This window comes from Pleuronectes platessa, chromosome 4 (genome assembly GCF_947347685.1).
Source record: "Pleuronectes platessa chromosome 4, fPlePla1.1, whole genome shotgun sequence".
Classification (NCBI taxonomy): domain Eukaryota; kingdom Metazoa; phylum Chordata; class Actinopteri; order Pleuronectiformes; family Pleuronectidae; genus Pleuronectes; species Pleuronectes platessa.
The window spans coordinates 16147301-16218899 of record NC_070629.1 but is presented as its reverse complement, the minus strand read 5'-3'; the positions used below and the strand labels follow the sequence as shown (position 1 = coordinate 16218899).

At 40.4% G+C, this 71599-nt stretch overlaps 4 protein-coding genes and 1 long non-coding RNA gene across 9 annotated transcripts; 3 read left to right on the top strand and 2 right to left on the bottom strand.

The window, feature by feature from the left end:
- Positions 1–22716: 22716 nt before the first annotated feature.
- LOC128438581 (uncharacterized) lies at positions 22717–25591 on the bottom strand. Of its 3 annotated transcripts, none has more exons than XR_008338349.1 (5): positions 25500–25591; positions 24909–25091; positions 24189–24290; positions 23385–23532; positions 22728–23150 (listed from the first exon to the last, which is right to left on the bottom strand). It is a non-coding gene; the product is annotated as an uncharacterized LOC128438581 (long non-coding RNA). The 3 variants fall into 3 exon arrangements; XR_008338348.1 differs by having other exon boundaries at positions 22729–23150; positions 24204–24290; XR_008338347.1 differs by having other exon boundaries at positions 22717–23150; positions 23385–24290.
- A 5034-nt stretch (positions 25592–30625) lies between these two features.
- Positions 30626–36628, top strand: LOC128438922 (arrestin domain-containing protein 3). Its single transcript, XM_053421695.1, has 6 exons — positions 30626–31179; positions 32280–32337; positions 32479–32626; positions 34395–34491; positions 35126–35382; positions 35541–36628. The coding sequence occupies exons 1-6, from the start codon at positions 30918–30920 to the stop codon at positions 36117–36119; spliced, it is 1401 nt and encodes a 466-aa protein (XP_053277670.1). The 5' UTR covers positions 30626–30917; the 3' UTR covers positions 36120–36628.
- A 1660-nt stretch (positions 36629–38288) lies between these two features.
- Positions 38289–44418, top strand: LOC128438462 (arrestin domain-containing protein 2). Its single transcript, XM_053421047.1, has 6 exons — positions 38289–38601; positions 39047–39104; positions 39518–39668; positions 42598–42685; positions 42971–43227; positions 43508–44418. The coding sequence occupies exons 1-6, from the start codon at positions 38331–38333 to the stop codon at positions 43694–43696; spliced, it is 1014 nt and encodes a 337-aa protein (XP_053277022.1). The 5' UTR covers positions 38289–38330; the 3' UTR covers positions 43697–44418.
- A 367-nt stretch (positions 44419–44785) lies between these two features.
- si:dkey-245n4.2 (uncharacterized) lies at positions 44786–52049 on the top strand. 3 transcript variants are annotated; one of them, XM_053421283.1, is made up of 6 exons: positions 44786–45990; positions 47236–47639; positions 47790–47946; positions 48751–48870; positions 49242–49332; positions 50249–52049. In XM_053421283.1, exons 1-6 carry the CDS (start codon positions 45951–45953, stop codon positions 50448–50450), a joined length of 1014 nt encoding a protein of 337 aa, XP_053277258.1. In that variant the 5' UTR covers positions 44786–45950; the 3' UTR covers positions 50451–52049. The 3 variants fall into 3 exon arrangements, with proteins under 3 accessions (XP_053277258.1, XP_053277259.1, XP_053277257.1); XM_053421284.1 differs by having other exon boundaries at positions 47787–47946; positions 50252–52049; XM_053421282.1 differs by having other exon boundaries at positions 47787–47946.
- Positions 52050–59293: 7244 nt separating this feature from the next.
- On the bottom strand, positions 59294–64938 carry LOC128438962 (aquaporin-3). The gene is made up of 6 exons (XM_053421745.1): positions 64722–64938; positions 61363–61489; positions 61003–61140; positions 60761–60876; positions 60452–60669; positions 59294–60338 (listed from the first exon to the last, which is right to left on the bottom strand). The coding sequence occupies exons 1-6, from the start codon at positions 64827–64829 to the stop codon at positions 60146–60148; spliced, it is 900 nt and encodes a 299-aa protein (XP_053277720.1). The 5' UTR covers positions 64830–64938; the 3' UTR covers positions 59294–60145.
- Positions 64939–71599: the final 6661 nt, after the last annotated feature.

Here is a 71599-nt window from a genome sequence, read left to right as displayed (position 1 = left end):
TTGTCTTTTCTTTAATGCCATACCGACAAATCAGATGATTTTCATGTAAACATTTGTATCATTGATGTGCGGTACATTACAGCTTTGTGTAATAACGAAAGCATTGTGGTGCTCTATAAATTTAGCGAGGATACACGTGACATAAATTCCGTGCGCACGGCCCTGTGCCATCCAGTTTACTGTGCCACTGCAAGGGCAGGGCTACTGTAAAACATTGTTTTTGTAGGTTGTTTGCCAATTTCACAGATTTTCTCTTGCCGTCCACACGGCATTCTGTAAAATGTCGCTCAGAGTCGCATTTACGTAATTTTAAACTGTGTGAGTGATTAATTTTATGACTCATTGCGACCATAGCATCCCTGTTAATGACCACTTCATTTGTTCCTGAATTACAAAGCACTAAAAGTGTCTCAATATGAGCTCTATGGATTAATTATTGATCATCGCTCTGATGCTTAAAGGGATAGTTCACCAAAAAAGGAAAATTCATTAATTATCTTCTCACCACCGGGATATTGGAGGGGTGGGTGAAGTGAACGCGGCTCTGAAGGCGGATCACAATGGACATTAAGGCTAAAAACATGTTGTTAATGACGAGCTAACAAACACTTTGATTTTTTTCTGTTGTTTTTTAACGTTTGAATAAGGAGTCCCCAGTTACTTCAATTGTATTGGATTTGCCTGCAACACTGTTCACATTTTCATCTTTGGGTGAACTATCCCTTTAATAATGATGCTTGAGATATTAATCCGATGATGTTCTATCTTTGACTCATAACTTTTCTTCTTCATGGGGCCTTCTCTTAAACTAGGCTGAACTGTTGAGCCTTCATCTGAAGAATGATGCGAGCTTTTCTCTTCTGTTTCTGTTCTTCGGCTTCCAATTGGTCAATCAATGCACTCTGCCAGACCCACTGTCTGAATGGAACAGTTATTCAATTTAACTAAATCACCGGCTAATGAGTGCATGGTGGATACAGGGTTTTAGAAAAACAAACTTTCAAAATGCGACCATCCTCTGCTAGTGTAATCTCTTAATGAAAATACAAATATAAAGGGGGACCCTAGAAAAAATTTCATATTATTATGTATTATTATATTAGTTAGCCATTATCACATTTCTATTCAGCTGCCTGTGCTGTTTGTGACATAATCAAAAGAGCCACCGTGTTGAGAGAAAAGATTGGAGTATCCACAGCAAGCAATGATGAGGGTGTATGGATGAAAAAGTCAGGAATGATTGTATTTTATCTTAGCAGCTCCAAAGTATGAATATTTTGGTGAAATTGATCTCTCAGTTGTGGGTATTACCATGAATGAGCGAAACTTTGTTTATGACTTTTAACTGTTAACTCTGTAGGGGGAGAGAAAATTCCCTTTGAAAAACTATCCACCTGTCCATATTTAAGCATTTATCAATAGAATATACTTAAAATATACAATAAATTTTGGTTGAATCCTGCAAATTGTTTTGAGTTTACTCAACAAATAATGTCAAACCTCTTACCTTGAAGTGCTTTTCATTAAGGACACAAAGAAATTAATTCTGAAAACAAATTTAATTTAATATTTAAACAGAACGTTTTTCTCATTTCAACAGTCAACCTCTTTTATATTTTTTCTTCCCCCCCAGTTAATCAAACATTACATCTGTATATAAATTCGAAATAAACATTTAAATGGACATTTAGAACTCTTGAACAAACCCTAATGACTGCAAACTGAACTTAAAGGGACAGTGTGCAGTTCAAATCATTTAAGTCCTGTTCCTCTCCATTTCAATAAAGACGTTTGCCCTCTCTCGCCCACAGTAGTGATACAATCACAAAGTTCAAGACCTCAAGAATCACTTATTTTAGTGGGGAAAAATGCAGTTATTTATTAAATCTTATTAAAAACAAGATAAACTGGCATTTGTATCCTGTTACTTACTGTTTACCACTGATAAGAAAAGACAAAAATGCAGACAGTGTTTCATGAGGGACTTCATGTGATTGTTTGGCTGAATTTGTGAACACATCCCACATTGTTAGGAAGTGCTGCTTTACAGGATTCATTCGCAGTACAGTAGAATCAACAATGCATTATTATACTTAAAAACACACGTGTGCACACACAGGCATCCGAGAGTGTCTTGTGCTGCAGTCTGCATATCCACCTCATCTATTCTCTAATCACAATTATTGATCGGATGAAACCATGAGCAAGTGACCCATCTTCACCAGGCCAGCCAGAGCTCTCAAACTCGGACACAACAGAAAATACCCAACCCACAGCTTTAATTTCAGCAGACATACGTTAAATGATATTAATAACACACCACTTAATGGATCAATTCACTCTATATTAAGTGGAGTGGAAGAAAGGAGGGAATAGAAGACGGCGAAATGCAAAAAAGGGAGGGAGGGACTCCAGGGCGAATGAGGTATGGGGAGATGGGGAGAGATATTTCTGTGTGGGAGCGGTGCGAGTGGAAAAAAACCCACCTTATTAAAATGACAAGCTTTTCCTGGTTTGCGCTAATTAATTGTGCACTGCCAGCGACTGCTAATTTGCTGGGAAAAATGCATCCCGAAAGCAGAGGGGGCTCCTGCTTGAACTTTGCCTCGGCAGCACCTAATTCACCGGTGACTGCAGCTGTGTCCCTCTCCTGGACGGCAACACTATTAAATTAGAGCGCCTGGGCCATCAATTTAATAAGCGCTGGAGCAGATCATTTGAATAAGGACAGTATTAGTATTCTAGCTGAGCACAACTAAGAGCAGCTGACCTTTTTCACCGCTGAGAAGATCCTTGAACACATCCAGCTGAATCAGAGAACACGGTAATAAGCCCGTCAATGTTTAACAGTGTCAAAAGGAAGGATTTTTTTTTTTTTTTTTTCGTGCTCCCTTCTTCTTCAACCTACCCCACCCACGTCCACCCCCATGGCACTGCCTCGCTACTGTGGCCCATCAAGCTATAGCGGAGATGTCTGCAATTTAAAACAGAGGGGATGGACGATGGGGGGAAATGGTAAGAAGGGAAGAAGAGGGAATAAAATCATGCTTACATAATGCTGAGAGAGATTTATGATTAATTGCACTATCGCCTGAACAAGGAGTCCATTTGTGCATGCGTGTGCGTGCCCACACACGCATGTGTACCCACATATACCTGCTTTCCAGATGCAGAATTGATTTATGTGCATGTTGGGGTGTGGAATTGATCAGTGCACATCAAAATTCCCCATGAACTCCCACATAACAAATCAGATCTCGACCTTTGGCTCCAACATCTTTAGCTGCTGATGCACACCTGGGGGACAGCCTATTAAGTACTGTTCTGACCCGTGCTGTAGGTGTTTTGAACAGTACCAGGGTGAATTGGCAGGATAGTGAAACATTAGCGGTGGTAATGCACTGGGCTGTGAAATACATCACCGACAGTGACAGTTATGGTGCCTGTCGGAGCGTAGAGGAAGATTTAACTAGCCTTTTGTCTGCATGAAATAAACATTGCATGGGAGGTTAAATGCTGCAACATATGACTTCCTGGCAGCAAATCAAGCACTTTCTAAGTACATACTGCCGTAATGAGCATTTGGTAAATAACACGGAAAAAACGCAGTGATACAAAGTAGAAACAGTATTGTTCATTTTCGCAATAACATTTTTGGCAAATTGTTAAAATATTTGTAATGATCTCCTCTTTGCCGTCTAGCTCAAAGGAAGCTTGTGCTTTACAGGCAGACTTCAGTAATTCTGTTATGACAGACAACACAGTAATCAATACAGGGCAGTGAGCACAACACACCAGGCTCCAAGGGCAACATGGAAAACAAGGTCTGTGCCTAGTCATACGCCTGCCACTACTTAGGCTATCCGCTGGTATAATAAATACACAAGATGGCGTCGCATTCACTCACCATGCAGCACTTAAATGCTCCGGACAAGAAAGATCCATAAATAATGGGGGAGTTAGATGGTAGATGTGTGTTTGGCCTGGGAAACAGCCAGCGCTGTGTTTTATGGGGCTAGTTGCAATGTTGATGAATATTTGCCGGTTCGAAATCATAGCTTAATGTCAGCCCGCAATTTGTTGCAATTAGTCCGGTGATTTATAGGAATACCGGCCGAGTGCATGGTAACAATTAACACAGCTTTCTTTGGGCTTTTTTTATTAATGGGGTGTCGCGCCAGAAGTAGGTTTCGACCAAAGCGTGTACATCTGCAGGCCCCTCGGTGTGTGGCACCGCGTCCAGCTGCAAATGGAGGGCGGACTAAACCCGGTTCAGCAGAAGCCACAAGGGCTGCACAAGAGGACAAGAGGACTCACTCGAAGCCCTTTTGTGCACGTGTGTGTGTGTGTGTGTGTGGTCAACTTTGTGTTCAGTAAGTAGTCCAAATTTTTCAAAATGAAATCCTCTTTCTTGCCTTTCCTAAGATTGTTCAAATACACATATTTATTTACATTTTTTGAAAAATGTCTACTTCAAATAAGCAGCATTTGGCGTTTAACTGTGTACTTGTGCGCTAAGACAAACAGTTAAAAAGGAGCCAAACAGCTGTTCTGTCTGGCAATAACAGGGTTCAAGTGGAGCGATGTGCCCCTAAACGGCTAATAAACGGCACAAAATGAGCCTGCAATTAAATTTATACACTTGATTGCACTGCTGTCATGTCCACTACAGGCTTATCGAACACCTGGGATCTATTTCCTAATAGAACCTTGGGGAGAGAGGGACGGAGAGAGAGAGAGAGAGAGAGAGAGAGAGAGAGAGACAGAGGAGGGAGAAGAAATGAACAAAGCAATCTTTCTTCTCTCGTATTTTTTTGGCTGCTTTCGCAGACGTTTGCAGAGGATCCTCCGCACTCGTGCAGGGGGGGGGGTTTGAGTTTTCTTTTTTAAACAGACAGACAAAAGAAAAGGGGGTTTTCCACTGAACTATTTTGTTTAGCTGCAGCACGTTTTTTTTATACATTAAATTAGTCATTAGTAAGCGGTGTTATGACAAATCTTGATAAAAGGTTCCGTGTTTATGGCTTCAATCGAGGTGAGCATTACAAAAAACAACAATCTATAGAGGACGCATCTTGCAATATTAAAAATCATGCTTTTCTAATTTTACAGTATTTTGAACAATTGTGCGTGAGAAGCAGCGCGTGGCATAAATGTATATACATGTTATTTGCGACCTGTCTCACCACGTTACATGCGTCAGTACATGATAATGAATAACGCTGTTGCAAATCTAATGAAATGACAGATTCTCTTCAAACTGACTCCATAAGCGCTGACACGGCACCGCAATACCTCTCAGCCCGGCCTCAACACTCCATTTCATCACGGAAAAAAGGTGTCAACACAGCAAATTATAATCGTTAATAAACCTTTATTCCAGCGTGTTTGACAAAACTGTGACGTTACTGTGAAAATGCTCATCTTTGTCTCTTCACACTTTCATCGCTAACTCGCGTTAATTATCATAGATTTCTCTGTCCATGAACTTCTTAGACGTGTCTCCCGATATACAAAGTGTGCTGCACCAGAAAGAACTGCCCACGATTAACTAAATTAAACTATTTTACTTAAAAAACTGTGAAAGCTTATTTTGAAACTGAACACAAGAGAAACAGTTCACATTTTAGCATTTATCATGAACACATGATCTTAGCATCAGTGACAAAAGTGAACAGAAAATGTTCAACCTCATGAAAAATAATAATGTCCAGTGTATTAGAATCTGTGTTCCACGTTTAGACCAAGACTTCCCTGTGGCCAAGTTTCCTTCAATTTACTAATTACACCCGGGCAATTACAGGGAACTGGAATGAGAGAAAAAAGTCACGTTTTTGGGGCCAAGTGCCCAAGATCTGTCTCTGACCACTGTTAAGTCACATCAAGTAAGTGGCAGGAGGCCAACAATAATTTTGCTAACCCTTTTTTAATTGTGGTGGGTTATTCGCAATGCCCGGTAGAAGGCATTAGCCACTGAACTAGCACTGACAGGGGCAGGTTTCCCACCAGCAAGAGGCACCCTGCAGTCAGGCCAAGAAGTCAGGGAAAGTATGCCATGGTTGAGATGTAACGTTTTGAGAATCTAATTCGTCTTAAACTGAAAGTACATTTTAAAAGTTATGAGGACTTAAATATTACATTTCTGTGCTAGGAACCAAATCCATAAATAATTCTGTCAGCCCCTTATTTGATAATGTTTGCTAATTTTGTGACCTTGTTCAGCAATTATTTGTCAATCTCTGCCTTTTTCTCTACTTACCTGGTTCACTGAGCGGCTAATGGTATTTTAACTTGGCCAAATTATGAGCTTTTCTGAAGTAGCCGCAACACAATTGGTTCAATGTGTTTTGAAGTTAGAACATTTTTAAAAGCAATTTTTTCCAGGATTTCCACAACTTTTTTCGTCCAGCGGATTCATCACCAAGGATATGGAAATGAAGAAACACTTTCTCTTATCTTCCTCCCTTTCATCTTAAGTTGTCCTTTTCTTTTTGACAGCTGACTAACAATCGTTACGGCTCAAACTTACCTGTGAGAACGGCCATAAATCATGTTAAAACACCCAAAACCGTCTCTCGCCTTTTCTTCTCCCCACAAGAAGCAACCTGTCTGTGGGCACACACACCATCTGTACATAGTTAGAGCCATACGCACACAGATGGCAGCCAAAGTTGCTCCGTCCGCACGTCTAACCTTACAAAGCAAACTAATTAACAGTAAAACGCAGAGAGAAGGAAGGAGCAGTTTGAAAGAGTTTGCAATGACTCTAATGAGGAGCGAGAGAGAGAGGGGTCATCTATATAGTAATGCCAGAGGGATGGTGGGAGGGGGGACTTCTACTCAGGCTCTAGCTTTACTACCCTCTTTAAGATCCATATTAAATGAGGGCTACTTATCGCCGAGCCTCTGTCCCGGCACACAAGCCTTTAACAGCATGGCGCGGGGCATAGGGCAGGCATCTGAGGGGAGGGAGACGAGTGGTGGCGGAGCTGCAAACGGAGGGAGGGACCTGGATTTGCCAAATTAGACATCCCCAGAAGCACTTCCTGTCCCGTACTTTATTGTAAGAGCAAAACTCGTAAACTCTCCTGAGGTTCACTGGTCGATAATGTGAATATTAGATGAACGTGACTCTGCTACAGGCTCAAGGTTTAATATTTCTCATACTTTACCAACGCTGCACGAGGTGTATTTTTATCCACCTGTTGTGACAGAATAGCTAAATCACTGTGTGGCAGCTGTGTGCGATTTACTTATATAATGAAGAAAATATATTAGTTCCTTTAAATGACAAGCAGGCAGCAAAGGGCCCGTGCATTGTTCTGGTTGTTGTCTTTTTCACAAACGTGCAGCCGCACTTTCAGCGGCCGACCACCCCGATGAAAATCATTTCGTGAAAAAGAGGACAACTCCTTGGAAAGTTAATTAGTAGGAAACAAGCGGAGGAAAAGGCAGGAAACGAGAAATGACCCAGCTGCCAAAAGTAATAACGTTTTCATTATTTATTTCATTATTCATTTATGTATGTGTTCAGACAGAATTAATAATAGAAATCCCTGAGAGAAAATGTTTGCGCTGGAACCCTATTACGAGCAGGCCAAGTGCAGTGGCACAGTTAGTTAACATGCACAAATGTACTGCCCCCGACAAATAACGCATCAAGTGGAGCCCTGGATTAGTGGGTGCTCCCAAACCTCTCTCTTTCAACTCTCTGCTTTCATTTAATTGTTTCAGTCAGGGTTAAGGTTGTATTCAAACCGCTGCTCCCTGCTCCCTTCAAGGAAAAAAACAATACAATTTAAGAAAGAGCTAAAGCAATTAAACAATTGTTTGCCCCAACTTGCTATGAGAAATGTCTGGCAATAATCGCCGTGGCATCCGTTTAAATGTCTATTGCTCCGTTTTCATAATAAAGTGAGATGTCCAGTTTATTTCCCTCCCTGAGAAAACTAGTAATGAAGCACAGAATCAATTAGAAGTCCCTTCGGAGAGTGGAATTCGTGCTGTTCCATTACGCATTTCTTCTTTTCAGTCCAAACATTACTCTGCATGATATTCCCTGATCTGGCCTGTGTTTGCTTTTTCTCGCTGTTTACTGCAACACTTCCAGGCCAACTCACATTTGATTTTCCCCACAGAGATTGTGCGCGCACACACACACACACACACACTCCCTATAGTCGCTCTGGAGAAAATGAGGCCGGAAAAGAGTGGTGGCGAATCATTCAAGGCTGTCCAAAGATCTCTATTACAAAAGCAGATTTTATTTTCTCTGATAAAAGGCATGTCAAAGGAAACTGGGGTGACTGGTTTTTCTCATGGCATATTATTTTCCACTTATCACAAATATAACCACCAAATTCCTGCCTCTCCTATATTAAGACATGTATACTATATCATATACATATCTATTATATATATATAGGGGTAAATGGTGATGTGCCTTGTGTTGAGTGGACATCAAAAAATGAAATTAAAAATAAGAGAGCCTTGGCCATGTGTCAGTTGAGCATTCTTACATTAGCCATACGTAAGGCATTTCTTTCTTCCTCCCTTATTCGCCGCTCAAAGCACCAGGGCCACGGCCATGTGTGAATAATCACACAGAGGGCCTCAGAGGTGCCCTCGCCGCCTTACAACAGGCTCGGTGCAAGGGCAGATGGGGGTGCCGCAGGTTGAAGGACTCGAGAGATGGGGAGGGGACGTAAATGTTAACACGTTGAGGATTTGGATATCCTCACAAGCTTGTCTCATTAGCTGCTAATTGGCAAGACTTTCCCCCCCCATCTTTAGTTCTGCGTAAGGTTTGTCTTTTTGGGGGGGGGGGGGGGGGGGGGAGGCAGAGGAGGAGGAGGGGTGGTGGGGGGAGGGGGGGCAGCGGGATGGCCAACTACATACTCCATGCTTCGCTGAGAGAATGTTAAGCCCATATTACAGCAATATAAACACTTCTGTCCTACGATTAACCTTAAAAAGCAACTGAGTGCAAAACTAAACGCTCAACCTGTTCAACCACATTAGCTGAGATCAAGGGGGGGGGACAGCAAAATAGAAAGAAATAGCGGAAGAACAGTGAGTGAGAGAGAGGGCGAGAGGCAAGGACAGGGGTGATTTTTCCCCCTTTCCTTCCCGCTCATTCACCTCTTCCAACTGGGAAATCGTTGAAAAACATCAACACAGCTAAATGGCAAATTATTACCAACGCTCCCCTCGGTGCTGGGTACAAAGCAGACATATTGGAGTTGTCATGCAGGGTGATGGCCAATACTTTCCTAAAGTATTGCACTCTTTGACAAACATTAACCAAGACAATAAAATACAAAGGTAAAATAGTTCTTTCCTACCGAAGCGGAGACGGCTCGACATTTTGGGAGGACAATATGCTACATTTTTCCAATTGGCCATTATCAGCCCAACGACCAACAACTGACGATATATTTGCACCCTGCGCGGGCACTCCAGTATCAGCGAATGCAATTATGGAAGAGCTGTGACCACTTGTGATCGGATCTCACTTCACCACTCTGTGTGCATTTACACAAACAATTACACAGCATTTGTGTTCACGAAGACCAGATTGTGTTGTTTTTATTCAGTCTGAATGAAAGACTAAATGCAGGCATCTAAGAAAGGCTCATCGATCACTATGTTGGGATCAATGTTGATATTGTTGCGGTGGTTACAAAGAAATCAACGTTTACCCTGTCGCGGGTCAGAGACATCAGCTGAGTCTGTGTCGGAGTGGGTCTGCGAGAGAAATTAACAAGCAGAGTCAGGATGGACTGAATGAATGAACATGTACAACTTAATATATTATTAATAATGATTTTCAGTTTGTGGATTCATTTAAATAGTTGAAGAAAGAGAAAGTAGGTCACTCAAGTCTGCATGAACCCCAGCTTCAGGGCAGAGCTTAGCCATGACAGGCAAAAAGGTTGGATCATGTGTGCGCCTTGGGGATTCTTTGCTGCCATTGTTGATGGTCAGTCTGTGTCTTCATCACTTTTCTTGCCCAAGTCTTCAGCGACGCAGCTGCGTGCCAATAAAGACCAGACAGACGTCAGGTCAATTGTCCTGTTACTTTAAACGTTTTTATTTTCTTCTAAGGATCAAGTTACTCTGAGCAATCTGCGTCTGCTGTAATCTATTTCAATACGGATCATTAAACTGAATAGACAGTATTTTCCATTCCACCTGTTTGTAGAGGAATGCATATGATGAGAAAAAGAGGCTGTATCAATACTTGCTCTTATTGAAAAGTGCTATAAAGGCACTTATTAATTAATTCAAGACTCTGAATGATGTCTGTATTATTAAGTTAAGTAGTTTTAGGTTGAGGGTGAAACTGAAACGCATTCACAGCTGAGGAGTGAGAGGATGTTTGAGGAATGTTTAACTCATAAATGGTGCAATGCTTATCAACAGCTTGCAGGAGGAAATATCAGGGGGGGGGGGGGGACAGTGCAAAAGAAACATGATGGTTACAATTACAGTGAGAGTAAGGGCTCTGTTTAATGTTAAGAGAGATGTCAGAGAGGAAGAGAGGGTTAGGAAGCTGGGTCATAGCCCTCATATGCTGTTTAACACCTGACACCAAGGCCCGACCGAGGTTCATAACTCATGGAAAGAGAGGTGAGGAAAAAACGAGTGGGATAACAAAAGGAAAAAGAAAAAATCTAAACCCCCCCCAGCACAGTTCGTCAGGCTGTTCTGACTTTCTGTCAAACATGTGTCACAACTCAGCTTTTTTTCCATTTTTTTACTTTGCTTACAACATTCAAAAGACCAAAATTCAAAGTAACCAACTCGGACCAAATACTTGTAGAGCAGTCCAGAGGATTCTGAGCAAAGCCTCTGGTCGAAAAATCAGGGTAGGTCACCAACAGGCAGCACGTGAGCCCTTGGCTTACTCCGACATCCAGCAGATCAAGGGCCTCGAACGAAAGCGGTACTGACACTGACCTCAGCGAGACCCAGCAACTGAAACAGCCGTAACAAGGTATTAGCAAGCACCTCTTTGTACCCTCCAACTCCCAGCCTGGGTCTAAAGAAACACAGCTGCACAGGGTGTTTTCCAGGGCGGAGGGCAAACCTGCAAGCAACGTGGTGCCCCTGACTAAGCTCAAGGGTGCAGCTGGAAGGTCAAGAACTCAAAGCAATGGGAGCAAAGTTTACCAAGATTTATTTTTAAATGACATTTAACTCACGGAGAGAGAAAAAAAAAAACTAATTCCACGAAATTTTTGGAAGTATACATTTGAGAGGTAATAATGCCGCTTTTTAAAGTTTTCGATCTATTTCGTGCATTTCCTTTAAATAAGGGGTATAACTTTAGTTTGCCCTCTAAGAGTGCGATATGGCTGTGTGTGATTTTTGTGTGTGTATGCATGTGCAAGCACGTATGGCGGTCGTCTCCGTGTGACTGTGGGCGTCTGGAGGAGAGAGAAGCCTCATCTGTTACCAGCCCAGCCCGGCCGGCCCACCGCATGAAGTAGAACGACAGGGTGTCACCGCCGACGACAGTGATGGATGCCCTAAATTCTGTAGGCAACTTGGGCAATTGGACACATTAACAACAGGCACCTGCTTTCCCCCGTACAAATCTATTAAAAGATAACAGCAATGGCGGCTCCCGTACTATTAGTAAATTATAGCTGTGTCTGAGTGTGAGGTAAGTGTGGGCCTCCCTGCTCACCCCCCACCACCCACCAACCCCCTCCACTCTCCCCTGTTGCACTCTCTTATTGGCAGTCTCACAGTGCCACCCAGTGGCCGCGATTTATAATGCAGAGGAGAAACCAAGGAGACTTAATACACTCCAAGGTAAACCATTCCATGCTTATCTGAGGAAAATCCATCTACTACAAATTAAACTATTTCATCTATAATTGCACAGAATTAACAAATAATTCCATGATACATATATTTAAATTCCATAATAGCCAGATTATAATTTTAAACAAAATGTCAATCAATGCCAATTAATTATTGTCACACATTGAAACTCAAACACAAAACCCACAAAAATAATATTTACACACTTGTTTCAATTACAGTTAATCACTGAACGTTGGTTGGTGATATTAACTTGGTTAAAACTGTTTAGTTCATGTTAATCTGTGGATGTTGTATTTACGATAGTGTGTGTGTGTGTGTGTGTGTGTGTGTGTGTGTGTGTGTGTGTGTGTGTGTGTGTGTGTGTGTGTGTGTGTGTGTGTATGTGTGTGTGTGTGTGTGTAGTTGTTCTTTATCCTCCTGTGCACGTCATAGATTACTCTTACAGGCTATTTTTCCATAAACAAGCCTTTCCTTGAGCGGACTGGGCCAAATGGCCGGTGATTGGAGCCAATGTGGCCGATATAAAACCATTATGATCTACTCAAGGCCTCCTCTATTAAAACGTTAACAGCGGACCAGTACTCTCAACATGACACCATTATGACATATCTTGGGCTAGAGCTCAGGTACGCCACATAAACGTGTGTCACATAAATTTGCTGTGGGTAAATATGTCGGTCTGCGAGTGGGGGAGGGGGCACGTGTTTGCGGGCTGGCCAAGAATAAAAGGGAGGACAAGACCAGTAAATACTTTTACAGCAGGCAATTTGTCAAGACGTGTAAATGTCTCCAATTCCCAACAGCACTGGAGTAAAATTTACAGTCACTCGGGAAGTGACAATGCACAAAAAAGGACCACTTTCTACTCTCTCTCATCTCCCTCAGACCACTAAAACCCGCCATAAATCTCCGCCGGTCCCTCCAGATGTCTGCTGTTGTCAGATATCATGCCTCGACAATGCCTTCCACCGTCATTGTCTCGACAGAAATATGATATGTGAAACTGCAGTGTCACATCACTTAACATGATTTAGCCTAAGCTAGCCGGCACCATTTTAATCAATCACAAATGTCACCTTTTCCCCCTGTAATGATGGAAGCAGTATGGGATCTTGTGTTGGGGTGATCTATACGACTTATCTGGGTTAATGTTTTATGACTACTTCCAGCTAATGTACTGGAGGAAACTCCTCTCTTCCTGTCGTTGGGTTTCTATCTAACTCGCAAATAAGTAGGCCAGTATTACCACATGGGCAGTGAGGGAGACACTTCATGTAAACCTTACATATATCATCGCATGTGTTTGAAGACGAAAGAGAGTCTCCCATTGCTGTGCTCAGTGGATCCTTTTTTTAGGTGCTGTATATTGACTCTGTACACTGCCAGGTAGTTTGGACAAATGTGTCCATCAAATGTTAAAATAGTGGTTGAGAATTGCTGCTATGAGCTTGGTGGCTTATACATACTTTGCTCAAATATCTCTCTGAGGTACCTGCTCTGTAAATAGTTTTAAGTCTCACTGGATAGCTATGGTTTTCAGCAAATCAACAATAAGTATGAGCAGGATACTGTAGCTTCTACCAATGATTTCAAAATATCACAAAACCTACCAGCTATTTACCAATTCCTAACATCTCTGTCCTGAGATGCACTACAGTTAAAATCATGGTCAATATTTATAGGTCATAAAAATTATCAACTTGATCAGCAGAACTTAACTTATTTAGCTAAATGTTGTCTTCATACTTTACATATTTACACAATAGATGTACTTTCCTGGTAAAGCTTGCATCAGACCCACACTTAAGATCACTCAAACCAAAAGATTTAAGGCCATTTAAGGGGTGGCTGTGAAGTGGGTCATCCACTAACCAGAGGATCGGTGGTTAGATCCCAGTCTCCCCCATTTCATATGCTCCTGTTGGCCTGCAGTGTGTGTCCTACATATGGATTTTCACTTTAAGTGGTCATCAAGACTCAAAAAGTGGCATCAAGGCATCAACTTTTTGTAATGAAATACAACAGTATACAATTTGAATGGCAATAGTACCTGTAACCACAATGGAATGACTGGACCCACAAGCCAGCAGCTTCACCGTGCCCAACCTGTCCGATGTGAACTCTCTCAGGTGGGCCTCCTCTGGAGCGATCTCCCCTGGCCTTCCACATCCAGTCTGACCAAGCTCCCCGTTACCCCAGCAAAGCAGATCTATGTCCTGGGAACACAGAAAAGAAACACAAATAAATTTAACTTAATATTATTTAGAAATAAGATCTGTATGTTTGGGAGTCATCCGTTTTCACTAAGCTTAGAACCATTGCTGTATAATACTCCTACATCCATGCTTCATACTCTGCTTAGGAACTACAGTTAATGACCTTAACCAGTATTTCTATTTTAGTAGTATTTCATCAGCTACCTTAACATTTTACACACCTATTAACATATGAACATATTTGTAAAGTAAATGTGGTCACCCACACACAGTATGATGAATACTGGTGAAAATGGTTTAATGTGTTAAAATTGCTGTTTACATACTGGTCCTCGAGTCAGCATTAAGTTTGCATAAAGCCAATGTGAAGTTCCTGGCCTCGATATTCGATATTCTCCTCAACATGTTTATTTAGAATCTGCCCTCTGTGCTAATTAGAATGTGGCTCTGCACACACATGCAGACACAGATGGGGAAGCTGGATGTATGTGCAGCCATGCACACAGATAGACATGCACACACCCCACAGCGATATTACCAGCACCATTCCATCCGACTGATATTGGAATTTTCCCAAAGAGCAAACCAATAGATAACCTATTACAAAACTATGAGGGATCGATAGCTAATTTCTTTGCATTGATTACCACTCGGACATTTAACATGCGCCCTGTGGACACAGTGTGTGTACCGCAAGCTCAGATCCCCATTGGCCCTCATGAGTATTAAAATTATCGATTCAGACAGAGGACTAAAAATGTCAAGCTGTTCATTAATCTTAATAAAGACTGGACTTGACCAAGGCACCCTTTCTCCCAATGCGGGGATACAACCCATCCAACCAGGAGCACATACACGGCATAGATTAATGAGCTTCTACTGAGGGATGTGATTTAAGTCTTTCCATTAATAGATCCATTACAAAAGAACAAGTCTTTTAGAATACTACTGACTTTTACCTAGAGTGCATTTCAGAACAACATTTTTAAATTAATTCACCTACTTACACAGTTTTTACGAAGAATTTGAAATTCACCGATGTGTTCTTATCTTGGATTTGTTCTTATGTAAGAACAGAATCTACGCACAGTGAAGAGCACTCTTATGCACACTTGACAACTGAAATAAATGCTTGTGTAAAATGATTGTGACAAATCCATAAAAACTGATCCAGCGACATTTCATTATTCAGGAGGACAACGATCTTAAACATACGACCAAATCAGCAGCTAAAGAGGTAGAATATCCCTGACTGGTCTGAGTGTGACTGAGGCAGAGAAACCCCAAAACAAACATGAGTGAGGGTGGACAGACACAATTTGCCTGCTAATGTCTGTGGGTCAAAGACGTCAGGCAGTGAATGGCTGTCAAAGGTTTTCAACCTAATTCTAATGATGATTTTCTTTGAGTTCCAAAAATCTGGATATGTGGCTTATCAGAACTGTATTCCCACAATTTCAATATTGGTATAAACAGAATCAGAATGAAGGCAAGACATGGCCATTTCTAATGACCCTTCTACTCTTTATTTCAATTTAATTTAGCTGTAGCTCAGGGCCTACATGAGCAACTGTTCAAATACTCCCGGTCTTGACTGTATTTGTTGCGAAATTTCAAAGAAACTTTACAAAGAAAACCAGCACTGCAGTAATGAGGTCTATGAGGCTGATATGAAGCTGCAGCTCTGTTTTGCTACAGACGGCCGTCTGCAGTCCATAATAGACAAATGTTCACGGGCGCTGCCTAACAACCGGTTTAATCTTTGTCTCATGTAGATGAGGGACTTTCAAAGCACGCGGGGCTGTCCTTAGCTTAATGAGGACCCTAAGCAGGATTTTATTCACTCACTTCTCTTTTAATCACTTTCATATTTCTCCCATACTTACTCTTATGTTTCCTGCTCACAGCTGATCGGCACTTGAGCTGTGGCTATGAATCGCTACTGTGATGTCCACTTATCAGGGAGAAGGATACGTTACAAAATACTAGAACGATACAAATACAAATAAAAATAAAGGCTTTTTCCGAAGAAGATATTTCAATAAACGAATAATAGCTGAAACATAGTTCACTGGCCTGGCTTTACAAGACTCCTTTACCAGGTTTTTTTGAGAAATCAATGTCCACAACCTTTGTCCATTATACACCACAAATGTTGTTGTGCCATTGGTAAAGCACTTACTTTCTCCCCTGGACATTTGCTGCACAAATTCTCCCATCGATTTTTACAAAACTATCTGGACAAATATAGGACATCTCCGCATTTACTACCATTTGACATCAGCAGAGCTCAAGAAGCTCAAGGTTTTGTTTTTGTGCTGATCCTGTCGAGTAGGCGTCATCCTCTGACTTTTGTGACATTTACGGCAAAACACTAATTCTCAGAACGAGGACATCCCTTTATTCGCATTTAATACTGAACTTTGTAGTGGAAGTTTTTACACTAGCATTTATAATTACTTTGGGTGACAATACAGACACATATTATTAGTGCTGTTACATATTTTCTTGTCAAAAGTTATCCAAGTTGGTCCACTCAAAAATGTAATCATTGTCAATTCTACTTGCCACCATAACAAATACATCACCATCAAATAAAAGCCATATAAACCAGTTTTGTATTATCTTTGTTTGACGAAAAAACACAAATACAAGACAAAAAGGCAGAAACACGAGTAGCAAAATGACTCCCACGAACTAACCTGAGCCAAAGTGAAAGGACAACAACTTTTCTTTTCTCCGTCTCCTTTGTTTCCTTTCATTTTCTCACAGTGCTCTGGTTTTTATGTGGCCATGACTCCATTTTCCTTCTCCTCCCATTGTTGCACACACCACATTGGCAGGGTAACCGTCGCCATAGCACCTTGTGTTGACAGCACACCAGCTGACTGAGATTAGTTAACCTTTATTTAATCTTGGGGAAACTTTGAAAGCAACAAGAGGAGTTTTAGAAAGGCACTAACTCAATATCACTGAGTTGTATTCGAACAGTAAGAACCAGTTTGTCGACTCCTGTATTAGTGTGTGGATTTACTTTCCAAATGGGTTTTTCAGCAACAATATATAAAAGGAAAGTGTTGGTATGGTTGATATATTTTGGCTGTGACAAATTCTAAGATTTAATGCTAGATATTATGTGTTTGGGTCGTGTAAAGCGGCTCATTCACCTGGAAAGCTGAGCAGACCAGGAGGCACCAGCAGGGGGCAGTGACAAAGAAGCTGCAGTTCTAACAGGCAGTTTCTAGAGAGCCATCCCATCTGTAAGACAAATATTTATATCCTGTTAAATCACATCCTTATTTATCAGACAAATATATACAGCCTGTTCTAAAATGTTCTATGTGCAATCACAATTAGTATTTATTAGTAGTTTAAATTTAAAAAATCAATGAGGGGCAAAAATTCCTTTGTAAGGAATGCCATCATTTCATTTAGCCTCTGTGGATCAATCAGCTACCAAGACTTCATTGCTGGTCCTGTCCTCCTTAAACTTAAGAAATTCAGGCGTTATTAAAAATTCATAGAGAGAGGAAAGCATTGATAAACAGGACACTTATAAGTATTATTATCAACATCTGAAAGCTATTTAGTTTGGAACTAAGGGATGAGTACATTACTTTAAGAGTCCTCACACCTAACTTGTTAACCACTGTTTTAAACTAGCACACCTTATACTATCACACCGATTCCTAAATGATATGAGATTGTCAATTATATTTACATTGTGGGAAGTCTTGGAAAATGCTCAACCATAAAACACTTCCATCTAAAATAAGTGGCGTATCAAAGCTCCAAAGTGTTTTCTTTTCATTTTTCAAATTAATGACTTGTTGTAGTCAACACATACAAGCAACAAATACAGACTAACATTCAGACAGGTGCATAACAATAAGTAACTACAAAACATATGAGACAAAGCAACTTCTCATACACATCCATTAGCAGAAGTTATTTACAGAGCTCTGCAGCAACACAAGCAAATGCAACACAATCAGTGATGTAGCAGACAACTCTGACTGTTTTTAGTCACACTCAGACTTCTGAAATAAAGTTGTTGTCCTGCACAACTGTAGTCCAACACCTGTCTTTTTTACTGTGAAGCCAATAACAATGGTCCACCAGCAGGTGGGGTGGCTGCGCAGTAGGTTTACAAACACTGAATTTAGATATAAACACATCTAACAGAACATTAGATATAGGAACACTACATGGTCACCCAAGTCACTTCATAACAACAGATTCTAACTAATCGCACTGTTGACGCGTGTCAGTCCAACACACACACACACATACACACACACATACACACAAAAACACGACATACGAAGGGTCATACTTACAGATGTGATTAACCAAACACAAGGTGATCACGACCACCACCTGCGCCAGGAGGGAAGTAATGGCCTCTAACCTTTGACCCGCTTTTACCTGAAACTGTCTCGTCCTGCAGTTTTATTTTTTACTTTTTTGACATATAGTGAATTTCAGTTTATACAATAGATTTGTCGTATTATGAATTTATACAATTTATAAATCGCCCCAACCCTTCACCGGGAATATAAATGTTGACTATAACTGCTGATTAAACTTTTGTGCATATTTTGTTTCTAGCAGGACTTCCGCAGTGGGAATCGAACTTTCAAAATAAAAGAAAAACGTATTTTTTTGGTGTGTGGTGAGGAGTGGGGTGTTAAAGCTATCACACCGTAAGACTTTCCATTGATTCAATAACTGATGTGAGAAATAAACTTGTTCAACTCATTTGTATAGTTTTTATATCCACTTGTTTCTATATATATGTTTTATATCATAATAATATTATGTTGTGTCCTTTCTTCATTACAGATATTGTGTTTTTACATTTTCTACCTTAGTTTGTAGAATTTAGTGTTACTGTTTTTTCTATGATTGACTTCTTATTGTTTTTAACAACTTTATTGACTAATGTGTACATAAGTAACTATTGCAGATGTGGGCTCCACAGAGAAAATGTCCAACTTAAGTTAGAATATAATTAAATAGACAGTCATGTTGACAAGGTGGACCACCTTGTTTTTATGGTGCATGGTATTGGTCCTGCGTGTGACTTGCGTTTCAGATCCATCATACAGTGTGGTAGGTGTGCATGTGTATTTATGGTTTACATATATGCACATCTGTGAATGTACACGACTCCCTTTCATCTTGTCTCTCCAGTAAGTGTCTTCAGGAGTGCTTCCCTGTCCCTCCTGGCCTCTCATTACAAACATGCTCATAAAACCAGATTCTCCTGTGTACTACCACACTGTACAATAATGCCAATGTCTTTAAGACTATTTGAAAATTGTCAAACTGTGGCCGTCCACCTTTTTCTTCTCTCTCCAGGGACATCCAGAGGATCACTCTACCCAGTATGAGCAGACTGAGACATTTCACCAACGACACTTTGCTGGACCTGTTTTTCTGTAACAGCCCCACCTACTGCCAGACCATATTGGACACAGTAGCCTCAGAGATCAACAGGCTACACACCCTCTTCAAACAGCGACACTAAAAACATACATTATGTCAGAAGATTGTGTTATTATAAATTTGCATATTTTGCATATTGATTTCCATTGTGCATTTACAGACGTGGAATCAGAATCAGAATCAGAATCAGAATCAGAATTATTTTTATTGCCATGTATATTTGCACATACAGGAAATTGTCTTGGTGTGGTTGGTGCACTTTACAAACAACAAATTAAAAAAAACACAATATTGAACAATATAACAATATAAAACAAACAACAGTATATACAGTTAAAGAGTTACGTGCGGTTTTAAGGTGCAGAGATTGGTAATAGTGCCAGTAATATAGAGTTATAAATTATGTGCAAGGGTGGGTTGGGGGCGGGGGGGTCAGCAGAGTCAGTGTGATGCAGGGGGCTTGTTTGTGAGCCCCACTGCCATGGGGAAATTGAATCATTAGGGTTTATGATATAGTTAATATAATGAGTCCCATCTTGAAAATATTTGATAACATTTATGTATTCAAAATTTCACACAAATATGAGATTGCACATAATATACTGAATAATCCTTCAATCGTATCCAAAAAGTACATATCATTTGTAATGCAGAATTTACATTTTACTTATACATTTGTTAAACACCTTAACAAATGGAGAGATACAGATTAGTTAGATATAACTCTTCAAAACTGCTTTCACGTTATGATGTCATGTCCATTGAAGGGTGCTGTAAAAATTAAATATATTATTATTATTATCAATAAGAATAATAATAGTAATAATATCATTACATTGTTAATAATATTATTGTGTAAACTTTTAATGTGAGCCTGTTTGTTTTCATTGGTTATACTTAACTCATACAGTGGTTAATGTTATAACTATTTATGTGAATTAGTGAGAGGCTGTGGTGGAAGAAGACCCGCCCCCCATCCTGCTTGATTGGTTAGATTTGGGGCAGAATGTGAGGGTTAGCCAATCGAAGGCAAACCAGGTCGGGGTCTCCCCTGTAGTGGTTATGTTGTGATCATGGTGGTCTCCACAGGTGCAGACCATAGACTGTATATATGGTGCAGACTCAGTTTTCTCCTGTACGTTGGATGGCAGCAGAGGTCTGCGATCAAGACTCGACCAGGGCGTGTCCTGTAGGTCCTGTCCCACTTGGTTTCGTTTCCCCCGCGGTGAACCCACCACCATGCCTTCCGTGGAGAGCTTCGAGCTGACTAAAGGCCTCAGTATGCTTCTCCGAGTCCGTTTCGGAATGACGGACGGACGGATCGGACGGACCCTTTTTGATTTATAGTTCTACGAGCCTTTTTGTTGTGAAAACAATTCACCGCCAGAACAGTAGATGGCGAGACGGAAGTCGAGCTTAGACAAGCCTACCTCATGAGGTATATAGAAGAAGTCCACGCTGGTTTATTTACATTCTCCCGGCTCCTCACACACAGTGAACGATGGCAACTAACAGAAAAAGGATGTTGATGACGCGACAGTTTTTGCTGAATAAAGTGAAACCCAGCGAGTCAAAATGCTTTTGTTATCGTGTCTTAGCGCAGCGGTTCCCCGGTCTTGTTTCCAAACTGCGTTGCTAATTCAACAGCTGCAACAGCTTGAAGCTACACGGAGGCAGCTAGCTCCCCCCCCCCCCCCCCCCCCCCCCCCAGCTTCCACACACAGTCAGCACGGACACCCGATACTAGCTACTACCAAGTGTTTGCTTCTAACCTGACGGTGTTTGAGAAACAGTGTCATGAGCCGTGGGATTAAAGTCAGCGGGTTTTTTGCGCTGTTCCCACCGCAGTTAGCATGGTGGCTAGCCCGCTACCCCCGTTATCAAAGTTCGTTATAACCTCATGTGACCGTACACACATGCTGTAAGTGCTCTAACCAGCCACCGTCAGCCGGACAACGCCGCTGGCTTAACACACTTGTCACATTAATCATAGAGTCGTAGTTGTGATTTTGGTTTATTGTGATGTAGGGAATGGAACAGGAAGTTTCCATTCCGAAATGCTGGCGTTAGCGGACCAATCACAGCCAAGTGCTATCCGTGGGCTGTCCGTCATTTCGACGTGTAGTAGAAAAATGAGAGCTGCACGAAAAGCTCTCCGAGGAGCCTCGGAGAGGCACGGAGAAGGCGTTCCACGTTGGAGAGGGCGATCCTATCTGTCCGTGTCCGTCAAAACGCAGAAGCATACATTGGCCTTAAGGCCAATGTATGCTTCTGCCAAGTGTTAGAAGCCAAGTGTTAGAAGCAAACACTTGGTAGTAGTTAGTATCGGGTGTCCGTGCTGACTGTGTGTGGAAGCTGGGGGGAGCTAGCTGCCTCCGTGTAGCTTCAAGCTGTTGCAGCTGTTGAATTAGCAACGCAGTTTGGAAACAAGACCGGGGAACCGCTGCGCTAAGACACGATAACAAAAGCATTTTGACCCGCTGGGTGTCACTTTATTCAGCAAAAACTGTCGCGTCATCAACATCCTTTTTCTGTTAGTTGCCATCGTTCACTGTGTGTGAGGAGCCGGGAGGACGTAAATAAACCAGCGTGGACTTCTTCTATATACCTCATGAGGTAGGCTTGTCTAAGCTCGACTTCCGTCTCGCCATCTACTGTTCTGGCGGTGAATTGTTTTCACAACAAAAAGGCTCGTAGAACTATAAATCAAAAAGGGTCTGTCCGATCCGACAATATATATGTCTTAAATCCATGTGATGGGACAGCCTCACACTTGGATGTAAACCAATTTTAAAACACATTTACTTATACTGGAGATCTTTTAAATTAATGTCCCAGAAATGATTTCTGATAGATAACCCCTGCCTCATTCATTGTAGTATTAATGTGTTTGAATAAGTCAGGCTGCTGATTACCAGCTACTGATTTGAGTCAAACATCTATTGCTATCCTCTGTGTTCATTTCTTTAATGTTAAGAATGTTTCTCATAAGACCTTATCAGATGCATTGTGAAACATCTGGGTCACCTAAATTTAGTGTAATCAAGAGAGTGAACTCGGTATGTATTTTGCACTGAAACACAAACTTGATGTTACACATCTTAAACAATATGATATGGGTGTCCCTAGACAACCAGACCTGTGTGCTTTGCTGTGACTATAAATGACTGGAACCTCAGATAAAGAAAGTTATTTTCTGACTTCAATTACTGAGGCATTCTCTACAGAATGTAATGTGCCCATTCTACTTCAGATCCATTGGATCATTGTGTGTTTATGTTGCTTAAAGAAGAGCATTCACTGCTTTAATGTAATCAGCATCTTATCTGACAATATCATGGTGTAGAAGTGCAAGGAAATACCAATATGTTATGATCAATGTCATTTATTGTGCACAAACATTACATTAAGGCATCTGCTGGAAATGTTATGATCAACAATTCTCATGCAAAAAATACTTTAAAAACTACACAAATAGTGTTTTGGAGAGGAGGGTTTCAGAGGGAGGGGGCAGCTCTGGAGAAAGGTCTGTCAATCCAGGTCTGCTGCTTGGTGTGATGGAGACATGAGGTTAGCATCAGGAGCGGAGGCTGCAGGAGGGACCGTGGAGCTGAGGCACACCTGTACTGCTTCTCTTGAGAAGAACTGAAGGACACAAACAAACCATAGTGTTAAATTATGAAGATGGTTCCCTCTGATTTTTTTGTTTTAAACATAAACGTCACACAGGCCGCTAAAAACTAAAAATGCTGAAGCTAACAGCTACCACACAGCAAGCTAATGCCTTCCTAAGGCTGCCAGGGAGTAGCAAGAGTAGCATTGTAGCAAGAGAGTGTAGCTAATCACAGCCCTCACAGTTCTTCATCAGTGGAGAAGTACCTCGCCATGTTTTCATCTTCAGAGGAGTCATCGAAAGACTGTGCTGCTGTTCCGGAATATGTCAGGCCCGCTGCAGCCTGCTGGGCTTGAACTCTGAGCACGCAGAGTAGGCCCTCACGTCCCGTCTCAGTAAATGCATCAGTACTGCCTGAGAATATATGATAAAAAACAAAACGTCTCAATAGTGCGTTTGTACGTGTGTATGTATACATACGTACACACGTACAGGGCTTTCTTTTCTACAGAAATATTTTTCCTAAGTTGATGTCTCTGCTTATGCCATCTAGAATGTGTAACAAAATATATTTTGGCATAACTGTATGTTTTCGGATTGTCTAACTGTGTATTTGTGTTAAAGTCAAAAGGTCAAGGCCACACTGACCTCATCTTATGGTTTCAGTTGTCAAGAGACACAGTGTCATTTATACGAGAGAAAATATGTAGAAATATGTAGACGGACACTGCACTGGTTAGCGGAGTCATACAACGCAGTGCGGTAATTCTAGTGTAGTTTTTTTTTAATAAATGGGTTATCTTTTTTACAATCTACAAAAAGTTATCTATACATTTGGTCACAGAATGTTACACAAATAAATTGGCATTAAAGTTGGCATCTTGCTGTCTGGCCAGTCTGACGATGCAGCTGAAGCGTCCATCAAGGGCGTTCTGCAGGTAATTTGGATTGTTTGTTTCTTTTGAGGAGGAGAATAAAATGAATTCGTACCGATATCAGTTTACAATCAAACCTTTTTGTGTTAACCTTGTGTAAACAGAGTCAAAGGACATTGTACAACAATGACACACATTTTTCCACAGTACCCGTCGTTCACTACTGAAATTCTGACACCCATTACTGGACTGTGTCTTCCTGTAGAGTGGTGATGTTCTCAACGTTCTTTTCACAGTCTGTCAAAACAAAATTAGAGTTACAAATGTTAATGCCCCACAACCCATTGCAGATACGGTTGTATTTGCACACCACATCGGATCAAAACAAAACTGCAGTCTGGGAAACAAGCAGTTTTGGTAGATATAAGGGAAATGCTAATATTCCTGCATGAAACATATTCAGTCCCTTAAGCAAAATAACAATGATGGCAGGCCGCAACCTCGATGCCTTCGTCTGCTTTGCTTACAGACTAGTTTGCGGAGTCTCGTGCTGCCGCCCACTGACCGATACATCATCGCTCTTTTCTGAAACTAATGAAGGCAAATTCACACATGTAGACAGAAATAATCAGTATAAATTAAAAGGTGTAAATATTGCTAACATTATGTTTGATGGGGGTCATCATTATACATAACAGAGGAAAACTTTGCACATGTATTCCTTAAATTTACTTGCCTTCCTGTGGAAAAAGTTGTTTTCCCAGTTAAACAATCACAGCAGGGAAGCATGATTGATCAAAATTCTTTCAGTGTGATATAAACTTGTATTTCAGCAAGCGTACTTTGGGGATGTAATAAAATGTATATTTAGCACATTATATAAAATGGTGTTTCTGGTATGTAACTTAAAAGTACCTCTTTAATGGTAGGATCATTTCTCTCCCTCATCTTCCTCGTGGTACGTGGATGATGGTAGTGGGCTCAACCCGGCTTCTCTTTCTCTCCAGGCTGCCCTTCCTGCTCTTCATCAAGCAAAACAAACCGTTCGGTCCAAGTTGTTGACGTTAATGAAACTCCTGTAGCTTCACTTGGATCCTCCTTGATTAAAAAAAAGAACATAGCAATTGTTTTATAAAATGAATCGCAACTCCATAACATGGAAACATTATTGTCATAGTGCATACTATACATTAAACCAAATTGACCTGATATTGTGGAGTAATAGTAGAGAAATACACTCCTTATTAATCTAAAGCATTCATAAATCAAATTCATGTTAATATTTATATTGTAGCGTCCCTCAATGATGAGCTAAGCGTCTTGAACTGGTTTCAACAACAATGTATTCACCTCCCAGGTAGCACAGGCTACCGTGGGCTGTAGCATGTGGCTAACAATGGCGTATTAGCTGATGAACAGCGTCCATAGTGTGGATTGACGGACTCTCTCCGCACTCGGACTGTAAACCTAGATCGTAACGATCTCTAAAAACAATAAACTACTTACCTGACAGAAGGAAGATGACATCGTGGTCTTCCAAGCGCGCCGTGTTTATGACGCAGCCCCGAGTTAGAAGGACTGGCTGTTTACAAATAGGGTTTTTACGACAGCCACACGTCATGTCCGCTCGCGCCGCTCGGGCCGCTCGGCTCGCGCCGCTGGGGCCGCTCGGGCCGCTCGGCTCGCGCACTCGGGCCGGCCTCGGGCCGCTCGGGCCGCTCGGCTCGCGCACTCGGGCCGGCCTCGGTATGAACAGACTCGCAGGTTCCTTCTCATTAGAGATGTTATCTAGCCTCAAATATTACTATTATATAACAAGAATAACATTCACGATCACTGAAGGACACCACGCAGGGACTGTGATTTAAACACCACGCTGCGCTGTGGTGGCATGGCAACCGTCATAGCAACGATAAACACATGCGTGATAACTATTAAAATATTTATCATAAGCACGAACTGGCTGAAGACTGTGGAAGCAAAGAGCACATTTCTCGCTAGAAATGGTGTCAGAATGTATTTTTATGCCCAAACTAAGTTACAAAATTATATTTTTATCTGAAAAAAAAGGAATCTCCGCCATGTTTTCCTCTCCGCAGACGGGAGCTTGAGAGTCACGTGACGTGAGAACAAACCAATGCAAAACAATGGGAGGACTAACTGTTACCGTCTCACAATCTGTAACGTCGTTCCAAGTGGACCAACTTCTTCATTGAACGTTTTCTGATGAGACTGCATACCAACCCAGATGTGTGCCTTCAACCTTCATAGGAATTCATGGAAATATCATTTACAAGCTGGAAGCTGCACTGGCCAGGAGTTGGAGGATGGACAGTACTGTACAACAGGAGATCAATTTTGTCTCCAAGGCCTATCCGGATATTTACTCTCTGATGGTGGGTAAACATTAAACCATAGGTGGACACATCTCTGATATGCTCCCTTAATCTAATCCACTCCAAACGATGATTCTCTCTCAGTCCGTCTTTCATTAAGATTCAAGAAAACTGGTTTAGTAATTTTCGCTTAAACTTAAACTTAAAAACGGAGAAAATTACCTCCCTGCTAATCATCTGCCATTCTACGTTGTAGCTCAGATCATTGTAAGGCCAGATTCGAAATAACAGATTGACATGTAAGCATGTTACAGCAACAAAATCACGTCCTCTGACAAAAATAACTAAGAATTAGAATTTGTACTGCTGAAGTTTATGGAATTCTTCATTACAAAATAAAACTAATAAAAACACGATTTCTTCAATCAATCAATCAATCAAATTTTATTTGTATAGCCCATATTCACAAATTACAATTCGTTCATAGGGCTTTAACATGGTGAGACATCCTCTGTCCTTAACCCTCAGCCAGAGTAAGGAAAAACTACTAAAAACCCTTTTAACAGGGTGAAAATACGTAGAAACCTCAGAGAGAGCCATATGTGAGGGATCCCTCTCCCAGGACGGACAGACGTGCAATAGATGTCAAGTGCAGGAAAACATCATCAAGATTAAAGATTAAGTTTTTAGCAGCATTGATGTGGGTAAACATTTTGAAGGATAACTTCAATACTATATGTCAAGCAGTCCTGCTGCAATCATAGTCCATGGTCATTAGCCAGCAAGATAATGATCCATCATCCAGGTCGGATCCACTATAGTCCACAGTCATTGTCCACTGCCGCTTATTAAGATCCATCATCAGGCGCCGCCTCGGTCGTGGTCCACAACCATTATATGATGCCAACGCAACAGAGGATCCGCCATTACCACTACGATGAGCCCGCACGATATAGAATCCGCCATACTGGATCCACCATTGCAACCTCTGATGTGCGATCCACAAATCATAATCCATGGTGCGGCCACAGCGGGCCCGGATCTGCGGGCGATAAAGCAAAGGGACTCGGGGAAGGGGTCAAGTCAGTAAACTGTACTGATGAGATATGACTTACTTCAATGTGATAGGGAAGGAAAAGAGGAAGAAGAAGCTGGAAAGAGAGGCTCCGTGTGTCATGTGTCATAACAGTAGAAAGTAATTCTGTTGAAAAGTGCTCTCAATGACCTGCTCTTTAAACAGCAAGGACATTCAAAGGGGAGTGCAATGCTACTCACTTGCAGGCCCTAAGGACCGAGGTATCTAGTCCTGTCCTATAACTGCAACACTTAACAAATGCATTGTAATGTCTAATTAATGAAGGTGGATCAAAAGTAATTCTTTATGGTGTTAATTGCATTCCAGACGCCCCAAGTTGGTTCAGTGAACAAAGAGATGGGGCTGTTCAATTCCGGACAAGTACACATGGACGTCGGTATTGACAGAAGAGCTTATTCTCCAGGTAATAACATTTCCCTTTAAACATAGCTTAGGTCTTGGAAGGAGACCTCCTGCTGAAGGAGGATACCGCAGAGCTTCATTTTCTTATTTTGGCAGTGATGTTTGTCACTGCCAAAATAAGAACCTTAACTAAACATGCAGTAACAACAATGACATAGATGAGAGTTATCTGTTGACTTTGTATGTACTGTACAGTCGTGTTTCAGGACTGACATTTTGACATGTCATCCCAGGGTTTTATAGCCAACGACACCTGTGATCTTAACAAGTTAATATGTCCCTTATGAACATGGTCTGTGGTACCTGACGGTTTCCAGTCAAGCAATAAATAAATAGTTGGTTGAAATTCAGGTCACATTTTAGAGCCTATGGTGTGTTTACTGACAAACATTGTGGTTCAAATCACACAAAAAAGAAGCCTTCAAATGAGGCTCATTACAATGTGGAAAGTTGTGTACGTGGTGTCCTAGATGTTCATCTGGTTAGCTTGTGAGAACGCAGCTGCAGGGCAACAGCAACATTGACGCTAATATTAGCATTCCTGTTGGGGTGTAGAAGAACAGATGATAACAATTTAGAAAGCTAGTATGTATCGCAATGCCGGCAAGGTAAAGCCATAATGACAGGGAAAAGATGAAACAATTGGGAATATCAACGTTTTCAGAAATGGTTTTAAAGTTTTTTTTGTTTAATCAAAAGTCAATATATATATATTTATATATATTTTTAAATTTCAGATTTTCCCAAACAGTCTCATCTTATTCCTTTCAGGGTATCTTTGCATTTCTTGCATTCACATATATTTGAGAGTGTGGCTACTGAATCAAATGAACTGAAAACTAAATTCAAATGTTATGTTGTGTACCTCATAGGTGAAACAGTGATGATTGTCGCACAGATCAACAACTCCTCATCCTCTGACATGAGTCCCAAATTCAGTTTTATCCAGGATGTGGTGTACCGTGCCAACGGTAATACCAAACGTGAAAAGCGCGTTATCCACAAAGTGGCTGACAGCTGCATTAAGGCCCAAACACAGAAGGAGGTCCAGTGTGCGATAACGATTCCTCCTGGTCAGATGCAGACAATCCAGAATTGTGACATAATCACAGTGGAATACCACTTCAAGGTTTGTCATGTTTTAACTTGGAATCCTAATGCTGTAGTATATTTACTTCTGAGATATTTCAAACGGATCTTTTTTTAAGATTTTCCAATTTTGTGGTGACTGCCGGGTGTTTCAAGTTATGCATCATGTGCTAATAAAGCAGCCATATTTTTTCCTCAGGTCTATTTGGATATCAGCTTTGCATCTTTGTTGAAGATGAAAAAATTTCAAATGAAAGGGGCATATTTGGGCATTATTATATTTTATTTAGCATGCAGACAAAAATAATACTTTTTCTTCGTATGTTAGAGTTTTGTTTGTCTGGTTAATTATTAGGTTGGTGGCTGCTGTTACTCAAACCTCAGTCATCAGGGTACACAGTGTTTTATACATGCCTTGTTCAACTCAAGTGTCCTGGAACTGATGATTTTTTCAGCCTTATAGTTTTCTCTACCTCACTAATCTTCATCGTGGCTTGAAAAACACTATTCACAATGTTTTCATGTGTAAAAAAAAACAAATGTTTTAAGAGGACAAATTATTGTTATTTTTCAGTCTGTTGAGTTTTGTATGAGAGAGTGACTTTGGTCACTACACATTACTTAGAAAACCTGATTTGTTGTTATACTAACAAAGTGTTCTGACTGATTTGAATAAACACCTGTTATGGAAACCTTGCACTGTTTCTCACATTGTTTAAACTCAGCCACAAAGTAGAACACATCTTTGCAAATAAGTTCATTCTTCTGATCTCATCAGGATCGATGGATGGTTGCAATACAGAGACAGAGGAATACAAATGTCAAGCTGTTCATTAATCTTAATAAAGACTGGACTTGACCAAGGCACCTTTAACAACTTTATTGACTAATGTATTCATATGCAAATGTTGCAGATGTGGGCTCCATAGAGAAAATGTCCACATAATTTAGAATATAATTAAATAGACAGGCATGTTGAGAAATGAACAACAATTAGAAAAAAAGAAAACACTACAAACACGCATTATGTCAGAAGATTGTTTTATTATAAATTTGCATATAAATCCTGTGAAATTGGGGACAATTTCCATTGTGCATTTACAGATGTGGGTTTGAATCATTATGGTTTATGATATAGTTAATGTTATGAGTCCCATCTTTAAATTATGTAATAACATTTATAAATTCAAAATTTCACACAAATATTAGATTGCACATAATGCATTGAATAATTCTTCAATCGTATCCAAAAAGGCCTTGAATGGTAAAATGTGTGTGTCAAAATCCCATGAATTCTACACCACATAGCATTTGCAATGCAGAATTTATATTTTACTTATACATTTGTTAAACACCTAGACAAAGGGATGGATATAGATTAGTTAGATATAACGCTTCAAAACTGCTTTCAAGTTATGATCATGTCATATCCATTGAAAGGCGCTGTAAAAATAAAATATATTATTATTATTATGATAATAAGAATAATAATATCATTACATTGTCAATAATAATATTATTGTGTAAACTTTTAATGTGAGTCTGTTTGTTTTCATTGGTTGTACTGAACTTATACAGGTGGTAATAACTATTTATGTGAATTAGTGAGAGCCTGTGGTGGAAGAAGACCCGCCCCCTACCCTGCTTGATTGGTTAGATTTGGGGCAGAGTGTGAGGGTCAGCCAATCAAAGGCAAAGCGGGTCGGGGTCTCCCCTGTACTGGTTATGTATTTGTGATCATGGTGGTCTCCAATGGTGCATACTCAGTTTTCTCCTGTACGGTGGATGGCAGTAGAGGTCTCCGATCAAGACTCTCCCAGGGCGTGTCCTGTAGGTCTTGTCCCAACACCACCACCACCGGATTCAATCATGGCTGCCGTTATGGGAAAACAACAAACTGTGGAATAAAGGGTCTCCAACCAGCCACTGGGTCCATCTCGTGTGTGTTTTTAACCCACTTGACCCACTCGGTCTTGTTTCCCCCGCGGTCAACCCACCACCATGCCTTCCGTGGAGAGCTTCGAGCTGACTTACGTCGCGCTGAACGAGAGCCGGACCTTCTCGGAGGGGGACACGGTGACTGGGAAAGTGACTCTGGTGCTGCTGAAGGAGGTGTCAGCCCAGAGCCTCCATGTCAAAGCGAAGGGGGACGCCGAGGTCCGCTGGTCCAAGAGGACCGGCGACAAAAACCGGACTTACCGCGCGAGCAAGAGATACTTCAAACTCAAGGAGTTCCTGATCGGTGGCCAGGAGGACTCCAAAGGTTCAACTTTATTATTATACACATAATAAGAGCTGACACCCTGCAGGGCCCAGCCTGTTTATCCGGTTTACTGGACCACAATATCCAGAATAAAGATCAAGTTCATTCACTTGTTCAAAACACGAAGCCCCTCCCTTTCTGGATATCTTCACATATTTTACAACGTCAACTATACAACGATAGTATAGTATATTAATACAGAATATATAGTATAGGATATTGTTACTGTGACATTTATGTGCAAATTTAGCTGTTCCAATTGAAGTTAATTTTAACTACTTCAGGTTCTAGTTTATGTCATGACAGTGCAAAGTTACCAATCTGTCCCATTCGTGCTAGGACACATATACCATGATGAAATAATATTGGGCAATAACTTAAAGGACAAGTTTCATATTTAGGGATGTGAACCGTAAAGTATTTTTCTTTATCACATCATCCAAAACAAGTTGATTCCCACATTCAAAGATTGTTGATCAGTTTTCAGGAAAAATAACTAAAACTAAAGCTACCCATTGTGCATTCCCTTTTTGGATTAGTTTTATATATTTATAATGTATAAGGGTATATAGTATAGTATAGCTATAAAGTATAGTATATATTTTACAAAGTATAAATGATATATTGTAGTGTAATATAGAATATGTCACATTAGTATAATGACAAATTATTACAATAACATAAGATTTTAAAGTTATCACAAAGTCCAAGATTCAGGTTTTTATGTAAGTTCACACACAGTACAGTGAAAGTCTTAGAAGTGGAGGACAGCTCAGATCAGCAGTGCAATTAGAACAAAAAGGATCAAACTAAGTAAAAAGAGCTTAATATAAGAAAAGTCAAATACAATACTATAAAACTATAAAAAACATTTACATCCACCAAACCAAAGTGATGAGTGTAAACTGTACTTGAATATGTATGTATAAATTACAGCACTTTTTCCCGAAGTGATAAGCAAAACAGTGCAAACAGGCAGGGAAACAGATATGCAAAGTACTTCTACTCATTGAACTTTGAGTAGAAGTACTTTGTTCCTCTCCACCAACCACTGTTTTTGAATATGGTCAGTACTAACACCAACATCCTTTCCCTTTCAGAGACGGTTATTCCCAAAGGGATCCATGTCTATAAATTTAGCTTTAAAATACCAGAAGGGTAAGTACAGTAAGTCAATCTACTGAGACAAAATGTCTGTATTTCCACTATGTAACTGTTTTTAATAATCATTAAAAGAAAGCCTGCCTCTGCACTTCCCCTAAACTGACGTTTCATTTACCTGGTTGTTGTCCGATACAGAAATATGCCTTCAACCTTCAGAGGAATTCATGGAAAGATAATTTACAAGCTGGAAGCTGCACTGGCCAGGAGTTGGAGGATGGACCGTACTGTAGAAGAGGAGATCAATTTTGTCTCCAAGGCCTATCCGGATATTCACTCTCTGATGGTGGGTAAAATATTAAACCATAGGTGTACACATCTCTGATATGCTCCCTTAATCGAATCCACTCCAAACGATGATTCTCTCTCAGCCCATCTTTCATTAAGTTTCAAGAAAACTGGTTTAGTAATTTTTGCTTAAACTTGCTAAAGAAAAACAGACAAAATTACCTCCCTGGTAATCATCTGCCATTCTACATCGTAGCACAGATAATTGTAAGGCCAGTTACGAAATCTATGTAGGGAGAGCGGGGTAATGTGGGACATCGGGTAATGTGAGACACCCCCTCCATTTAGGCAACGGAACACATGTGTGGTCATTTGACCATTATGTTTTCAAGCCCCTCCCATTCCCCCCTTGTCATGAAGGAGAAGTTGGTGCTGGTTCTGTGGAAAGTATGTTTTTACACAAAAGTAAAATTTCTTGCTTTGAACTTAATCAACTGTTGTGTCAAAACAAATTGAATCAGGTAGAAAAACTTATTTCATACATGTTGGTGAACTTCCAACATATAAAACCATTTGATTGATGCTAGCTGAAGATTAGCCTGAATTGCTAAGAGATGTTGTTTTTTCTAAAACGGTGGCTGTGGGGTAAAGTGGGACAAATGAGACAGTGTTTCACTTTACCACACCATGAAGCACAAGTTAAGTTTAGTCTTAAACATATTTTTGTTTTATATTACATTATATATGTTTTATTTTTAATGTCATAAACATTGTAGAAAAGCCATCATGCCAAGAAACTACACCAGGAAGACTACCTGGGGCCAAACACCCCTCGCAGAGATGGAGAGTGCAGCCGCTGAGGTCATGCAAGGAAAGAAGTCCTTAAGAAAAGCTGGAAGGGATAGAAATATTGATAAGACAACCCTCGAAAGATTCATAAAGAAAAAAGAGAAAGGGAAAGTAAAATCAGTAGCCTGGGGTGCAGTAGCTGAGGTAAAGAGAATATTCACAGATGAGATGGAGGAGGAGCTTGCCAAACACTTGAAACAACTAGCTGACCAGTTCCATGGCCTTGCTCCAGTTAAGTGCCGTGAACTGGCATTTGAATGCGCAGAGAAAAACAATATCCCTGTCCCTGCCAATTGGACAGAGAAACAATGTGCAGGTAAGCTAGAGATCACATGAATCATAATAATCATAAATGTGCTTAATTGACCAATCCCCATGATTCTGTTACTAGTCCGATATTAGTGGTTCTCAATCTATCTGTCAGGATTTTAACTATTACAACATGTGTTGTTATGGTAGTTTTAAAGTTGAAAAAGTAAGTGGACAACTTTACCCCGTAGCCAGGGTAAAGTGGGACACAAGACCACTTTTTTAAAAACAATCATAATTTCACTGCCCTTTGTCCTGAAGACATTCTGATCATTTCCATTGCTAGAAAACATCCTGAATTAATGGGAAATGTGTAAATTTTACTGATATATCTTTCTAGCTCGCCTAGAGGGGAGCAAATGTAAAAAATGTCCCACATTACCCAGCACTCCCTACCAACAGATTGACATGTGAGCATGTTACAGCAACAAAAGCACATCCTCTGACAAAAATAACTAAGAATTAGAATTTGTACTGCTGAAGTTTATGGCATTTTTCATTACCAAAAAAAAGAAAGCAAGGACATTCAAAGGGAAGTGCAATAGTACTCACTTGCAGGCCCTAAGGACCGAGGTATCTAGCCCCGTCCCATAACTGCAACACTTAACACATGCATTGCAATGAAGGTGGATCAAAAGTAATTGTTTATGCTGTTAATTACATTCTAGATGCCCCAAGTTGGTTCAGTGAACAAAGAGATGGGGCTGTTCTCATCCGGACAAGTACACATGGACGTCGGTATTGACAGAAAAGCTTATGCTCCAGGTAATAACATTTCCCTTTTAACAAGGTACGACACCTGTGACCTTAAAAAGTTAAAACCCCCTTAAGAACATTGTCTGTGGTCTGTGACTGTTTCCAGTAAAGCGGTGGTGTGTCTACTGACAAACATTGTGGTTCAAATCACACACAAAAAACCTTCAAATGAGGCTCATTACAATGTGGAAAGTTGTGTACGTGGTGTCCTAGATGTTCATCTGGTTAGGTTGTAAGAACGCAGCTGCAGGGCAACAGCAACATTGACGCTAATATTAGCATTACTGTTGGGGTGTAGAAGAACAGAGGAGACAAATTTAGAAAGCTAGCATGTATGTATCGCAATGCCGGCGAGGTAAAGCCATAATGACAGGGAAAAGATGAGACAGTTGGGAATATCAACGTTTTCAGAAATGGAGGCGGAAGTTTTAACGTTTTTTTTTGTTGAATCAAAAGTCAATATATTTAAATTTCAGATTTTCCCCAACAGTCTCATCTTTTTCCTTTCATGGTGTCTTTGCATTTCTTGCATTCACATTTATTTTGAGAAAGTTGTGCCTCACTTCACATTTATTTCTGAGTGTTGCTGCTGAATCAAATGAATTGAAAACTAAATTCAAATGTTATGTTGTGTACCTCATAGGTGAAACAGTGATGATTGTCGCACAGATCAACAACTCCTCATCCTCTGACATGAGTCCCAAATTCAGTTTTATCCAGGATGTGGTGTACCGTGCCAGCGGTAATACCAAACGTGATAGCCACGTTATCCACAAAGTGGCTGACAGCTGCATTAAGGCCCAAACACAGAAGGAGGTCCAGTGTGCGATAAAGATTCCTCCTGGTCAGATGCAGACAATCCAGAATTGTGACATAATCACAGTGGAATACCACTTCAAGGTTTGTCATGTTTTAACTGGGAATCCTAATGCTGTAGTATATTTACGTCTGAGATATTTCAAACGGATTTTTTTTAAAGATTTTCCAATTTTGTGGTGACTGCTGGGTGTTTCAAGTGATGCATCATGGCTAATAAAGCAGCCATATTTTTTCCTCAGGTCTATTTGGATATCAGCTTTGCTTTTGATCCCGAGGTCCTGCTCCCGGTGGTCATTCTTCCTGTTCACTTCCGTCCTGGTCTTCAATCTGGTGTTACCGCGAGTCCCTATCTAGCTGGGGCAACTGGTGGCCCAAGTAATAGTGACTTCCCTCCCCCAACGGCATCTTTGGGTCCATATCCTGCTTCTCCAAACTCAGGCGGTTACCCAGGAGCTCAAAGGTATGATGCTTTCCCAACCAATGCGTACCCTACTCAGCCGCCTTACATGAGTGGGGGCTACAATAACCCATTGCCTCATCCTCAAGCTCAATATGGATCTCCCTCTTCGTCCTCATCATCGACGCCTGTGCTACACCCTCCACCTTCAGCCCCAACATTTCATCCACCCCCATCAGCACCAGCGATCAATCCATCGCCTTCTCCGTCTTTCAACATGTCTGCACCTGCTCCCACGTACAACTCTCTGTCGTCTTCGCTGATGATGAACGTAGACTTCCTGTCTCAGTCGGATGAAGCTCCTCCATCATATTCCCTCCTGTTCCCGTCTTCTGCTACTGAAAATTCTAATGCAAAATAATCAAAGGAATCCTTAATGACTGGATCGGTTGATTCAGTATTAAGTAAACTGCCAATAGTTAACCATGTGAAACCAGATCACCTATAAATCTCTGCTTAGTTATGAGTGTTGCACTTTGGTGAAGATGAAAGAATTTCAAATGAAAGGGGCGTATTTGTGCATTATTATATTTTAGTTTGCATGTAGACAAAAATGATACTTTTTCTTCATATGTTAGAGTTTTGTCTTTGTCTGGTGAATTATAAAGTTGGTGGTGGCTGTTAATCAAACCTCAGTCATCAGGGTACACAGTGTTTTATACGTGCCTTGTTCAACTCAAGTGTCCTGGAACTGATGATTTTCTCAGCCTTATATTTTTCTCTACCTCTGCATCAAGGCTTGAAAAACACTATTCACAATGTTTTTATGTGTAAAAAAAAAAAATTACACACTCCTTAGAAAACCTGATTTGTTGTTATACTAACAAAGTGTTCTGACTGATTTGAATAAACACCTGCTATGAAAACCTTTCAGTGTGTCTCACATTGTTTAAACTCAGCCACAAAAAATAAGTCGTTCTTCTGATCTTCTCAGGATCGATGGATGGTTGGAATACCCTTGTTATTTCTGAGGGCCAGTCTGGCATACAGTAATTGTAGTAATGAGAGAAGAAAAAGGGAGGAGTACTAGTGCATTACCAAAAATAAACAAGACAAAATTATAAAAAACTGGACAAAAATACATAAAGTGGCAGTCATCTTTTAAAAAATGTATGAATTAAAGGAAATCTACAGTTACTGCAGTACACTATTATCGTTTTAACATGCATATATTCATATACATAAACTCACTACTAGGCACAGGTCTTTATATCTTCCGTCACAAATCTTGTTTTTCTTTTTTTACCAGAAAAAAGTTGATTGCTACCACTTTCCTCCCTGTACTTGATTACAGTGATCTCTTGTATATGAATGCCCCAGATAACTGTCTGCGCTCTCTAGACACTGTATATCATGGTGCCTTAAGGTTTGTCACTGGTTGTAAAGCCCTCACTCACCGCTGCATCTTATATGCTCGAGTTGAGTGGCCATCTCTGGCAGCACGCCGCCTTATACATTGGCATATTTTTATTTATAAAGCTATCTTGGGTCTGCTCCCCCACTACTTATGTAAGTACATCTTTAAATCCCAGAGCAATTACTGCTTACGTTCAAATGAGCTTTATTTATTAGTTATGCCCAAAGTAAACACTGAATTTGGTAAGCACTGTTTTAAGTTCGCTGCACCTGCTGCTTGGAATGCACTGTAAAAAACTCTTAAGTTAAAGGAGCTCATAAACCTTGAGACTTTGAAGACTCGTGTGAGAGAAATTGGAGCGGCTTCATACCGCACTTGTTCTTGTTTTGGTGGGAATCCGGAGCTTTAGTCCTGTTGCCTTATCTTAAGGGAACAGGGAACTTATCTTATTTGATCTGTGTTATGTGATTTTTGCGTGTCTTGTGACTGTTGACATTTTTTGTATGCTGCTGTCTTGGCCAGGCTTCCCTTGGAAAAGAGGTCATTGTATCTCAACGGGACCGACCTGGTTAAATAAAGGCAAATAAATAAAAATATGTATATACATATCTATTTGTGTGTGCTCTATTTTTACCTCTTTTTTGACTATCTTCTGCTGTGTATGTTACCAGGATCATTTTAATCTATTATTTTCTCATCTTTTTTTCTTATAAACTAGGACATCCTATGAGTGTGTTGGATTAAGCCCTTCTGAGGGAAATCCCATTTCTTTCTTCTTATTTTAAAATTTCACCTCATATATTTGTACAAATCATGGTTATCTTAAACTTAAAGTTCACGTAGCAACTGTAGTGGAAATTTATCTCAAGATGTGAAATAAAGAGTTTCTCAGACCGGAGTTGTCTTTGAGTTTTATTGGTAAGCTCTGCAGAGGGTTACGCAGTCAGCATCATCGCACAGAGTGCAACAACGAATAGTTAAAAAGGAAGTTTTTAATACATTGTGGTAAACAGGAAACATAACAGAGAGCAGACAGGAAACATCTGCGGTCTGGCGGTGCGGCTACAGAAGAAGGAATCAACCCCAGCACCCAGTTGCACAGATCAGGGTCAACCTCAGTGATGCGACGGAACCAGGTGTGACCTGCCTACAGAGATAAAAAGCCTGTGAGTGTTGTAAGAGGACGTAATGACCCAGTGCTGCGTACCGTGACAAATGTCTCCGATAAAGGACTTCTCTTTTACATATGAAGCTCTCAACCCAGATATCTTCTTCTCCGAGGGCGACACCATCACAGGCACTGTGACTGTGACTTTGACTAAAGACACCAAGGTCAAGAGCATCTCCGTCAAAGCCAAAGGGGATGCGTGGGTCCAATGGATGGAGGCAGACGAAGAGAGTGTGGTAATAATGCACCGCATGACCAAGAGATATTTCAAAGTGAAACGATACCTGGTCTCAGAAACTTCCAAAGGTAAATATAATTAAACTACAGCCACTTTAATTTGCTATCGGATCTTTACATGTAGACATGATTTACATTCAGCAAAAATATGCCGGGTAATAAAACAATGACAGCACAATAAACATTTTAATTTATAAGTTCCATATATGCCTATATCGATTAATGAGCTAGGCATTGTGCAAGCACAGTGGGGAGTTATTGGTTTTAATGTTGTACCACACGTTTTTAAATATTTTACTGCTTAACAAGTATTTGTTATTTTCTTTGAATTACAACCTTCATGATAATAATGGATATCGCACATTCTTGGTGTAGAAGAGTGGTTGTTACCAGCATGGTCAAATTGATCGATTGTATTATATTTTTATAGGCCACTGCACCAATGTTTAATTGTGGTGCCTGAGCATCTTTGCATTGTCCGTTCATCAGATTACTGATTTGTGTTAATTCCAACTTCTTTTTAAAGACACTGTACTTCCCCGAGGAGTCAATCACTTGAAGTTCACTCTTACAATCCCCCTGGTGTGAGTAGGCCTGTCCAGCATCTATACATGAATAATGTGTCATTGAATATGTTTATTCATTGACAGGAATGTTCAGATTTTAACTTGATTGAGAGAATCATATGGATTATAGACAAAACAGCATTTCTTGATTATCCTAACCCAAATTAGGTCATTCTCAGAATAAACAATATTCAAATTAAGACTTGTGGAGTATGTTGACCTTAGTCCCAAACTGCTCGATGTCCCAATCAGACTGTGCTCTGTCTCGTGTCAGCAGAAATATGAATGTATTATAAGCTATTCATGTAAACATCATTTAAAATGATGTCTTATCCAGAATGAGGTCAATTGTCAGATAATACTTTCCATGTTCACATATTGATTGTATTCTTTCACAAATGCTGCATTTGTTGTCTCGCTCGTTCTTACAGGGACTTGCCATCATCGTTCAAGGGGCCGCATGGACAGATCGTTTACAGGCTCGAGGCTAAGCTGTCCAGGTCCTGGCACTGGCCTTTAAGACGACAATGCGAGATAAAGTTTTTTTCAAAGTCGCTCCAACACCTTGACCAAGTAGTGATGGTAAGTGGGACACTTGATCGGCTGCATTTTATACACTATTTGTCTATTCGGCTTTCTTTCAAGCTTAGCTGCTGAAAAGGAAAAGCTCTAAGATAAGAGCTCACACTAAATAAACAACTTGAGGGGTTGAGGAAAGGCAACCATTCAATTCATATTATGATAAGAAAGTAAAGTACATACAACAGAAACTATAGTTATGTTATATATATATATATACAGTGTTGTGCAAATTCACTACTCTCATGAACAAGTTCAAAGTTCAGTTCATACAAGTAAACATGAATAGTTCACGTTCATAGTTCACCATTTAAATTCTGAACTAGTTCATATTTCAGTTCATTTCATAGCTTTAAGGTGGACAGTGAGAATGAAAGACTTAACTTGTTAAAGAAAACCTTATCCATCACTACCCCTTGCCTTTACTGTCGGAATATTCATCAGACAGTGTGTAAAAATCCCTCAGACAATAATAAGGTGCATCGGATCTCGGATGTAGTTGCTGAGTCTGCGTCTCTGCTTTCTCTTGCCATCTGTATATGAGACCGAGAGCTGTTGTGTACGTAGACGTAGTGCACCAGGGTATTGTGGGAAAATACGCTAAAAGTGTGTTTATAAGGAGAAGTGACGGAGCACCTAGAGGTGATGCGAGTGTTGCTCCTGCTGTATATCCGAGAAATAAAGTGGCCGCATTCCAAGTAAAGACACATCTCCTCCTCCTTCTTCACGGAGCGGTCCGAACGGCTGGTTACCGGCCAGACAGCGAGCCAAGATAACCAGTGACAGGGGCGGCTCCTGGTACAGGCGACATAGGAGACTGATTTATCATGACGTGACACATGCAATGTAAAACAATACATTAACGTCACACCATCATCCTCTAACCCCGGGACGCACCGGAGGTAGAAGCGCTGTGAAAAGCGCTCCGCCTCCTTTCCTCGCCCATGTTAAATACTTTGGCTGTTCGCGCACCGGAAGCGTAGTGCCGGGAAGAACCAGGAAGTGCCGCAGCCACACACACAAGCACATAATCTCCTGTGGGGGGGGTGGCGGCCACAGGCTTTCATCGGTCAGTCACCTGTGAAGACCAGCATCATTTACCCCTGAACCAGCGCGGAGAAATGATGATGACACGTAATAGAAAATGTTTAAATAGAAAATTAAATAGAAAAAAATTCAATTAAATTATATATATATATATTTTTAATCAAATTAAATATTTTTTTTAAATTAAATTAAATATATATTTTTTTAATTAAATTAAATGGGGAAAAAAAAAAAAAAAAAACGCGCGCACATCCTGCGCAGAAGCCCACTGCGTACATTCTGCGCAGAAGCCCATTGCGCACATTCTGCGCAGAAGCCCATTGCGCACATCCTGCCCAGAAGCCTACTGCGCACAATCTACGCAGAAGGCCACTGCGCACATCCTGCGCAGAAGCCTACTGCGCAGAAGGCCACTGCGCACATTCTGCGCAGAAGCCCATTGCGAACACATCCTGCGCAGAAGCCCATAGCGCACATCCTGCGCAGAAGCCCAATGCGCAGGAATTGCCGCGCAGCTTCTTTTTTTTTTTAATTAATTTTTTTCCTGTTTTTATATTTAATTAATTTAAATTAACATAGTGTAAGATATTTCGCAATTAATAGAAAAAAATCCTGCCAATTTTTAGTGTAACATATTGCCAGCTTGACAATGGGAAAGAGTCGGATTCGAACCCGGGTCACGCTTTACCGACGAGGCCACTTCAGCTGATAGTTCCCACCTGGGAACTAAGCACATGAAGTGGATGAACAAACTATCGTGTGTGTTTTGGTGTCATTTTATGCTGCTTTTGATAAACACTTCAGAGAAAATATTTTCTACTTTACGACATATATCTGACAGCCTTACTTAAAAGTTACTTTTATATTATTGGCTTTTAGATACTGGATGAAACCTATTGTTAGAGAATAACCCAGTGGGGGGGGGGGGGGGGGGGGGGATATTTTTTGAGAGAAGATTCCAGATTCATTCACTATACGGCTCAATAGAGCCGTATAGGTTTATGATCCATGAAGCTTCCTTCTTCCAAGTTGTGTGGTACGGAGCCGAGACAGTGGCCAGAGAAGAAAACACTTGGAATACGTTGCTTGTTTGGTCTGCATATGTGTGCCATGGGTGATGGGTAACGTAGTGCGAAGTCGAGTTAGTTGGTTAGGCTAAATCGCGGACATTTTACGGGCACTGAGCAACGACATGGTGAAAGCATTTGATTTAGACAGCGTCTCTCCTAAGGAGAAAGTATTGAAATGTCCTGAGGGTCAGTGAACAGGTAGGGGTGGGGCAAGTGACAGTTCTAGGCCAATGGCTGTAGGGTTTTGTGGGATGCCAGGCTCTCATTGGCTGATGAGTTGGCGTATCAAGGGTGAATGAGGAAGGGGAGTGAAGAATAAAGTGGTGGTGGATGAGAGGAGTGTCAGAATTACGAACAAGAAGTGTGTCGTGTTCGCCGGACTTTAATAAAGTTACACATAAAGAGAGACGTTTCCTGTCGTCTATACGCGAGGACGCTACAATATGAACGTGTTCACCGTTCATATTCATTATTTGTCATTGAGTTGCGTTCAGTTCATCGCTCTCATAAAAGTGAACGTGTTCAATGAGCGCGTTCTTTTGCGTTCGTTCATGTACAACACTGTGTATATATATATATATATATGATATACTCGTCTTTGGACTCTTTGGTTGACATGCTGTATTGCTATGGCTTACTTGTGACGTTGATCCGGCAGCAGAACATCCAATTGTTATCATTGCGGGCCAGATGACAGTGTGGGCAAAATATGGGCCAAAACTGTTTGCTATGTGGGACTAAGATATCTGATGTCACCAAAGAGTCTTAAAAGTTAAACAAAATAAATGTTTGTTATGTTCTTCTCGTATCCACAGTATGAATCAGTGAACACAGACCTGGGTATTATTTCAAGGAGAATGGTCAAAATGCTTGCGATTGTCGACAGACTGATTTACTCTCCAGGTAAAGTCATTCCAGCTGACTTACAACCAAATGTCAATGCAAGTCATGAAAAGTTATATCATTAGCAATGATATCAGATATTTGCAGCAAGTCCGATGGAAATTGTTTAGCTGTCATTGTTTATTATCTCATGTAAAATAAATGATGTATACGTGTACAAGCGTTCTACTTCAAAGTTTAATAACCCGTTATTCCGTCATACGCGTTTGACATTAACGTGTATGATCAAACGTTGACATTATTCTGAAACTATAATATTCAGATGTTATCTTCTTCTTTTTTTAGGTGACACTGTGTCAATTTCTGTCAATATCAACAACTCCTCTTCCAGACGAATAAAGCCCAAAGTCATTTTACGGCAGATAACAGTGTACAGCACCGGAATCTCTGATAAAACTTGTGTCACAATTCTATGCCGAATGGTTGGGAAAAAGATCACTAAGAAATCAGAGGAAATGGTGACCTTCCAGTTGAGGATTCCTGATGATGCCAACTACACCCTCACGAACTGTGAGCTTGTCTCAGTTCAATATTACCTCAAGGTATGTTGTCGTGTAACATAAATTCATATTTAGAAATTAATGAATTGTTCTTGTTTGTAAATAGTGGCGGTTACAGCATTTGTCACACACAGACAACCATTAGATATATTAAAATAAAAGTTGTATATAAAATAATATACGTATTAATATGGTTACCATTATAACAGACGGTGATTATGTTTACTGTATGTGCCAATGAGCTCAAACATGATGGCAGTTTTGTTTCCACTGTAGACAGACTCAACTCCTTAGTAATGCAGAGTTTGTTTTCATTTCCCAGGTGTATTTGGACATCAGCAATACTAAAGACCCAGAGGTGGAGTTTCCACTGGTCATCGCTCCCTCTTCCGTGGCTAACGCAGTGCTTGGAGAGGCTGTGGAGACGAACCCAGCTGGTGCCCCTTGGGGGTCAAGCTATAGCGACCTCTCTCCCTCTGCTTTACCTGACGAAAGTGATACATGGACGTAATAACAATCAGTGGCCATACAACTATGCTTCTCCATACAGTCTTTCACGCGCGTCCTTCCTCTGATGATGTTGCTCATTCTAAGATACAACTGTCCTTTACTGCTCCTTCAGAATAGTAATAATCAGAGTAATAATTTACTGGCAATTAGAACTCAGGGAATCCAGAAAACTAAAACTCAGGGAGAAAAGTAGAGTAAAGAGGGAACAGAAGTCTCTCAAGAGTTCACAGGGGCGGACTCATGATACAGAATTTGGTTTAGGGAATGAGGAGGGAACAACCTAGATATTTTCACTTGGTCCTGAACTTTTAATTTGGATCTTTATTTATTCATGCACAACTTAAACATATTTATTTCACTCAACTTATATTCTTCTATAAAAATATGGTTTTCATAGGCAAACTGAACCTGACGTGTTGCAGACACAACATAAGAATTGCAGGCAAAACGGGATCTGTAAGATACAGATACAGTTTAATTATTATATAAACAAAGATTTACTCTCCAGGTAAAGTCAGTGCAGCTCACCTATAACCAAGCGTCATGTTGTTAGTCATTAGACCTTATATCAGATATTTGCAGCTTTGCACATTGTTTCATCGCTCAGTTGGATGGAAGTTGTTCAGGTATTAATATAAGTGTGATTACCGCGTCCCCAAAAATTCAAATTATTTGTATATGTACAGGGTATCGTGTAATAAACTACTGTTCAATTATTGACAAGTTGGGTCTTTACAACAGGAAATGATTGCATTTAAAGATGTTGTTTGTTTGTTAATAAGTTACACAACTCCTGTTCCCGTGGCAACACTAAACAACAAAGTACTTTGTCCCCTTTAACTCAACTAGTTCTCCTCTATATGCTAAATGAGGACCGAGGTGGATCTGCAAAGAAAACCTCATGTTGTTAATAAAGTGGCCACTATCCAGGCACTTTGTTCGAGGGTACAGTTTGACCCCACCTCTTCCAAGTCTACTAAATATATTTATTTTGACCATGGACCTTTCACATTCTTTGAGGAGCATCCTGATGGAGAAAAACATCATGTGATCGCGCAGGCCCCCAAAGCTGTCCCGTTTCTCACAGTAACGAGTGGACGATCCTATTCAGCTCGGAACACCGTTTTCTACTTAGAACAGATTTATGATCTGTAAGTCTAATTGGTAGTCTGTGGAGTCGAAGCACACTGCTAGTAAACACTTTCTTGACGCCATAGTGATAAACAAGGAGTGTGTTTGGGTTGGGAGTGATATGTGAAACTCCTGTTTTCCTGAGTAAGCATAATAAGCATCATAAGCAAAAAAGTTAAAAAAAATTCCCCAAACCCATGGGGCCCATATCAAAGGGACTGTGACGACAAACTTCTTGCTGGGGAATAAAAGCAACAGGCAAGAGAGGAACTTTAAAAAACATATATCAAAAACATCCCTAAGGGTTTCAATTAATTCAATAAAGCAAAGGCAACAGCTTGTGTCTAAGGCCATACGAAAACAAAATTTGAAGAGAATAAATTATTGCATTTTGTGATTCGAGTTGAAATGTTCAGAGAAAAGTCAAATAGTGTAGAAAAAAGTTGAAATGTCGGGAATGATGTCGAACAAAATCAGAGTCATTTTCTTGTTGAGGATGTTGATAGTAAGGAAGAAAGTTGCAATTTTTGAGAAATAAGTTGAGTAAAGCTGGTAAAGTCGAAAACAAATCTGGTTATTAGAAGAAAAGTCAAAACATCAACGATAAAGTCAAAATTTCACAAATAAATTTGAATTGTCAAGAAATAATAACATTTAAAATTGTAATTCTGTCACATTTTTAAAGAATGTATACCGGACTGCTAACTCTTGATATATATTGTGCCAACGTACAAAACCATCTTGCGTGGAAGAGCTGGTGAAATTGAACTTCAGAATCCGTTTCGGTGACAAGGACATTCACACAGTTTCTCTTCTGGCAGAGAAACAACACTGGTGATTCTCTTCAAAACAATGATCTCAACTTTAATCTCCAAATGCAAAAGGGAACCAAATATATCTCCTTTAATTTTGTATGGCCCCTAAAACCTTTTCCTCCTTGGAGTTATTCCTTTAGTAAAGATTTATGTCATTGACGCATGGTCCCGCCTCCTCTGACCATGTGATGGATACACACAGGGAAGTTCCGTGAGTTCCTGGCCCCGCCCCCTTCCACTTGTCGCAGTTGCGTGCAGATCCAGGCTGAATTTCTCCCGGAAGACTCTGGACTTCATCACGGTTCGAGGATGCTGCGCGTTTCTCTGCTGGTTTTGATCCTTATCGCAAGTAAGAGAGCAAAGTTTGAACTTGTTCTAAGTCACCTGGCATATTGAACTGCGGCTGGTTTGAAGGCCCGAGGAAACTCTTCATGTAAATATCCTGTGAGGGTATTTTATCAAAGAGACTGTACAAGTCTAAACTACTGCGGGACTGAGCACGTTAATCAATATTTAGTGTGGTTGTTGACGTTCATGTGAGTAAACAACAAACTTCCAGATTTTAACTGCCTTCATCTCACCAGAAGAATTATAGCTAAATATTAGCTTCTTAAAATCAATTAAGATTGCATCTAGATCAATATGATCCTTCAGTTGTATGCCGATTACAGCAAAGCAGGTAAGACACCAACGTGTAAAAGATCTGAAGTCATATTTTTAGATACAGCTCTGCTAAGAGACAAAGAAAAATGTAATTCCTATATTTTTTAATGGAATCTGGTTTGGCTTTCTTAAGTTGCTGCGATCATCTCTAGAGCAATGGTTCACAAACCAAAGTTTTCAGATTCAGCTATTCATATGTTCATGATATATATGTGATATCTGGACACTGTACAAATATTTTTAATTCATTCCTTATATTTTTCTCTGGAGTTTTTCATAACTAAGTTAGTATGTAAAAAAATACGACAAGTGAAATTAGGGACACACATGAGTTTATATATATATATATATATATATATATATATATATATATATATATCATATTATATATATATTTACTATCTGATAGGGGCTCCTGGCTGGGAATTTCTTTTGAGTACTTCAGCTAGAGACTTATCTGACATTAGGTCAAATTCAGCAGATGTACTTCAAGCTGTGTCTCAATTTAGGGGCTGCATTCTTTGGAGGCTACATTTGAACACCGATTGCATCACAGGGGCGCGACCAGAATGTCCCATTTCCAAGGGTCCGCTAAAGGCATCCTTTCATCCTGAGAAACAAAGGCTCCAAGGGTTGGTCCCTCTCAGCCCAAACTGTCCCAGGATTCATTGTGCTTCGGTGACCAACAGATTTTCAAAGAGGGGATGGCCCCAGCCAGTGTCAAGGTGTCCGATGCCTGAGTTTCACACTTCATCACAACCGGACAACTAAATGTACACATGCCGCAAAGGCCGAAGGGTTCAGCCTTTGAGTTTTAAATTATGTTTAGGAATTAAACTATTATCTCTCGCAGACTCTTACAGGAATAAATCTGTCCTTAATTTGAGTTAGGAAATGTAACTCAATTAATTTTGTACAACTTCCTCCACAGATGCATCCAGCTTAAAGATTCAGAACAAGCTGATAGGTAAATGTCTGCAGGTACAAGAAGGGACATGGGGAGGCAGAGTGTCTCTGGGGGAGTGTAGCCCATATTCAAGAGTACAGGAGTGGAGCTGGCTCCCGGAGAGCCAGGCTCTCAGCAGTCACCACACTGGGGAGTGTCTGACGGCTCCGGCAGAGCTGTATGAAGGGGTCCACCTGCAGCCCTGCATTTCAGGGCTTGAAAGCGACGGGGCTGGCGATGGAGGGGCAGCAGCGGAAATGGGCAGAGAGCCGAACAGCCAGGCGTGGTCCTGTTCCAAGAAAGGCCACCTCACTTTGATGGGGAGGGGAGTGCACCTCAGTGCCACTCCACAATCCACTTTGGTGTACCTATCACGGGAACATAAACAGGTAATGGTATTTAAGTTCCTACTACATATCAAAATATCTGAAAGTTCCTTAATTCTATTATTCCGGAGGCAATATATAATGCAGAGTTGTTTTACATCATGAGAAGAAGTGTTAAAAAGTCTTGTACGTGCCTGGCGTCTTTACAAGCAGGGCAGCAGGTGGCGGACACTTGACAACCAGACATTGTGCAATGGGAGAGAAAGAAAACATAACCAGCACCAAGATCAAACCCACATCTATGTGGGAAAATCTTTGGGAGCTGGGGTGTTTCCAAGTGCCGATGAAAACAGAGAAGCTGCTGAACCATGTAAGGACCTAAAAGTAGCAGTAGTTTACTGAATGTTGTTTTGCTATGGTTTGTGACACTGAAACTTCTTTCAGACATGCACTTAAATCTGGATAAATTCAGATTAGTTGGCTGTATGTGAGAATGTAAGTGTCAGAGTCAGTTGCTGTGGACATTTCCAGAGTTTCTCCTCCCAGTCCCCAGGAAAACCATGTCTGAAAATGGCTAAATAAAGTAACAGTCAATACTTGACATTGTTGTAAACCATTTTAGAATATTTTTCTACTTTCTAGTTTCCTGAGCATTATGCTATGTCTCTAGTGTTCCTTAGGTTGAAATCTGAAAACAGTATTAGAAATTAAATTAACATTAGGTCATTTTGTTGTTTTGTTTTCTTTCAGTTGGATGCTGGTATTATTTAAAAACAATCCTGTTCAAATATAATCCAAACCAGAGCAGAAACAAGTAAACTTGGAAAGCATGAAAAGAAGGATTTGGTGTTATGCTGTTTTTCTAGCATTGAACATGTTGCTGTCCAGCAGCTGACTCTCAGTGTTTGAATGTTTGATTTCTCTGAATGCACCTGATATTTTATTCCCATTCCAAAAGTCCATATGCTCTGTTATCAGTTGTATTCTGTATCTGCCCTTGCCGACAGAATAAAAATAGATTACACCAATAAATGTTTCCCTCATCCGTGAAGACAGCCGGGCTCTTCACAAAACCATATCACAGTGAAGTCACAGTAATGCTGATTCACTGGCTGAGAGGAAACCAAACCTTCTTGCCTCCAGTTAATTTGTGTATTTATCGTTCCTCTTCCAGTTGAAGGTATAATTGATGTCAAGGCCACAGAAACATATCTGGTGATGAATGGGACTCATTCGCCCCTGATCACCAAATCCCCTGCAGATCCCACCATGGTTTTCTTCAGTATGGATTATGGTAAGTTTGGTAAATGGTAATCAATTCAAGGTTGAGTTTTAAGGCTGGACATATTTTCTTATATTGCATGTAGCTTGACATATTAGTCTGATCAATTCCCCTTATTCAGTATGAATGCAGTAACTTTCACACCACTAGGTGGAGATGAGTGAATGAGAAACTGAGTGAAGTTCACGGTGGGTGTGTTTGTGAAGGAGTTCAGTTATTTTCAGGTTCAGAGATGTGACAGAAACTGAAGAAATGCATGAAGAAGAATGATTATCTAGAAATTGATAAATAAAAAGATGTGGGTTGTATAAAATGAGTGATTTATTGGTCTGTATATGATTCTGTTTATTTAAACACTGTATGTACGGTATGTCCATGTACAGGGATGGCCTGGAAGATAACCATGCTGGTCTTAAGCTCTTTGGCGCTGGTCCTGGGGACTGTGATTCTTATCCTGAATGTTTACTCCAATAGGTCAGTACCTTATACATCAAACCATTTAAACTTATATAGATGTTCTATCGAAAACATTACTATTCTGCATATCATCAGAGCCCAGCCAATATGGATTTTTAGGGGGCGATGCTTATACCGATTATGGGAATTAAAAAACCATAAACTTTAATATACCGAAAGAAAACAAACAAAATAACTTGAATTAAGGACAGGTTAACATAAATGCAGTTACTTTCTGCATTGTTTATTCTGTAATATTATCATTTGGCAAACATAATTGCAGATATTGATGTTTTAAATGTGAAATGTTTTACCTGAATAATGTTTTATCCAGTGGTACTGATATTACATTTAATTTCCTTATTTAGATTATTATATTTAATTTTTATTGTTTTGATTTAAAGCACTTTTTATTGCTTTTAACAATTAATTCTGGTTTGTAAATTAGTAGTAGTAATAGTAGTATTATGAAAATGTATCATTTGCTTGATAAAATAGCCCAGAGGTTACAGGTAGCAGTGTCACTGAAAGTTTTGCTTAACCTGTTATGTTATTTTAAATAGCTATATTTATCATGTCTTGTTATGTTATGACATCATTTCAGTCTCTGTTAATTCAAGTTGGGAGTTTGACGACATTTGAAAGTAATTAGTTAATTCAAACACCATAAACATGAAATAAAACACACTGCAATACCCTGCGGACATCCACATCTAATTATCCTAACCAATACAAATTGAAGTTGTTGGAATATTTCAAACAGAGAATGTTTTAAACTTAATTTTCACATCGAACATAGTTGGATAAAGACACTGCTTCACCAGGAAACCTTCTTGGAGGGGAAACATTGAGCAAATAATTTTTAAGCGTTCTGGTGCAAAGTTCAATGTTTGTACCTCAACCCACTTTCCACCTCTCCCTCATCTTCCCGTAGCAGGAGGAAGAAGGTGGTGTGTGTCTTGAAGTCGTACAACGTGAGGCCACAGGCGAGTGTTCCTGGGTCCCCCGTGGCCAATGAGAGAGCCCCGCTGACGGAGCACGCCATGCGCCTCCCCCACTCCTCCCCCACTGTACATCGGGGAGAGATCCTGATTGAGTGGAAGGACGGCACCGTTACACCGCTGTACGAGGCCTGAAGGCGGTGCTGTTTGTGGGGTTCTGGACATGGGTGTGTGTATGTGTGCAGGATATACATACAATTGATAAACAAGAGGCAAAATAAGGTTTCAGGCTGCTGGCATCAGAGAGACACAGGGCAATGGAAAGTTCATGGCTCGGTATCAGGCCATTTTTTAAGGCTTAGATGCCAGAGGAAGATAAAAGCTGCTGAGAAGCTGCCAGAAAAGAAGAAGATTGAGTTTGAGCTGGGCTTTGAGCGTTTAAAGATACTGAGTCCTGACTGCTAAATAAACCTTTGAGCGTTCAGATATTGTTTGTAGACGTAATATAAGTATCATGTAAGGGCTCAACAAAGCCACTGATAGCTTAGGCCTTTAGTTTGATAAATAAACACTAATCTTTTCTTGCTGTAAGGCCCAAACCACTGTAGATGAGGATCTGATCCGGTTGTTTTAGTTTAATGTCATCTAATATGACTCACCTCGGCCGCTGAGACTTAATGCACTTAATATGAGGATTAATAAGCCTATTAACAGTTGTGTTGCACTGTACTTTACTGTGTTGTGTTGCCAGAAACAGTGTTTGGTGAAAGTGGTCCAGACATAATTCAGTATCATTGAATGTCATGTACTAACTGAAGATGATTCAGAAGAAAGTCTGAACACAGTTTAACTATGAAATGTTAATTAATGGTCTGTCACTGTAAAACGTTCACTACTGTCGATTTCGTAATGCACTTTGCTTTAAAACTACTGTACCATTTTTTTTATATTTAAATTTGTAATTGCACGATGGACGTTCTTGACCTTGGTAACAGCATTTGTCAACACAGTCTCCACTCAATGGCTGTCGACAAGCTTTTTTATGGAGAGTTCAACGATATTCAAAAGTCTTCATTTGTGGGCTGAGCAGTAACTGAACACTAGATCTCTGAAGTTGCCAGCAAACGTTTTCAGACATGAACTCGCAGAGTTGTGTCCAGACTTTCTCCGGAAGTTTTTCCTTTCAGACATGAACAACACACCAGCAGACCGTGTCTCTGCTCAGACACGATAAAGGCACAATAATGTGTTATGGGATAGTTCACTAATCTTAAATTAATTACTCACCACTATGCCGATGGAGGGTTGGGTGAAGTGTTTGAGTCCACAAAACTCTTTTGGAGTTTCAGGGGTAAACAGTGGTGCATCTCGTCGGAAGACATCAGCGGACATTTAGGATGACACCACAGGAGCAGTATGGAGGCATGTTGTGTTGTTTCTGTTAATTACGTTTAAGCTTTGCTCACTACTTTCTGCATTTGTGTTGGAATCTGCTGCAACTCTGTTTACCCTGAACCTCATAAAGTGTTTTTTGGACTCAAACACTTCTCCCACCGCTCCATCGGCACAGTGGTGAGTAGATAGTGAGTGAATTTTCTTTTCTGGGTGAACTATCCCTTTACTATCCCTCTTGAAGCTAGATAAGAAAATCCACAATTACCCTGGGAGGGATAATGAAAACATATCCTGGGTATGTTGAACTCACTTTGTCGTGTATTATTTATACTATGGTATATTTTACTAAAAAGTTTTCTAAAGCTATGAACTTCCTAATTAAAAGTCAAACGGTACGTACATGATGTGTCGTTTTTGTTAAGTGTTTTATGATGTGTTATGTAAAGTTAACATTCTTTAGTGTTTGCTATGCCTTGGCAGCCCCTGTGTTTTAATATCATCCCAAGAGGGGGGGGGCAGGGGGGGGGGGAGTGTAAGGGAGCGACTGCTGTTTATAGTAACTGCGTCAGACCGGATGCAGTTATCAGAGATATGTTAAAGTTGATGATGGCGTTGGTTTTATAGAACATGGCATTTCCTCGTGGAAACTTCCCAGCTGGAGGAGTCTGTTTACAGGAGAAGCTATTAAAGGCTATTCTACATGTTTTGAGGGGGGGGGGGGGGGGGGCCTGTTGTTGGGCCTGTTAATTTGATCACTCCCTCATTTTAACAATGGTAAGTACATCTTTGTTTGGACCAAACACTGCCAGAAGAAAAGAACATTTCAGTGTTCTACATGTAAAAAGTTTGTTTCATCCAAAGCGCATGTGGAGGCTTCTTTCTCGCTTGTGTGTGGTTTTAATAGACATTTTGTTTATTTTGTTTTTCTCCAGAGAAAGTAGCACCTAACTTAAAGCTGAAACCCTGCTGGTAGCGTTTATACTAATGAGAGGGCACAAAGTTTACTGAACAGAACACAGCACCCTGGAAATGACATGGCATCCTACGCCCTTCCAAACCACATCCACATGCCATACAAGGAAAAAAGCTGGTTATTTTCAGTCTTTCTTTTTCCCCCCTAAAAAATATAATTATTTGTTAAATATCATTACATTTTATTGACCTTAAACGACATTCTCTTACTAAGGTCCAACAGTCCCTTTTATTTCAATCAAGCTGCAACAAATGTGACACACTTGTAGATATCAGGTCCATTAATATGCTAGATTTAAAGCCAGATTCATTCATTATTCCCTGGGATGTCAGTGAAAATGTCCACAACAAAGTTGTATGGGTTTTTCCCAAAACCGCATCCTACAGCCAAGTTTGGTGGTAATCCATCTGGTAGTTTTTGTGTAATTGTCCTGTCAAACATACAACCCAACCAGCAAACACAGATGGGTGAAAACATGACCTCCTTGGCAGAGTTCACAATCCAACACATATTCTATGTTTTAGCTCTACAGACTTGTGTTTGTAACAAATTTGAAGTAAAACATTGACTTCAGGGTAAAGTACTGATTTTCAGCTCTATAATTTGAGGTTGTTGTTTTGCCCAGGGTGTGAACAGATTTAGAATCACAATCCTGCCAGTTTGCTCCTGCACAGGATAAGACTTGAAGACTCATCCAGTTTTTGCCATTTGAATAACTGAGCCTTAACTTCCCAAATATTGACGGGTTGAGCTGTATGTGCACAGACGTGTCTTTTTTTTTATGCAAGCTAGGCAAAAGAGTTTGGGAGTGACACCTGTGTGAATGAGAGGTGTGCCGACTGACTCAGCGCTCTCAATACCTGGTGGAGCACGTGGATCTGGTTTCCAAGTCTCCCTTCAAAGAATTCTTCAGATCAGGAAACTATTCAAGCAAACCATCAACATTGCTTCTGCTTGTTGTGCACTGGTAAAATATGGCAGAAAAATAATATCATTCTTTTAAAAACGATGGAAGTAGAACTATGCAGATGGTGCTCTGCTACAGTGAGAGAGAACCATCATGACATTTTACCGCATAAAATAACTAATCGAAACCCAACACTTGAACAAACGACAGTGTGATAATATCTACAGAAAATGACAGAAGCCATTTTTGAGAAAATGTATATGATGACTATTTATTTTGGGACATGTCTCCTCTATTAACATGGAAGAGGCTAGATGTATTATCTATACTGCAGACAGCCAGTGGAAATGGAGACGCTTCGGCTTCACTTTTGTGGAGCTGTCATGTCGTCCATCCTTATATGCAGTCTATTGTTTAACCATAAACCTTATTATAAATAGTTATGAATAAAAAAGAAAAACAACTATTTAAAAAAAAAAGGAAAATATACTTATATTTAATGTAAAATGTAAACATGAAAGCACATCTTTTCTGCCTTGTTTACTCTGTAAAAAATAATGTTTATTAATAATGTTTATTCGGCGAACATAAACACTGATACCAGTTTGTCTATGAAGGCTTAGCTCGACCCAATTTCATAGGCCAACTGACGAATCTGTTAGGCTTTAAAAGCCACTGTGGGTTACGTTGATCATTCCAGACTTTAGGATTCTGATTCCATTTGGAGAAAGAGCTGTTTTTGCGCCTCTCTTCCCAAAATGTCCTGTCTACCTTGTTTGTGAGAAGTTGTCGTGCCTGAGAGAGACTCGGTCACTGTGGTATATTGTTGTCAGGAGAACAGTCGTCTGAAGGTTGAAGATAACCACAGTAATATCCTGCTCATCCCTCAGCATCACAGTTACACCGCATGAAACAGGCACCAGATGAAGCAGAATTCATGCGGCCGCCTTTCACTCATGAACTTTCACAAAAGTATCTTACTACTCTGTATAAAACACAAGTTCCCAACAGGGAACGCTCAAAAATCTCTGCAATGCACTGTGAACTGGTGTGAACAGAATTTCAGTGCTGAAGATTTGGATGAAAGGGGGAGAGGACCAGAGGAAGGAACAGAAGCAACAATAAACAGATGTGTTCTAAGAACCCCAGATTTGGGACCATCCTCCATTTCCTTCTCAGCAATGTACAAAAGCCAGTCTTCAATTTAATTTCAAATTCCAGAAAGAAGCACGCCGACATCTTGTCAGCACATTTGTTGTTTTTGTTTTTAAATTCTGTTGCTCAACATCTTTTATCCAATGCAAAAAAAGCAGTCATAGAAATGGTTTGCATTGTATCCGTTTTACCTAATAATCAAACACGAACTTTCTTCGTTTCTTGTTCTTGTTGGATGTAGCTGGGTCCAGTATTAATGTTAACTGTAGTCATAAATCAAATTGTGTGAGTTGAATCACGGGCACATTAACCGTCTTCCCCCAAAATGCTGAAAAAAGTAAATTTGCAACATTTTGGCAAAATCTGCAAAAAAGTTATAATGTTGCAAAAACTTCAAAAGGGTTGATCCACCTCCTTGTAATTGGACTACAAAGTGGTTTGTTCATGTTATTCGGGATGTAAGTGCATCTGTATGGAATTATCCCCAAAGAATGTTTTGTCTGTTAGTCAGCAGGATTGCCCAAAAACTACGGGACGGATTATTATGAAACTTTGAGGAAGGATTCAGTATCGGTCAGGAAAGATCGTTAAATGTTCCTGCGAATCTGAATCAGGGGGCGGATCATAGAGGATTTCTTCAACTTCTTTAACATTGTGACATAGGGCACATTCCAACATTTTTGGAATGGAATAAATCATCGATCTTGATGTAATCAGACATATACTGCACTGTATATGATTAATGATCATTAATGATAATCATTGATACATGAGCAAATCGAGAGTGAGTGAATATAATGTGATTTTTTTAAGGGGACTGTTGGACCTTGGTGGAGATCCTCAGAAGTGGAATTTGGATTTGATGTAGTTTACTCTTATTTGGATCCATTGTGGCGCCACAGTATACACACACATGGCCTGCACATGTGTACCAACTCTTCCCTCAGGTAGTTCATTCAGACCAGACAGCATCCAAGTCTGAACCACACACTGCCTACAACAGTGTGACATACATTTTATTGCCCTGTAAAAGATAGTGTGAGAGTTGTTTGAACTACGCAGGACAATTCACCTCTTACGCAGAATCTTTCTTTCTTCCATTAAAATATAATGTTATGTATCATGTGTTTCCCACCTGTCCATCTGATGGTTCTTCCTGTTAAAGTGTGTTACACAACTCTGAAATCTCACCAGGTGCAAATATTTTGATGAGACTCTGGGCTGAGTGAGCGAGCCGAGAGGATAGAAATGAGATTTTAGAGGTTAACTCAATACCAGGTCCTGTAGAAAGGAATAAACTTGGTATGTGAAATGCTATATTGAGGGTATTATATTGTTTTAGCATGAAAGCATTCTGTTTGGGCTTTTTTTCTATCCAGCCTTCCCAGGCTCTGAAAATGCCCCTTGCCACAAGATGTAATGTTAGAAGCTTGTGCCTTGCCTCTGTGATTATTATAACTTTTTACGTCTTTGTTTTTCTTGTAAAGCTGAGGGGCTGCTGAAACAAGAAGCACCTCCTCCCCTGGTATTTTGTGGCCCTTTACAACTGGTCTTTGTCCTTTTTTTGGTCACTAAGGAAGGGCACAGACCCCCCCCCCCCCCCCCCCCGCTAGTTTCTACATTAAACTAAAAAATAATGATATCACAATATGAATGTAAAAAATCTGCTGAAACAATATCTGACAGAGCCATAATACATCAAACCTGATCCAATGATAGAATTCCATTGGAGCCTCAGGCAACATTGTGTACCTAGCAGGGCAGCGGAAGATAGAAAACACATGTCCACAGCTCTAATGCCAGTTAGCGCTGCTCGCATCAGCTCTTTAAAGGACCATTCTGGTGGTTTGAGTCCATTGACTGCACGGTGTGTATACTCTATGTGATCGTTGTACATGTGCACCATCAAGTTTTATTCGAGGAGTTTCCTTCATTCCAGGGAACCGCTGCTCATTTCATTACCATAGATTGAATTTTTCACTGCAGTCACTTTCCAGAAACCTAATCTTTTATTTCATCGCCTGTGGTGAAAAGCTGTTTTGAATATTCTTGCTACTGATGTGATCAAGATCTCTGACAGCTTACATAATCACAAATGTGATACTGCTGCTGAGAGCTACATGAGAAGATTGATACCGCTGTCATTCCTCTGTATTAAGCGTGGAACTCGAGTCTGCAATCATTCAACTTAGCTTAAAAACTGGCCGACTTTCTTCATTGTAAAAAAGGAAAAGAAATCCCATATCATGTGCGTAGTCCAAATAGTGGTAACATCATTTGTTTGTGTCAAGAATTAAACTGACATTAAAAGGTGTGTTACGAGATGTTGTAAAGCAGGTTTTGTAACTTCCAACAGAGCCAGGTTAGTAATTTCCTCTGCCACCCTTTATACTTAGCTAAGATAATTGCCTCCAGCTCCTTCATGCAAAGTGTCTCGCCTCATCCCCATCATGACACAAAAGTATAGAGATGCATTTTCTCAGAATGTCAAACTATTCGTCTAAATGTAAAAGCAATCACAAAGGCACCGTAATAACCGTATCAAATTAATTTGAATGAAACTCCTGAAAGTCCCATCATTTTCAACTGTTACCAAATGTTCATAAGGTACACTAATAATCGACATCCCATTTTTCATCATGTTGGCATTTTAATGAATAGACAAAGTGTATCCCAAACCTGCAGGAACAGATCTTTTAGATGCCTGACGAAAAACTAGTTGTTAACACCTCACTGGCATATTTTTGTTGATTTTCAGCAAGCCTGTTGACAAACAGCAGTCATGCTTTAACCGTCAGGCAAGCCTTAGTCAAATCTTCACTCTCTTTTAACTCTATTGGTCTCCACCAACTCCCCTCTAGGTTCTAACGTTGTCATTCTGCCATTTGCTACTATGCAGGTACTGTTTACATAGGGTTAAACCTTTTTCCCCAGAAACCTCCTGTAGCAAAAGAAAAAGTCTTGAATGATTTCAGTAAGAATGGATGAAAACAATAAAGTTGCAGAACAAAAAAACAAATGAGTCAAGAACTGTGGGCTGATTTTTCTTCATCGCAACAAGAAACCTCCTTCAAATACAAGTAGTGATATGATCCATTGTTGATATCAATGTACTTTAAACACTTTATGATGTTTAATCCTGTCTATATTGTCAATTCATTACATCTCTAAAAGGCAAGAAGTTGTGAACATGACATTTTCCCATCATGATTCCAAATAAATGATAAGCAGCCTCGCTTTGTTATCGAGATTAAAAGGAAATTGTATAAACCTGTCTGTGTGAGAGTTTTGTGGGACTTAAGTTGGTAATCCCCTCTACACATGCAAGCTGACCTGCTAAAACCTGTTGGAAGATATTATGCAATTGCTGATTCATATTAGTTCGCCAGAATCCAAAGTGGTGATGTGTGACAACAGGTTGTGCCTCTCCGTGCCAGGTTTCTTTCAAGGGCTTGGAGATGGTCTACCCTCTTGTTTGCTGTTTGGTTGAGGTTTCTGATCTGTCCGATCCATGTTGTTTTGAAATGTCGCATGGAAGAAGGTTTATGAAGAAGGATTATGCAAAAGAATAGATCAGGGATCTTGAAAAAAATCAGGCCTGTGTATTGGACGGATATTTATGAGTGTTTTCAATTCGGTGCTGATCCAGATCTAGTGAATTTAAATGTGGTTTCATTTAATTCATGCATTGTATCTTGGTACGGTTGATTCTACATTTAATCCGATTTCTATTACATTAATGCTCGTGTAGAGATATTTTGCTGCCAGTTTGGCAGATTTGTTGAGAAAGTTTGAGATGATGGAAAGAGTGGATTTGAAGTCCATGCCATGTCACTATTTGTGGGATTGTATATTTTAATCTTAGTATTTCTACCAACAGGACCTCATCGAGCATGGAGGACCAGGACAGATTTGATTCATGCACTGAAGGACAGTGGCCCAGTTCTGGTCTGTGGATACTGAGTTATGCCTTGAAATAGAGAGTGAAGCTTGAAATAGCAGTGCAAAAATACAGTTGTGCAGTGCATAATGATGGAGCAGGTCTCCTTCTGGCACTGAAAATCATTATTAAAGAGCACAGCTGAGAGCAAGGAGAGATCAGTGTGTGCACTGTTTCTTGGCCAGCTCTTAACTTTAAACACTGCTGGTACTATCCTGTAAAGAATATAGATAAATAAAGCACAATACTTACAACAGATACTCCGATATATTTCTTAAGCTGTTTTTGTTTTACAACTACGTATGTTATCTCTTTCTTGAGCTCAAACTGATCAAGAAGTATTGAATAATTTAAATTTTATCTTGTGTTTTCAATATTTTCGGTCCTTTAATGTTCAATCTTCAGTACAAGTTTAGTTTTACATGTAAATACACAACAGTCTCCTTTAAAAAAAAAAGTTTAAAGGTAGCAAATTTATAAATTAACAGACATTTAACCCCATCCTATCCAAACAGACCAAATGACACGTCATAAGAGTGCAAGCAGTTTTTCATGAGAAAAAACTGTACTGTGCATTAGAGGTGTCCCACAAAGGTTCAAAGGGAATTGTTTTCTGATGTGATTCGATTACACCCTCCCCCAGAAATGAGAAACAATTAACAGGGGAGTAACGTGAGCTGCATTCCTGCAACGATAAAAACAGAACTTTATTGTATCAATACAAAAGCATTTCACCCAAACCTAAAATAATAAAGGTGCTCACAGTCCAGTTCAGCGCCCAACCATGGAGTCATACAAGTTGAACATTACAGCCTGATAGTTGAGAAGGCACGGCTACCAAAGCTTCTGGTGACATTTGTTACCGACAGTGGGTAAATAGTCAGGTTTGCGAGCTGATGACATGTCACAGTAGTTTGTCAGCGTGTGTGGGAGCTGCTGATAAAGTCTTTGACACTGTACAGGGATACTATATTGAAAATGACGACAGCAGCTTTCATACAGTTGCAGCAGTGGTAAAGTAAAGGCTGTGGGATCCTCACCACCATCCGTCAGCTCGTAGCAGCAGAGGTGACGTATAGCACAATTTTTCTGAATGTGCAATTTTCATTTGCAGATATTTAAGCCGTTGAGTTTACGTTTAAAATTCAAATTGCACAAATTTCTGACAATTTCCCCAAATTCAAACATTAACATTGAAAGGCCCTGGACTGACGAAATGCATAAAAATTGGTTGGTAGATACATATAAAAAGTGACATAAAGCTATTTTAGTATAAAGCATACAATACTGTGGAAAGTGAATGCTACATACACTAACATCCAACTGTTCATCTCTTAAAAAGAATTAATGTAATTCTGTGTTTTCTAAAGTTCAGTTTCTTTCCTCTACACATATACAACTGCTCCTCTACATTGTTATGCAATCACATGATAAAGTAAAGAGTGGCCTGTTTTCACACAGCCATCTTGGGAGTTGACCCAACAGCTGTTAAGGTGGTTTAAAAAAAAACACTTGTGGCTTCAACAGTTCACTTCTTTGGCGTTGTTGGAGTCGGTGTTGGTGAGTCGGACGTTTTCTGTCTGCTCTGGGTTTTTTTTGTCACGTGCTTCTCCTTCCACGTGGCAGCCAACCATCAGCTGGTAGATCATCACGCCGATGATGGTGCCGAGGAACGGGGCGAAAATGGGCACAAGGAACCAGCCGTTTCTCGCCCTAAGGAGTGAGAAGAGAAACAGTGAATAACACAAATGGATCGTTAGACACTGAGAGCTGGGAGAGTGTGGGGAAGACGAGTTCATGCATAGATAAAAAGTCTGTGCTCTTACGTGAAGACCTCAGTGCCCCACCCAGCCATCGCAGTGAAAATACGTGGTCCGAGGTCTCTGGCAGGATTGACAGCATATCCAGAGTTAAAGCCCATAGACAGTCCAATAACCAGGACCACAAATCCAACAGTGAAGGCCTCCAGCCCCTGGGGGATGGAGTTGTTGTGTGGGTCCACGATAGCCAGAATACAGACGATTAGTGCTGCCGTGCCAATTATCTGGAGAGAGAGTCGCAGCAAAGAGAAAGTTGTGAGTGAGGTGCCTGACATTCTGTGTATCACAGGTGTCTCGACTTTTTCTAAAGATTACCTGATCAAAGAATCCATTGACAATGGTGAGATGCTTTCCAGGGTACGTGGCAAAGATGCCAGCTGTGGCATTAGGACCACTCACATGGAAATTTCCGGGATGGTCCCACAGAGCATCTACAGGGATAAACAACAAAAATGTAGCTTTAGATATTTTTCTCTTGAGAATAGTTGTTTAAATGACTTCCAAACTTAAAAGGGATTATTAAAAATGTTGCTCCACATCTGGACGTCATCTCTTACCGTAGTACATGGCGAAAATGATGGCGGAACCAAAGAAAGCGCCGATTGTCTGAAAGAGGAAATACATGGGGAATTTCTTCCAGGGTTCTCTTCCAAGCAGACACAGGGCAAAAGTCACGGCAGGGTTCAGATGGCCTCCTGTAAATGTACATGATCAGTACCCATTATAAAGCTGCAACACCGATAACAAACTCAAACCACAGACTTATTATTATAAGAGACACATTTGGTTAAAATGTGTTCCTCCAAACAGGATCCGAGTAAAGCTCCGACCTGACTGATTCCTACACACCAAACCAAATAAGTCATTGAGAAACTTTTAATTGGATGATGATATTTCCGGTGAATCTGTTTGCGTACCTGATACTTGTCCACAGACCAGGATGCCTAAGGTGGCAGCAAAGCCGAAGGCAAAGTTGACAGTGAGGAACATGCCATGGGAACCGCCGCTCAAAACCAGCTGGGCCACAGCACCACAGCCAAACATCTGGAGAGAGAACAAGGAGAAGAACAAGTTAAAACTTGTAACCAATAATGATCAGTTGTAATTGGTGTAGCAACGAATAGTAATTTTTTTTAACATGGACTAATGTTTCACACAACATGTACTCTCAATGTTGTATCAACAAAAAAAACCTGTGAAATATATTTTCCACTCAATTAAGGTCAAACCAAGGGGTTGATTGAGGCAATGCGATAACTATCAGTGAAACCAGAGGAAGGAAGGAAGCCCCATTAAATGCACTCTATTGTGTTCATAATGGTACACAGGAGTACAGTGTTGCAGAGAGGTCGATGGGTTGACCTTGACCGGAGGAGAACTGTCGCTTTACCTACACAGCTGATTTAGGTGGGAAGGAGAATGTGTTTCAAGACAAAGTGTTTCAAGACAAACAGGTGCCACACTGCACTGAAAAAGAAAAAATTGTTTACCAACATAAAAAAATTACTTCAATTGGTAACACAAATAAATTGAGTTGTTACAAATTATAGTTGTGAATATGACGTGTTAAATTCAAATTGAACAGACTATTAATTTGTGTTCTATTTGAAGTAATTTGTTTAAGTTGCTCCAACTATTTTTCCTTTTTCACTGCGTGTAATTCTGTGTATAAGTAATTGTGTGTGTTTGTGTGTATCCCTGTGTGTACAAGTATGTGTGGTCCATTGTTAGGCTGCTGCCCCCCCGAGCCCCCTGACGAGGATGCTTTTCAGTCCGACCACACGACTCAGATGTTGAGGTTAGTGTGAGGGAAGTGCACTCGGAGGGACTGGCGCCTGAGGGGCGTTCATCATCACTGGGCTCAGTCTAAACTCGGTTCCCACCCCTGATGAGACCGTCTGCTCAACTGGAAAAACACTCATATATCAGCCCCATGTTAGAATTGTGTTTATCTGTTTTGTTACTGGGCTGTGGGCAGGTATATCTAACTGGTGGTGTTGTGCAATGGTGAGCTTGTGTGATATGAACATTTAAAAAAACTCCACTCGTTTTTCTTAATATCACAGGCATCGGATTCCAAATGATGGGCCATTCACTCACTAGTGCCAACTTCCCCTGTCAAAGGGAACTATCCCTTTTCAGCAGAAAGGTGTCATGTTAATCCGACACTTAATCTGAGAGCCTTGAGGGTTACTCCTAATTCTGACGTGCTCACATTCAGTAGTGTGTTCACTCTACAACTACAGCCACTTGGTATGTTGCTGTCATAATGTTGTGGTTGCGTAACCGCACACCCAACCAACATTCCCTCGCCCGAATCAGCTGGCCATGCATTTACTCCCAAGTTTGAGCACAGTTGGGGAGCTTATAAAAAAACAACCCACAGCCAACAGTTTACTGAAACCAAGATTTGGCATCTGGTTAGGAGCTGAAGGCAATAAAGAAAAAAAACTGTTGGCTGGAACTGGACTCTAAATCCCAGAAAAGGCCAGAGAAGGGATCCACAGGAGTGCGATCCGGGTCAACGCAGGGAGCAGTGGTTTGAAGTGGAAAACCCAGTAAGGCTGTTGGGTATTGCTTTGTTAACGATTTTTGCGTCACTGAAGCTCTTTTCACACACACATTCATTTAGTTGGTTGGCTCTCTTACCTGAACAGTCCTATAATACATGATACAAGTTATAAAGTTATGTAAAATGTTGAGCATTGTATAAGATAAAACTAATCCTCCATAAAACTAAAATTCAGAATTGTAGAATCAGGCCTGGGTTACTATGAATTATAGACATTTATGGTGAATCAGCTCTTTTATGTTGACATTTTTTCTTTCAAAAGGTATCAAAATAAAACACAGTATACATAAGATATTTCCATTAGATGTCTTCAGCATTAATACTACACAGAAATAACCTGTCTAAAATACCTAGAGTTACTGAGTACAAAGGGACACACCCACGACCCCACCTAGACACACCCTTCACACACGTTGCCTCCGTGTCATCTCACACCAGCAGGAGATAACTCATTTGTATCGATAAACTAATGAGTTTCCTTTGTGTGTAAAAATGTATGTAAACCGTAAACAGAGACAATAACAGAATCAGATGTCTGTGTATGATCTCTATGAGACATGGGAAGTGAGAGTATGTGAGAAATGTCTGTGATGTGATACCTATTGTTCTGCAGCTGACCCTCCCAGGGCTGCCATCTCTATGTGTCACCGGTTCAATAAGTTCACCACACCTTTCTGCGCCATTAGTTGTCATAATAAATAATAAACAACTACCGACAATAAATATTTTTACTCTGGGCTTTAATTTTTTAGTAGTTTTCCACTGCACATCTTTACAATGTGCTTGTGTATATATTATCTATTATATAATACATTCTAAGCTCCTGTTGAACTCATGCAACTCGCTCTACATGTTGGAAATGTGAGTTCTTTTAGTTTCTTTGAAATTTCACAATCACTTTGATTTTGCATCAGAATAAAACTCTTTTAACAAAAATGATTAAATGCAGCATGCCTCTACGTCTTTGTAAATCAGTGAGAATGGATCTCTTAGAGGATCCTTTATGTCGCCCGCTGAGCCGGTTGGTAAAGTATTAACCATAAAAAATCAATTTGCCCGAAGTGACAGATTTCTGCCAAAACAGTGGAAAGAAAGTGGTATTCAGATCAAGATTTTATGAGCTTGGAAAAACTGTCTGATTTCTTTGTAAGTAACGCACACACACACAGCTTCCTCCCTGAGATGTGATGAGAGAAATCTTGTGGTTTTGGATCCGGGATCTTGCTGCAAGCTCCAAAAAGCAAATATTATTTTGAATATGGTTTTGTCCACAGCACATACAGTCCTGAATAACCTGATACTTACCTGTTTGCTCTGAACTCAGTTTGCCAATGAACCTTACTTGACATTTACACACATCCAAAACAAGCATTGGCTCACATAATTACCTTTGAAGTCTGAAGTATGGCTCAGAAATTAAATACACTTTCTTTTTTTCCCTCCTTTTTCTTAAAACATGCCGCTAAATAAAAACGACAGCACAAACACTGTTGCATGAAGAGTCATTGACCATATTACAACACCAAAGGAAATTAGAAAAAACTAATTGACAAAGGGGCACTTAGAGAACCTACAAGAATCAACATGCAGTATAATAAAAAGCATGAACTTTGTACCCTTTCCATTAACAGCTATTTCAGTATGGGATAATTGACACACTTGTGATCACACACACATATTCAACAAATATACACACACACTTACCACAAGGATGAGGGTGCCAAGACACTCTGCCAGCGCCTGCCGAAGTAACAGGTTGCGGATCTGGAAGAAGCGGGACAGTTTGTCCAAATACACCTTCTGTCTGCCCATGTTTCTCTTCTTCTCGGAGGCTGATGCGACTGTGAGGGGACACTGGACGTGGTAGGCAGGTAGGAATTACTGAGAGCCTGTGAAGCTGAGAGGTCCGGGCTCCTATTATAGAGCCCAGACTTGGACCACGCCTCCCTGGCTGTCACTGTGTGATTCACTTTTTTCTCTGGTACACGCACGCACACACGCAGGCAGGCACAGAACTAATACCTGTGAGCGCTGTCATACCTGAAACCTGTAAGCTTTCTGTGTATATATGTATATATATATATATATATATTATCTATTAAGAATTTTGCATTTAAATTTTTTTTGAAGTTTTTAAGCAGGCCTCTCTCAAAATTGAGTACAGAAAAGACAGTAAGTGGGATAGCAATATTTCTCTGCAAGGAACGGTATTTGTATTTTGTAATTTTCTAGTTTGATTATTTGGAATTAAACGCAAGTTTAGACATTTGCTGTTATCTGTTGCACTTCGTATTAAAACAATGTAAACCAAGTGTGTCTGACTGATAATTACCTTGAAGCTATATATGTTTGGCACTTTCAATATTCATCTTAGAAACTCCGTGCCAAACATTTTTGCTTTTATTCTTTCTAATTTTGCAGTCAGTTTCTTTCTTAGTTTCTGCAAATAGAGTGGACAAATATCCTCCACAGACAGAAAAATTAAACACCCACATTACAAGTACCTGTTTACAGGTAACGTAGCCTGAATCAACCTTAATCCACCCAACGTCAAAAGTTTAAATAAACATAATCCTAAATCTAATTCTAAACCCAAATTGAAAACTTAAAGCCCCTTTGAAAGATTCCCAGTTCAAAAATCCCACTTATTCATACCCCAGTAACCCCTGCACGCCCAACCACCTGCCCCCTTGACCCCATCCTCTTGTACATTCTCCAGTCTATTGCTCCCGACCTTCTTCCTTTTCTCACCCATCTCATTAACACTTCCCTGTCAACTGGCTGTTTCCCTAACTCTCTGGAGGAGGCAAGAGTAAACCCTCTTCTGAAGAAAGCCACCCTCAACCCGTCTGAAGTAAATAACTAGAGACCGGTATCTCTTCTTCTCGGTCTCTCTTCTTCTCTCTCTTTCCAAAGCTCTCGAGCGAGTTATCTTTAATGAACTCTCCTCCTAACTTCACCATAACAATCTTCTTGTTCCTCACCAGTCTGGTCTTGAGGCAGGCCGCTCAACTCAGAGTGCCCTCCTTGCTGTCTCTGAGCATCATCTCACTGCTAGAGCAGCCTCTCTCTCCTCTGTCCTTTTCCTTTTAAACCTTTCTGCTGCATTTGACACAGTGAACCACCAGATCCTTATTTCCTTTCTTCAGGACCTGGGTGTCTCAGGCTCTGCTCTCTCCCTGCTCTCTTCCTACCTCAATGACCACGCCTACCGGGTAACTTGAAGAGGATCTGTGTCCGAACCTTGTACTATTACTACTGAGGGAACCTCAAGGTTATGGCCGGGATCCTCTCCTCTTTTCTCTATACACAATCTCTCTCGGCTCTGTCATTCACTCAAAAGGCCTTTCCATAACAGCTATGCCGTGGACACCCAACTTATCCTCTCTTTTCCTCAATCTGAAACACAGGTAGCAGCACGAATCTCTGCCTGTCTGACTAACATCTCTCAGATGATGTCCTTATAACACCCGACAAGAAATAACTAGTTTTCCTTCCAGGGAAAAGTTCTAATCTAATCTAACCAAACTCTGTGGTAGCCTAACCCAAGATTGCTTGGAACCTGGATGTGCCTCGATAGTCAACTCTCCCTCACTGCCAACATTGCTGCAACAACCTGCTCGTGTAGATACATGCTGAACAACATCAGGAGAACACGTCCCCTTCTCCCTCAGAAGGCGGCGCAGGTTCGGGTCCAGGCCCTGGTCGCATCCGTTTCAGAACACTAGGACTCGTGTACCGTGCTGGTACTGAGCAGTTTGGGTCCAGTCTACATCCAGGACAAAGTTAGACCTTACACCCCAGCCAGTCCACTCTGCTCTGCCTCTGCCAATCAGCTTGCTGCTCCCTCACTGCGAGCTAGCCACTCAACAAAATCAGGACCTCTCCTAAAGGGTGGAACAAGCTCCCCATTAACATCAGGACACCTGATAGTCTACACTCCAATAAATGAAATGTGATTTAATGTAAGGTACAGGAAATATTTGGTCCTCACAAGAGTAGAAATAACAGACAAATGCACAAATGCAATGCGTTCCTGTTTGCAGCCCTCACTGGTTCATTCCCACACGTTCAAACACATCCTTCTCTTTTCCCTTTCTGTCCCTCACCTCATTTTCACTGACCCGTTCTTTTGTTCCCTGTCTGAAACCTCATCACCGTGTCTGGTACTTTCTTTGTCTGCTTTCTATGGAGGTGTGAGAACATTTCCAGGTTTAAAAGCTCACGGCTATGCCTCTATCAGTAGGAATCGGTGCACCATTTCTTTTGTTTGCTCTGGGCTATGTGCCTAGTTTGCTCTGACAGTGGAGAAGATTATCAGCTCGGATCACCTTCACATTAGACTGCAGAACTATTTTGTGAACATATCTGCGGAGAATTTTGCACATTTTTCAAAAGTCATCCTAAGTATATCACTGTGAGCTATACAAATAAAACTCCTAGATCAGAATAAAAAGTTGGCTCATGTCTTATTGTGAAAATATTCCACTTTGCTGATGTGCTGAATGAGCTCTCGGGGAAAAGCGTGGCCAAACAACTCTTTAATAAATAACAGATGTCTCTTCACTGAAGGAGCCTGAGGCGATCTGAGTCACATCAGTCACAGCGTCGGCATCGAAATGACATGCGTCACGAAAGGTGGTTCAACCGCTCCCAGGGAACTGTTTCAACGGGGAAGAAGGGGATGGAAGACGATGACAAGTTCGTTAATGCTGTCGTCTGAAGATGCTGGCTGAGATTGTGATGCAAATTAATTTGTGTGATTCAGGTAATTTCAGGTAAATATGAGTCATTTTACAGCATCACAGAGGTCACTCTATTCCAGGCTCTTTGGTGAGGTCAGTGTAACCGCAGAACCATACTCATTCCAGTGGCTGCACTATTTGACCTTTATTGACACACTGCTAACATCTACACAATATCTGATGTAGAAATAAGATAAGATAAGATACGAGGAAGTGTGATGAAATCGGATAAGGTAAGATAATCCTTTATTAGTCTCACAACCGGGTCATTAACTCTGCAGCAGCAGTCAAAAAAGACATAAGTTATAAATAAGAAACCATGCAATATCAACACAAAGAAATATAAAAATAGAATAGAAATATTATATACAGTGTAAACAGGTGTGAGCAGAATATCTACAGTGTAACCGGATTGCACATTAGCCATTGAAGTGCACAGAGAGAAATTAGTACTGCACGGTTAAATGAGTTAAACAGAACTGTTTACATTGCTCACATTACCTTGTTAATTTATGAATTTCTTACCCATTCATAAGTTAATTACATTTACTTTACTTTAACGTTTAACTACTTCCTGCTCCTTTTGGGTGAGTTCCTTCTTTAGTTAATACACTAAACTAAAGTCGTGTCCGTTAAGGATTTGTGGGTCTTGTTAAAAATAATTAAAATATTCCAAAAAACCTGACTTGTTGTCGGACTCCCTCTCCTCATTGTTTCAATGTGCCTACCCAGTGAACACCTGGATGAGATACAATGTCCCTGGTTAAAACATAGCAGGTGTGAAAATATATTGATTTTTGCACTATACAGAAACATTGAATTTGTTTATTTGTCTTACTGGATCGCTTTCACTTTATCTTGTGGTATGTTTTCATTCCTTAATGCCATTTTGACCTCACCAGCCGTTGACCACAGAGACAGCTGTGGGTGTGTTTGTGCACCCACTCTAATATTTTGTTTTTGTCTCTCTACCTCACTTAACCGCTGTGGGCTTCCAGAAGGAATCCCATCTCTCAGGCCAGAGAAGACGCATTTTTGGCCCATGTGGTTATGAACTACTTTTCCTGGAATTGTTTGGCTCAGAAGAAAGAAAAAAAAATGGAAAGTGAAAAAATTGTGGTGGCTGCAAATATTGGAGACGTTTAGAAAAAAAAAGGCAACAGGAATTTTTGTTCACTTTAATTTACAATTTTCAAACTCCTGAGGTCATTAAGATGTGGCACTGATCAGTGTTTTATAAAAGCCTATAAATTGTAGGCCCCCACACACACGTACCATGTGCCTACCAGATGTGTTTGCCCCCGGTGGTGGTGCCACTGTGGCCAGTTGTTTTTCATCAGGTGCTGGAAGCGAGCACGGGTTCAGGGAGATTGATACCTCTGAGAAAAGACAGCACATGTTTGTAAAGCAGATAGAAAACAGAGGATTAATACACTTCAATCTCCATTTTCTCCAACTCTCACTTGGCTTTGTGGTAGAAAAGACAAAAAAAAAACCTGACCCTGTAGTTGTGTTTCTGGCTTTTGGGCCTCTATGATGCGTCAATCCACCGTAAAAGACGTCTTGATGTCTGGATGTAGAACAATAAGCCTCACATGCATTTGCCGCCTTGCAGAGGAGCCGCATGAGGATATCAGACAAAAACTGTGTGAAAAAGAATCTCTGCCGTCATGTCCCGTCATGAGATACATGACTAATGCATCAAACTCCGCCACTGTATCTCACTGCCAGGAATTATTCAGAATTTGTTGTCTTCTTGCGCAATCCCTTTCCCGGTGATTGTAAATAACGGACACTAAAAAGTGTTAAAGCTCAACACACAAACAGTTTCTTCTACATGAGTTACTCAAGAGGCCTCATTAAAAACACCCAGAGTGTGTTTTACTGAATCCTGTGTATATGGTGCCCACAGCCGCTTACTGGTACATTTTCCACTTTCTCTGTAATCATGCTGCACTGTAATCCAAACAACATGTCGTCTGTCAACAGCTGCACAGACACAAGCGCATACACACGGTAGGACGTAGCTCAACATGTCACCTTGTGTAACGCTGTAACACTCACTGCAAGTCATCCATCATCAACCGGGACACATGACAGTTTTATAGTCGTGTCGAGCAGATGTGACAAACACGCAGCAGACATAAACTGCAATCAGTCAATCCACAGATATTGTTTTAGGTTTTCTCCTCATGCATTTATTAGAGTTTATATTAAAGGTCATTGGTCAAGTTTGGGCCTGCAAGTGGTGCAACTACAGAGGTCTGAAAATAACCTCACATACATGAGTGGCTGAATTCACACGGACCAAATAGAACTGGTTGAAACAAGGCCAAGAGTCTTTATACATATATATTAAAAAACAACCTGTTATAATACATCCATGACAGCTTAAATCTGATTGGCCCCTCTCCATAGTCTTAAAAAAATCTCCTAACTAATAAGACCAGTAACAAATATGACAACTTATTGACTTTTTTAAAATCTTTTAAGCAAGGATTTTCATTTATCTAAACTTATCGCATAGTGTGGATCAGGACCATCAGGACATGATGTCAGAGTGATGAGTCTTCCATTATTTTTCAATTAACTACACTTTACACCAAAACAGAAAATAAACACCAGGTTTAAATTACTTTTAAATTTCAATACAAATGGTTGATGAGAATGGAGATATCTCCTCCCAAGCTCCATCATATGTTCCAGATGTTTGTACCAAATGTTTAGATGAGCCACAATTTCTGGAAAGATGTTTTAAATGTCAATCTGTGTGTACTTGGAATATATCCAAAGGACTTTATACAAACATCGACACGGACCAAACTTCTGGACTTTGGACTTCTTCGAGCCAGGAGAGCTATTTCACTCTGTTGGAAGAGTGAGTGGCTGCACCATCATTGAGAATGTTTATACAGGAGCTCTTCAATTGTATCGGCCTGGAAAGACTAACTTACATTGCTAAGGGCAAGCGGAAAGACCTTGTTCAGCTCTGGGAAACATACATGAACATCATGAAAGTAGATTGTAAACAAAGTAGGGAAAGACTGTATTTCATCTTATTTGTATTCTACCTGGTATAGATGCAGGTGAGTGGGTGTGTGTGGGTCTGGATGTGGATGTCGGGTACATACCTCTGGTCTCAAATTGTTGTTAATGTATGTTTTCAATGTGTTGTAAGTAAATTAAAGAATGATAAACATATAGTGGAAAAACAATTTGCACATTACACCCGCCCCTTCACTATCTGTAACCGGCACAGGCTGCTTAGATGATTCAACCTTAGATGACCCGTCAAGGAGAGAAATAGAGAGGGAGTAATCCTTAAACTAGAGGTGCCAGCCACTAGGCGGCACCCATAATAAAGAAAATCCAACCAAACCAAAAGGATTTCCTTCTGCTTCTGGATCACAGATTGTTGACAAATGCCTTCTCAGAATAATTACTGTCAAATTGATGGGCTCAGAAGCGTATTCTTATTTGCATCTCCATAACAGAGTACTGTCACTGAGGCTGTGAAAATAAACCACAACCTTTCAACAACTGTCTGAAACAGTCATACCAAGTCTACTGGCTCGTCTCCGCTTAACAGTCACCTCCCAGTTTCTTCTGTCAGCACTGGGTTTGTTTTGCAAATATAAAACTATGACATGGCACAGGCAGCATGGCATCTGTGCCAATGAAGAACAGTTTCAAAATGCATGCAAACAAATATGAATACAAAACTGTCCCATACAGTTATGAATTATTATTTTCTTGATTTGGTCAATTAAGCTTCAATGAATTATGCGAAACAATCTTTCTAAGATTCTAATCCTATGCTTTTAATTACTCGTTTTG

Excerpts from the sequence above, each read along its gene's own strand:
- LOC128438922 (XM_053421695.1), top strand. The coding sequence starts at position 30,918 with ATGCCTTCCGTGGAGAGCTTCGAGCTGACTTACGTCGCGCTGAACGAG. Across the intron at positions 31,180-32,279 it reads TGGCCAGGAGGACTCCAAAG|AGACGGTTATTCCCAAAGGG; the intron begins GTTCAACTTTAT and ends TTTCCCTTTCAG. Across the intron at positions 32,627-34,394 it reads CGGATATTCACTCTCTGATG|ATGCCCCAAGTTGGTTCAGT; the intron begins GTGGGTAAAATA and ends ATTACATTCTAG.
- LOC128438462 (XM_053421047.1), top strand. The coding sequence starts at position 38,331 with ATGTCTCCGATAAAGGACTTCTCTTTTACATATGAAGCTCTCAACCCA. Across the intron at positions 39,105-39,517 it reads ACTCTTACAATCCCCCTGGT|GGACTTGCCATCATCGTTCA; the intron begins GTGAGTAGGCCT and ends TCGTTCTTACAG. Across the intron at positions 43,228-43,507 it reads CAGTTCAATATTACCTCAAG|GTGTATTTGGACATCAGCAA; the intron begins GTATGTTGTCGT and ends TTCATTTCCCAG.
- si:dkey-245n4.2 (XM_053421282.1), top strand. The coding sequence starts at position 45,951 with ATGCTGCGCGTTTCTCTGCTGGTTTTGATCCTTATCGCAA. Across the intron at positions 45,991-47,235 it reads GGTTTTGATCCTTATCGCAA|ATGCATCCAGCTTAAAGATT; the intron begins GTAAGAGAGCAA and ends CTTCCTCCACAG. Across the intron at positions 47,947-48,750 it reads CAGAGAAGCTGCTGAACCAT|TTGAAGGTATAATTGATGTC; the intron begins GTAAGGACCTAA and ends TTCCTCTTCCAG.
- LOC128438962 (XM_053421745.1), bottom strand. The coding sequence starts at position 64,829 with ATGGGCAGACAGAAGGTGTATTTGGACAAACTGTCCCGCTTCTTCCAG. Across the intron at positions 61,490-64,721 it reads TTGGCACCCTCATCCTTGTG|ATGTTTGGCTGTGGTGCTGT; the intron begins GTAAGTGTGTGT and ends TTCTCTCTCCAG. Across the intron at positions 60,670-60,760 it reads TCAATGGATTCTTTGATCAG|ATAATTGGCACGGCAGCACT; the intron begins GTAATCTTTAGA and ends CTCTCTCTCCAG.